The sequence below is a fragment of the Pelophylax lessonae genome (assembly GCF_965119305.1).
Source record: "Pelophylax lessonae genome assembly, chromosome: 13".
Taxonomy (NCBI): domain Eukaryota; kingdom Metazoa; phylum Chordata; class Amphibia; order Anura; family Ranidae; genus Pelophylax; species Pelophylax lessonae.
In genome coordinates, this window is record NC_138780.1 from 1443567 (window position 1) to 1515655 (window position 72089).

At 47.5% G+C, this 72089-nt stretch overlaps 1 protein-coding gene across 2 annotated transcripts; it reads right to left on the reverse strand.

Annotated features, from left to right (window-relative positions):
• Positions 1-17492: 17492 nt before the first annotated feature.
• Positions 17493-54041, reverse strand: TRIM46 (tripartite motif containing 46). Of its 2 annotated transcripts, none has more exons than XM_082274818.1 (10): positions 53881-54041; positions 50845-51088; positions 46483-46826; positions 46257-46400; positions 44463-44558; positions 42801-43054; positions 42133-42254; positions 28546-28845; positions 21411-21708; positions 17493-18036 (listed from the first exon to the last, which is right to left on the reverse strand). In XM_082274818.1, exons 1-10 carry the CDS (start codon positions 53941-53943, stop codon positions 17658-17660), a joined length of 2244 nt encoding a protein of 747 aa, XP_082130944.1. In that variant the 5' UTR covers positions 53944-54041; the 3' UTR covers positions 17493-17657. The 2 variants fall into 2 exon arrangements, with proteins under 2 accessions (XP_082130944.1, XP_082130945.1); XM_082274819.1 differs by lacking the exon at positions 53881-54041 and adding an exon at positions 53183-53251.
• Between the last annotated feature and the right edge of the window lie 18048 nt (positions 54042-72089).

Sequence of the window (72089 nt, forward strand, 5' to 3'; positions counted from 1 at the left end):
AAGGGTGCGTTGTCGGTACGGCGGGTGAAGGGTGCGTTGTCGGTGCGGCGGGTGAAGGGTGCGTTGTCGGTGCGGCGGGTGAAGGGTGCGTTGGTCGGTGCGGCGGGTGAAGGGTGTGTTGTCGGTGCGGCGGGTGAAGGGTGCGTTGTCGGTGCGGAGGGTGAAGGGTGCGTTGTCGGTGCGGAGGGTGAAGGGTGCGTTGTCGGTGCGGCGGGGTGAAGGGTGCGTTGTCGGTACGGTGGGTGAAGGGTGCGTTGTCGGTACGGCGGGTGAAGGGTGCGTTGTCGGTGCGGCGGGTGAAGGGTGCGTTGGTCGGTGCGGCGGGTGAAGGGTGTGTTGTCGGTGCGGCGGGTGAAGGGTGCGTTGTCGGTGCGGAGGGTGAAGGGTGCGTTGTCGGTGCGGAGGGTGAAGGGTGCGTTGTCGGTGCGGCGGGGTGAAGGGTGCGTTGTCGGTGCGGAGGGTGAAGGGTGCGTTGTCGGTGCGGAGGGTGAAGGGTGCGTTGTCGGTACGGCGGGTGAAGGGTGCGTTGTCGGTACGGCGGGTGAAGGGTGCGTTGTCGGTGCGGCGGGTGAAGGGTGCGTTGGTCGGTGCGGCGGGTGAAGGGTGTGTTGTCGGTGCGGCGGGTGAAGGGTGCGTTGTCGGTGCGGAGGGTGAAGGGTGCGTTGTCGGTGCGGAGGGTGAAGGGTGCGTTGTCGGTGCGGCGGGGTGAAGGGTGCGTTGTCGGTGCGGAGGGTGAAGGGTGCGTTGTCGGTGCGGAGGGTGAAGGGTGCGTTGTCGGTGCGGAGGGTGAAGGGTGCGTTGTCGGTGCGGAGGGTGAAGGGTGCGTTGTCGGTGCGGAGGGTGAAGGGTGCGTTGTCGGTGCGGAGGGTGAAGGGTGCGTTGTCGGTGCGGAGGGTGAAGGGTGCGTTGTCGGTGCGGCGGGGTGAAGGGTGCGTTGTCGGTGCGGAGGGTGAAGGGTGCGTTGTCGGTGCGGAGGGTGAAGGGTGCGTTGTCGGTACGGTGGGTGAAGGGTGCGTTGTCGGTGCGGAGGGTGAAGGGTGCGTTGTCGGTGCGGAGGGTGAAGGGTGCGTTGTCGGTGCGGAGGGTGAAGGGTGCGTTGTCGGTGCGGCGGGTGAAGGGTGCGTTGTCGGTGCGGCGGGTGAAGGGTGCGTTGTCGGTGCAGCAGGTGAAGGGTGCGTTGTCGGTACGGCGGGTGAAGGGTGCGTTGTCGGTGCGGAGGGTGAAGGGTGCGTTGTCGGTGCGGAGGGTAAAGGGTGCGTTGTCGGTGCGGCGGGTGAAGGGTGCGTTGTCGGTGCGGAGGGTGAAGGGTGCGTTGTCGGTGCGGAGGGTAAAGGGTGCGTTGTCGGTGCGGAGGGTGAAGGGTGCGTTGTCGGTGCGGAGGGTGAAGGGTGCGTTGTCGGTGCGGAGGGTGAAGGGTGCGTTGTCGGTGCGGAGGGTGAAGGGTGCGTTGTCGGTGCGGAGGGTGAAGGGTGCGTTGTCGGTGCGGCGGGTGAAGGGTGCGTTGTCGGTGCGGCGGGTGAAGGGTGCGTTGTCGGTGCAGCAGGTGAAGGGTGCGTTGTCGGTACGGCGGGTGAAGGGTGCGTTGTCGGTGCGGAGGGTGAAGGGTGCGTTGTCGGTGCGGAGGGTAAAGGGTGCGTTGTCGGTGCGGCGGGTGAAGGGTGCGTTGTCGGTGCGGAGGGTGAAGGGTGCGTTGTCGGTGCGGAGGGTAAAGGGTGCGTTGTCGGTGCGGAGGGTGAAGGGTGCGTTGTCGGTGCGGAGGGTGAAGGGTGCGTTGTCGGTGCGGAGGGTGAAGGGTGCGTTGTCGGTGCGGAGGGTGAAGGGTGCGTTGGTTGGCATCTCAGGTCTCGGCCTGCCATCGGCTCGCTCTGTTTTTGCTCTGTCAGCCGTGAGATTCGGCAAACCTGTAATTGACTTTTTTCCACCCTCCCCTCCCCCCTCCCTCCAGAGCTACGGGATGCAGCGCACCGGTTGGCTCTCATCCTGAACCGCCGATGGTGGCCCTACCCATCCCCCAATGCCCATCTCTCATAAGTCCCAGGATGTTCTCCAGGAGGGAATTGTTCATATAAAGTTGAAGTCCAAAATGAGGGCATTAGAAAAAGTCCATCAAGGTTGTCATCCCAGATGCTGAGCCTCATCGCAGATGATCCCGCCCACCTGCCAGTATGATCCCGCCCACCTGCCAGTATGAAGGCCGCCATCATGCGTTGGGTTCTCTTGGATGAAATGGGCGGCACACGGTGAGAATCCGACGTTTGCTTCCCAGGAGATCCGGCTGAGAGCTCCTTCTCCGCGCCTCAAACCGTTCGAGGATCTGCCGACAACAATCAACTTTACCATCTGTTTATGGTGGCCGATCGTTCTTCTGTGCTGAGGAAATGTCTCCTCCATTTCTGTACATGGGACAACAAAAAGCCACAAACTTTTATTATACGGAACGTTTCCGGATCGCCTTTCCACCCCGAGGAGATTCCAGAGATAAACCTCCTCAGTTCTAGGACTGCGGAGGAGAGGAGATGCAGCCAGGAACTCTTCTTCTAGACATCCCTCCATTATTTCTGGAACTCAGACTTCTCTTCTACATTGGAATATTCCGAGATACCTAAAAAGGAGAGAATAGAGGGGACTCTCCTAAGAGTAACCGAACTTTACATAAATGGTGGGTGCAACAAGGGGATGGAAGGTTCTGGATCCAGATAGGAAGATACAAGGTCTCCAGATAGGAAGATACAAGATCTCCAGATAGGAAGATACAAGGTCTCCCTATAGGAAGATACAAGATCTCCAGATAGGAAGATACAAGGTCTCCAGCTAGGAAGATACAAGGTCTCCAGATAGGAAGATACAAGGTCTCCAGATAGGAAGATACAAGGTCTCCATATAGGAAGATACAAGATCTCCAAATAGGAAGATACAAGGTCTCCAGCTAGGAAGATACAAGGTCTCCCAATAGGAAGATATAAGATCTCCCGGAAGGAGGACACAAGGTCTCCAGCATAGAAGACACAAGGTCTTCGGATAGGATGATACACGATCTCCAGAAAGGAAGACTGAAGGTCTCCAGATAGGACGATACAAGGTCTCCCAATAGGAAGATATAAGCTCTCCTGGAAGGAAGACACAAGGTCTTCGGATAGGACCATATAAGGTCTCCAGATAGAAACTATACAAGATCCCTAGATAGGAAGATACAAGGTCTCCATATAGGAAGATACAAGATCTCCAGCTAGGAAGATACAAGGTCTCCAGATAGGAAGATACAAGGTCTCCAGATAGGAAGATACAAGGTCTCCATAAAGGAAGATACAAGATCTCCAGATAGGAAGATACAAGGTCTCCATAAAGGAAGATACAAGATCTCCAGATAGGAAGATACAAGGTCTCCCTATAGGAAGCTACAAGATCTCCAGCTAGGAAGATACAAGGTCTCCAGATAGGAAGATACAAGATCTCCATAAAGGAAGATACAAGATCTCCAGATAGGAAGATACAAGGTCTCCATAAAGGAAGATACAAGATCTCCAGATAGGAAGATACAAGATCTCCAGATAGGAAGATACAAGGTCTCCAGATAGGAAGATACAAGATCTCCAGATAGGAAGATACAAGGTCTCCAGATAGGAAGATACAAGGTCTCCATAAAGGAAGATACAAGATCTCCAGATAGGAAGATACAAGATCTACAGATAGGAAGATACAAGGTCTCCAGATAGGAAGATACAAGATCTCCAGATAGGAAGATACAAGGTCTCCAGATAGGAAGATACAAGATCTCCAGATAGGAAGATACAAGATCTCCAGATAGGAAGATACAAGGTCTCCAGATAGGAAGATACAAGGTCTCCAGATAGGAAGATACAAGGTCTCCAGATAGGAAGATACAAGGTCTCCATAAAGGAAGATACAAGATCTCCAGATCGGAAGGTACAAGGTCTCCAGATAGGAAGATACAAGGTCTCCAGATAGGAAGACACAAGGTCTCCAGATAGGAAGATACAAGGTCTCCAGATAGGAAGATACAAGGTCTCCAGATAGGAAGATACAATGTCTCCAGATAGGAAGATACAAGATCTCCAGATAGGAAGATACAAGATCTCCAGATAGGAAGATACAAGATCTCCAGATAGGAAAATACAAGGTCTCCAGATAGGAAGATACAATGTCTCCAGATAGGAAGATACAAGATCTCCAGATAGGAAGATACAAGATCTCCAGATAGGAAGATACAAGGTCTCCAGATAGGAAGATACAAGGTCTCCAGATAGGAAGATACAAGATCTCCAGATAGGAAGATACAAGATCTCCAGATAGGAAGATACAAGATCTCCAGATAGGAAGATACAAGGTCTCCAGCTAGGAAGATACAAGGTCTCCAGATAGGAAGATACAAGATCTCCAGCTAGGAAGATACAAGGTCTCCAGATAGGAAGATACAGGGTCTCCAGCTAGGAAGATACAAGGTCTCCAGATAGGAAGATACAAGGTCTCCAGCTAGGAAGATACAAGATCTCCAGATAGGAAGATACAAGATCTCCAGATAGGAAGATACAAGGTCTCCAGATAGGAAGATACAAGGTCTCCAGATAGGAAGATACAAGATCTCCAGATAGGAAGATACAAGATCTCCAGATAGGAAGATACAAGATCTCCAGATAGGAAGATACAAGGTCTCCAGATAGGAAGATACAAGATCTCCAGATAGGAAGATACAAGATCTCCAGATAGGAAGATACAAGGTCTCCAGATAGGAAGATACAAGGTCTCCAGATAGGAAGATACAAGATCTCCAGATAGGAAGATACAAGATCTCCAGATAGGAAGATACAAGATCTCCAGATAGGAAGATACAAGGTCTCCAGCTAGGAAGATACAAGGTCTCCAGATAGGAAGATACAAGATCTCCAGCTAGGAAGATACAAGGTCTCCAGATAGGAAGATACAGGGTCTCCAGCTAGGAAGATACAAGGTCTCCAGATAGGAAGATACAAGGTCTCCAGCTAGGAAGATACAAGGTCTCCAGATAGGAAGATACAAGATCTCCAGATAGGAAGATACAAGATCTCCAGATAGGAAGATACAAGATCTCCAGATAGGAAGATACAAGATCTCCAGCTAGGAAGATACAAGGTCTCCAGATAGGAAGATACAAGATCTCCAGCTAGGAAGATACAAGGTCTCCAGATAGGAAGATACAAGGTCTCCAGATAGGAAGATACAAGGTCTCCAGATAGGAAGATACAAGGTCTCCAGATAAGAAGATACAAGATCTCCAGATAGGAAGATACAAGGTCGCTATATAGGAAGATACAAGATCTCCAGATCGGAAGGTACAAGGTCGCTATATAGGAAAATACAAGATCTTCAGATAAGAAGATACAAGGCCAACACATAAAAAGATACAAGGTCTCCAGATAAGAAGATACAAGGTCTACAGGCAAGGATCTGAACCCACAACCTCCGCTACTTCTGGCAGTGTCTCTCCTTGATGAGCCACCTGAGATACTGAAAAGCATCCTGTCTCATCCATTGGACAACCTTGCCCTGTACCTTGTTTCTGATGATCCTTGATCTCCTTGCTCCTCCCATGAACTTCCTATTTAATCCATGCCTTTGCACTTCCTGTTTGTCGGATTATTGTGCTCTCTCCAGGTGATTTCTCTATCCTCTTCATACTTGCAGTTATCCTCATCTCCACTACCGCTCTTTACTGACCTTTGGCTTGTTCCTCGACTACGTTTCTGATTGATCCCAACCTGTTTTATCCGCTACTGGACCCCGACTTGTTCCCCTCCTGGTGGGGTGATCCTGAGGACTGCAATACTATACTTCTTGGACCTCGCCCCCTGGTGAGTTTGTGTCATCGGCCAGGGTGACCTTCTTCTATACTTCACCACCCACAGCTGTGACATTCTGCCCGTCACTCATTACATCTGGAGGAGTCACACGAAGTATATGAAGATATTTTATCAATGGAGATCTGAGCTGCCATGAAGGGGGACCCAGCTGGGAACGTTCTTCAGAAAGGGTCACCTGTCCCGGTTTCAGTCCAGGTTTCAGATCATGCGTCTCAGTTTCAGACTGCCTGAGCCGGGGACACATGATTCAGACTAGACTATGGCTTCCCACTCTAATGTAAGGAGGAACTCTGCGGACTCTGATGTAGGGGGAACTCTGTGGACTGTGATGTAAGGGCGAACTCTGCGGACTGTGATGTAAGGGGGAACTCTGCGGATTGTGATGAATGGGGGAACTCTGCGGACTGTGATGTAAGGGGGAACTCTGCGGACTGTGATGAATGGGGGAACTCTGCGGACTGTGATGAATGGGGGAACTCTGCGGACTGTGATGTAAGGGGGAACTCTGCGGACTCTGTGGACTGTGATGAATGGGGGAACTCTGTGGACTGTGATGTAAGGGGGAACTCTGCGGACTGTGATGAATGGGGGAACTCTGCGGACTGTGATGAATGGGGGAACTCTGCGGACTGTGATGTAAGGGGGAACTCTGCGGACTCTGTGGACTGTGATGAATGGGGGAACTCTGTGGACTGTGATGTAAGGGGGAACTCTGCGGACTGTGATGAATGGGGGAACTCTGTGGACTGTGATGTAAGGGGGAACTCTGCGGACTGTGATGAATGGGGGAACTCTGTGGACTGTGATGTAAGGGGGAACTCTGCGGACTGTGATGTAAGGGGGAACTCTGTGGACTGTGATGAATGGGGGAACTCTGCAGACTGTGATGAATGGGGGAACTCTGCGGACTGTGATGAATGGGGGAACTCTGCAGACTGTGACGAATGGGGGAACTCTGCGGACTCTGATGTAGGGTGAACTCTGTGGACTCAAATGTAAGGGGGAACTCTGCAGAATGTGATGAAAGGGGGAACTCTGTGGACTGTGATGAATGGGGGAACTCTGCAGAATGTGATGAATGGGGGAACTCTGTGGACTGTGATGAATGGGGGAACTCTGCAGAATGTGATGAATGGGGGAACTCTGCGGACTCTGATGTAAGGGGGACTCTGCGGACTCTGATGTAAGGGGGGACTCTTGTGATTAACTTTAAATGATGATAAACGTTATTTAGTTTAAATATACACCATAATGTCAAAAGTATTGGGACGCCGGCCTTTACACACACATGAACTTTAATGACCCCCCAGTCTTAGTCCGTAGGGTTCAATATTGAGGTGTCCCACCCTTTGCAGCTATAACACCTTCAACTCTTCTGGGAAGGCTGTCCACAAGGTTTAGGAGTGTCTATGGGAATGTTTCACCATTCTTCCAGAGGTCAGGCACTGATGTTGGATGAGAAGGCCTAGCTCGTAGTCCCTAAGGTGTTCTATGGGGTTGAGGTCAGGGCTCTGTGCAGGCCAGTCATGTTTCCCACCCCAAACTCGCTCATCCATGTCTTTATGGACCTTGCTTTGTGCACTCGGAACAGGGAGGGGCCACCCCCAAACTCCTCCCACAAAGTTGGGAGCATGAAATTGTCAAAAATGTCTTGGTATGCTGACACCTTAAGAGTTCCCTTCACTGGAACTAAGGGGCCAAACCCAACCCCTGAAAAACACCCCCACACCATAATCCCCCCTCCCCCACACCATAATCCCTCCTCCACACCATAATCCCCCCCTCCTCCACACCATAATCCCTCCTCCACACCATAATCCCTCCTCCACACCATAATCCCCCCTCCACACCATAATCCCCCCTCCACACCATAATCCCCCCTCCCCCACACCATAATCCCTCCTCCACACCATAATCCCCCCTCCCCCACACCATAATCCCTCCTCCACACCATAATCCCCCCTCCTCCACACCATAATCCCTCCTCCACACCATAATCCCTCCTCCACACAATAATCCCCCCTCCCCCACACCATAATCCCTCCTCCACACCATAATCCCCCCCTCCTCCACACCATAATCCCTCCTCCACACCATAATCCCTCCTCCACACCATAATCCCCCCTCCACACCATAATCCCCCCTCCACACCATAATCCCCCCTCCCCCACACCATAATCCCTCCTCCACACCATAATCCCCCCTCCCCCACACCATAATCCCTCCTCCACACCATAATCCCCCCTCCTCCACACCATAATCCCTCCTCCACACCATAATCCCTCCTCCACACCATAATCCCCCCTCCCCCACACCATAATCCCTCCTCCACACCATAATCCCCCCCTCCTCCACACCATAATCCCTCCTCCACACCATAATCCCTCCTCCACACCATAATCCCCCCTCCACACCATAATCCCCCCTCCCCCACACCATAATCCCCCCTCCACACCATAATCCCTCCTCCACACCATAATCCCCCCTCCCCCACACCATAATCCCTCCTCCACACCATAATCCCCCCTCCCCCACACCATAATCCCTCCTCCACACCATAATCCCCCCCTCCTCCACACCATAATCCCTCCTCCACACCATAATCCCTCCTCCACACCATAATCCCCCCTCCCCCACACCATAATCCCCCCTCCACACCATAATCCCCCCTCCCCCACACCATAATCCCTCCTCCACACCATAATCCCCCCTCCCCCACACCATAATCCCCCCCACATCATAATCCCCCCCCACACCATAATCCCCCCTCCCCCACACCATAATCCCCCCCACACCATAATCCCCCCTCCACACCATAATTCCTCCTCCACACCATAATCCCCCCTCCCCCACACCATAATCCCTCCTCCACACCATAATCCCCCTCCCCCACACCATAATCCCCCCTCCACACCATAATTCCTCCTCCACACCATAATCCCCCCTCCCCCACACCATAATCCCTCCTCCACACCATAATCCCCCCTCCCCCACACCATAATCCCTCCTCCACACCATAATCCCCCTCCACAACATAATCCCCCCTCCTCCACACCATAATCCCCCCTCCCCCACACCATAATCCCCCCCTCCTCCACACCATAATCCCTCCTTCACACCATAATCCCCCTCCCCCACACCATAATCCCCCCTCCTCCACACCATAATCCCCCCTCCCCCACACCATAATCCCTCCTCCACACCATAATCCCCCCTCCCCCACACCATAATCCCCCCACACCATAATCCCCCCTCCCCCACACCATAATCCCCCCACACCATAATCCCCCCTCCTCCACACCATAATCCCCCCTCCTCCACACCATAATCCCCCTCCACACCATAATCCCCCCTCCTCCACACCATAATCCCCCCTCCACACCATACCCACCTCCACACCATAATCCCCCCTCCCCCACACCATAATCCCCCCTCCACACCATAATCCCCCCTCCCCCACACCATAATCCCCCCTCCACACCATAATCCCCCCTCCCCCACACCATAATCCCCCCTCCACACCATAATCCCCCACACCATAATCCCCCCTCCACACCATAACCCCCCCTCCACCACACCATAATCCCCCCTCCTCCACACCATAATCCCCCCCTCCACACCATAATCCCCCCTCCACACCATAACCCCCCCTCCACACCATAATCCCCCCTCCTCCACACCATAACCCCCTCCTCCACACCATCATCCCCCCTCCACACCATACCCCCCTCCACACCATAATCCCCCCTCCCCCACACCATAATCCCTCCTCCACACCATAATCCCCCTCCTCCACACCATAATCCCTCCTCCACACCATAATCCCCCCTCCCCCACACCATAACCCCCCCCCCTCCACACCATAATCCCCTCCTCCACACCATCATCCCCCCTCCACACCATACCCCCCTCCACACCATAATCCCCCCTCCCCCACACCATAATCCCTCCTCCACACTATAATCCCTTCCCCCACACCATAATCCCCCCCTCCACACTATAATCCCCCCTCCACACCATAACCCCCCCTCCACACCATAATCCCCCCTCCACACTATAATCCCCCTCCACACTATAATCCCCCACACCATAATCCCCCTCCACACCATAATCCCCCTCCACACTATAATCCCCCTCCACACTATAATCCCCCTCCACACTCTAATCCCCCTCCACACTATAATCCCCCTCCACACCATAATCCCCCTCCACACCATAATCCCCCCTCCACACCATAACCCCCTCCCCTCCACACCATAATCCCTCTCCACACTATAATCCCCCTCCACACTATAATCCCCCTCCACACTCTAATCCCCCCTCCACACTATAATCCCCTCCCCCACACCATAATCCCCCCTCCACACTATAATCCCCCTCCACACTATAATCCCCCTCCACACCATAATCCCCCTCCACACCATAACCCCCCCTCCACACCATAACCCCCTCCCCTCCACACCATAACCCCCCTCCACACCATAATCCCCCCTCCACACTATAATCCCCTCAACACCATAACCCCCCCTCCACACCATAATCCCCCCTCCACACCATAACCCCCCCCTCCACACCATAACCCCCCCTCCACACCATAATCCCCGCTCCACACCATAACCCCACCTCCACACTATAATCCCCTCCACACCATAACCCCCCCTCCACACCATAATCCCCCCTCCACACCATAACCCCCTCCACACCATAATCCTCCCTCCACACCATAATCCCCCCTCCACACCATAACCCCCCCCCTCCACACCATAACCCCCTCCACACCATAATCCCCCCTCCTCCACACCATAATCCCCCTCCCCCACACCATAATCCCCCCTCCTCCACACCATAATCCCTCCTCCACACCATAATCCCCCCTCCCCCACACCATAATCCCTCCTCCACACCATAATCCCCCTCCCCCACACCATAATCCCCCCACACCATAATCCCCCCTCCCCCACACCATAATCCCCCTCCACACCATAATCCCCACTCCTCCACACCATAATCCCCCTCCACACCATAATCCCCCCTCCTCCACACCATAACCCCCCCTCCACACCATAATCCCCCCTCCTCCACACCATAATCCCTCCTCCACACCATAATCCCCCTCCCCCACACCATAATCCCCCCACACCATAATCCCCCCTCCCCCACACCATAATCCCCCTCCACACCATAATCCCCACTCCTCCACACCATACCCACCTCCACACCATAATCCCCCCTCCCCCACACCATATTCCCTCCTCCACACCATAATCCCCCTCCCCCACACCATAATCCCTCCTCCACACCATAATCCCCCCTCCCCCACACCATAACCCCCCCTCCACACCATAATCCCCTCCTCCACACCATCATCCCCCCTCCACACCATACCCCCCTCCACACCATAATCCCCCCTCCCCCACACCATAATCCCTCCTCCACACTATAATCCCTTCCCCCACACCATAATCCCCCCTCCACACTATAATCCCCCCTCCACACCATAATCACCCCTCCACACTATAATCCCCCTCCACACTATAATCCCCCTCCACACTATAATCCCCCACACCATAATCCCCCTCCACACCATAATCCCCCTCCACACTATAATCCCCCTCCACACTATAATCCCCCTCCACACTCTAATCCCCCCTCCACACTATAATCCCCTCCCCCACACCATAATCCCCCCTCCACACTATAATCCCCCTCCACACCATAATCCCCCTCCACACCATAATCCCCCCTCCACACCATAACCCCCTCCCCTCCACACCATAACCCCCCCCCCCCTCCACACCATAACCCCCCTCCACACCATAATCCCCCCTCCACACTATAATCCCCTCAACACCATAACCCCCCCTCCACACCATAATCCCCCCTCCACACCATAACCCCCCCCCCTCCACACCATAACCCCCCCTCCACACCATAATCCCCGCTCCACACCATAACCCCCCCCCTCCACACTATAATCCCCTCCACACCATAACCCCCCCTCCACACCATAATCCCCCCTCCACACCATAACCCCCCCCCCTCCACACCATAACCCCCCCTCCACACCATAATCCCCGCTCCACACCATAACCCCCCCCCTCCACACTATAATCCCCTCCACACCATAACCCCCCCTCCACACCATAATCCTCCCTCCACACCATAATCCCCCCTCCACACCATAACCCCTCCCCCCACACCATAACCCCCTCCACACCATAATCCCCCCTCCACACTATAATCCCCTCCACACCATAATCTCCCCTCCACACCATAATCCCCCTCCACACTATAATCCCCCCACACATTATAACCCCCCTCCACACCATAATCCCCCCTCCACACTATAATCCCCCTCCACACCATAATCCCCCCTCCACACCATAATCCCCCCTCCACACCATAACCCCCCCTCCACACCATACCCCTAGACTGTAAGCTCCTGGGGTCAGGGTCTCATTATACCCCTAGACTGTAAGCTCCTGGGGTCAGGGTCTCATTATATCTCTAGACTGTAAGCTCCTGGGGTCAGGGTCTCATTATACCTCTAGACTGTAAGCTCCTGGGGACAGGGTCTCATTATACCTCTAGACTGTAAGCTCCTGGGGACAGGGTCTCATTATACCCCTAGACTGTAAGCTCCTGGGGTCAGGGTCTCATTATACCTCTAGACTGTAAGCTCCTGGGGTCAGGGTCTCTTTATACCTCTAGACTGTAAGCTCCTGGGGACAGGGTCTCATTATACCTCTAGACTGTAAGCTCCTGGGGACAGGGTCTCATTATACCTCTAGACTATAAGCTCCTGGGGACAGGGTCTCATTATACCTCTAGACTGTAAGTTCCTGGGGTCAGGGTCTCATTATACCCCTAGACTGTAAGCTCCTGGGGTCAGGGTCTCATTATACCCCTAGACTGTAAGCTCCTGGGGTCAGGGTCTCATTATTCCTCTAGACTGTAAGCTCCTGGGGACAGGGTCTCTTTATACCCCTAGACTGTAAGCTCCTGGGGTCAGGGTCTCATTATACCCCTAGACTGTAAGCTCCTGGGGTCAGGGTCTCATTATACCCCTAGACTGTAAGCTCCTGGGGTCAGGGTCTCATTATTCCTCTAGACTGTAAGCTCCTGGGGACAGGGTCTCATTATACCCCTAGACTGTAAGCTCCTGGGGACAGGGTCTCATTATACCCCTAGACTGTAAGTTCCTGGGGTCAGGGTCTCATTATACCCCTAGACTGTAAGTTCCTGGGGTCAGGGTCTCATTATACCCCTAGACTGTAAGCTCCTGGGGTCAGGGTCTCATTATACCTCTAGACTGTAAGCTCCTGGGGTCAGGGTCTCATTATACCTCTAGACTGTAAGCTCCTGGGGTCAGGGTCTCATTATACCCCTAGACTGTAAGCTCCTTGGGTCAGGGTCTCATTATACCTCTAGACTGTAAGCTCCTGGGGACAGGGTCTCATTATACCCCTAGACTGTAAGTTCCTGGGGTCAGGGTCTCATTATACCCCTAGACTGTAAGTTCCTGGGGTCAGGGTCTCATTATACCTCTAGACTGTAAGCTCCTGGGGTCAGGGTCTCATTATACCTCTAGACTGTAAGCTCCTGGGGTCAGGGTCTCATTATACCCCTAGACTGTAAGCTCCTTGGGTCAGGGTCTCATTATACCTCTAGACTGTAAGCTCCTGGGGACAGGGTCTCATTATACCCCTAGACTGTAAGCTCCTTGGGTCAGGGTCTCATTATACCTCTAGACTGTAAGCTCCTGGAGTAGGGGTGTTAGTATGAGGAAAGTATGTTTAGTTGGGTAATCAGAGATTGTGACTCGGACGGTTTTTTATGGCGCAGTCAGGGAGGTAAATCGATGACATCATAGGAGGAGTGACATCATAGGAGGAGTGACATCATAGGAGGAGTGACATCATAGGAGGAGTGACATCATAGGAGGAGTGACATCATAGGAGGAGTGACATCATAGGAGGGGTGACATCATAGGAGGGGTGACATCATAGGAGGAGTGACATCATAGGAGGGGTGACATCATAGGAGGAGTGACATCATAGGAGGAGTGACATCATAGGAGGGGTGACATCATAGGAGGAGTGACATCATAGGAGGAGTGACATCATAGGAGGGGTGACATCATAGGAGGAGTGACATCATAGGAGGAGTGAAATCATAGGAGGAGTGACATCATAGGAGGAGTGACATCATAGGAGGAGTGAAATCATAGGAGGAGTGACATCATAGGAGGAGTGACATCATAGGAGGGGTGACATCATAGGAGGAGTGACATCATAGGAGGAGTGACATCATAGGAGGGGTGACATCATAGGAGGAGTGACATCATAGGAGGGGTGACATCATAGGAGGGGTGACATCATAGGAGGGGGTGACATCATAGGAGGGGTGACATCATAGGAGGAGTGACATCATAGGAGGGGTGACATCATAGGAGGGGTGACATCATAGGAGGAGTGACATCATAGGAGGAGTGACATCATAGGAGGGGTGACATCATAGGAGGAGTGACATCATAGGAGGAGTGACATCATAGGAGGGGTGACATCATAGGAGGGGGTGACATCATAGGAGGGGTGACATCATAGGAGGGGTGACATCGATCAAACAGGAAACAATCAATAAAAGTTACAAAGTAATCTCTGATGGGCGGAGAATTCCTTCCAATACACAGCCAACCGATCAATCATCAATTATCATTAGAAAGCCCCTCCTGAGCCTCAGCCAGCGACTCCGCCCAGGTCAGATGATGTCATCAGTCTGCTGTGTGCAGGAGGAGACATTTCCTCAGTCCCCCCCCCCCCCATCCAGTGATCAGACTGTACATTGTAACTTTGTAGAAGGAGGAGGAGTCATTTCCTCAGTCTCCCCTCCCCCAGTGATCAGACTGTAGAGTGGAGGAAGGATTAGGAGTTGTGACTTCACTGGCTGCATGCTTGCTCCATGATTTGGAAGGTGATGAGAGCTCAGCAGACACAATTTTCCCCTATTATTCATTATTTAGTATTTGCTGCCCTCTGGTGGACAAAGCGGTGAATAGATTTTTGTGTCCCAGTAATAGATACAGAGAATCCGGAAATATTCACAGCGCTTCACTTCTTCCACATTTTATATCACAGCCAACATGGATTCCATTCATTATTTTCCTGACAACGTGAGAGAAGTTTGAAACCTTTGCAAATTTATTAAAAAAATCCCATGTACATAAGTATTCACACCCTTTGCCATGTACATAAGTATTCACACCCTTTGTCATGTACATAAGTATTCACACCCTTTGCTGTGTACATAAGTATTCACCCCCTTTGCCATGACACTCAGAATTGATCTCAGGTGCCTCCTGTTTCCACTGATCATCCTTGAGATGTTTCTACAACTTGATTGGAGTCCACCTGTGGTAAATTCAGTTGATTGGACATGATTTGGAAAGGCACACACCTGTCTATATAAGGTCCCACAGATAACAGTGCATGTCAGAGCACAAACCAAGCCATGAAGTCCAAGGAATTGTCTGTAGACCTCGGAGACAGGATTGTATGGAGGCACAGATCGGGGGAAGGGTACAGAAACATTTCTGCAGCATTGAAGGTCCCAATGAGCACAGTGGCCTCCATCATCTGTAAATGGAAGAATTTTGGAACCCCCAGGACTCTTCCTAGAGCGGCCGCCCGGCCAAACTGAGCGATCGGGGGAGGGGGGCCTTAGTCAGGGAGGTGACCAAGAACCCGATGGTCACTCTGACAGAGCTCCAGCATTTCTCTGTGGAGAGAGGAGAACCTTCCAGAAGAAAAACCTTCTCTGCAGCACTCCACCAATCAGGCCTGTATGGGAGTGGCCAGATGGAAGCCACTCCTCAGTAAAAGTCACATGACAGCCCGCCTGGAGTTTACCAAAAGTCACCTGAAGGACTCTCAGACCATGAGAAACAAAATTCTCTGCTCTGATGAAACAAAGATTGAACTCTTTGGCCTGAATGGCGATCGTCATGTCTGGAGGAAACCAGGCACCGCCCATCACCTGACCAATACCATCCCTACTGTGAAGCATGGTGGTGGCAGCATCATACTGTGGGGATGTTTTTCAGCGGCAGGAACTGGGAGACTAGTCAGGATGGAGGGAAAGATGAATGCAGCAATGTACAGAGACATCCTTGATGAAAACCTTCTCCAGAGAGCTCTGGACCTCAGACTGGGGCGAAGGTTCATCTTCCAATAGGACAACGACCCTAAGCACACAGCCAAGATAACAAAGGAGTGACTACGGGACAACTCTGTGAATGTCCTTGGGTGGCCCAGCCAGAGCCCAGACTTGAACCCGATTGAACATCTCTGGAGAGATCTGAAAATGGCTGAGCACCGACCCTCCCCCATCCAACCTGATGGAGCTTGAGAGGTCCTGCAAAGAAGAATGGGAGAAACTGCCCAAAAATAGGAGTGCCAAGCTTGTAGCATCATACTCAAAAATACTGGAGGCTGGAATTGGTGCCAAAGGAGCTTCACCAAAGTATTGAGCAAAGGGGGCGAATACTTATGTACATGGCAAAGGGGTGAATACTTATGTCCAATTAACTGAATTTACCACAGGAGGACTCCAATCAAGTTGTAGAAACATCTCAAGGATGATCAGTGGAAACAGGAGGCACCTGAGCTCAATTCTAAATGTCATGGCAAAGGGTATGAATACTTATGTACATGGCAAAGGGTATGAATACTTATGTACATGGCAAAGGGTGTGAATACTTATGTACATGGGATTTTTTTCCTTTTTTATATAATTTGCAAAGATTTCCAACTTCATTATGGGGGATTTTTGTAGAATTTGGAGGAAAATAATGAATGGAATCCATGTTGGCTGTAACATAAAATGTGGAGAAAGTGAAGCACTATGAGAACTTTCCGGAAGCTCTGTATACAATGAGAATAAATAATAGTACATTGACTCCCTTCCCCCGTACACTGAGGAGCCCAGGGATGGGGAAGCCCCTCCTACCTCCAGACAAAAAAACAACCAATCATGTGCAGATCCTCCACGTTCCTCTTTATTATCATCTGTCTGTCCGTCTATTACACAGAGCCGTCACCGTCTGCAATGTACTACCTATTACTTGTGTGTATAAGATGTGATGAATGTCAGGGAGCCCCGCCCCCGAGGATCTCAGCCCCTCGTGCTCCTCTCAGTGGTGGATGGAGAGGGCGGAGTGAAGGATGAAGGCAGAGATGCGTGATTGGCTATTCCCTCTGTACACGGGAACATGCATAGCACTGAGGATCGGCCGAGGGGGGGAGGGGCCACAGGCGGGGCTCGCGGTCTGCATGCGTGTGTGTGAGTGTGTGTGTGCGCATGCGTGTGTCATGTTCATCGTGTGCAGGTCACATACACATAGAAAAGGGAAGACGTTCCCTACAAAAAGTTTCATCTCAACTAAAAAGTGCGTAAAAATCGTTGGCGATGAAGGACTGCACTCAGACGGGGGAGGGGTGTAACCCTGTTACTGGGGGTCAGGGGGTGGGGTCACAGTGGGTCCAGCCCAGATTGAGGGGGGGGACATAAGGGCGGTCAGACGAAGACGATGAATGTGTGGCACATCGAACCCTTCCTAGTCCATCTGTCTTGGCTTCGTTCCCATCTTGAACCGCAGAGCGCGCCCCCCGGTGGGTGTTGGTGGTCGGACGCCCCCTGGCGGCCACGTCTTGCGCTAGGTTGGTTGGGCACAAAGGGCTGTGGGTTTGCCCCCCCAGAGGGCACTCAGTGACTCGGCCTCTCCCTCTATGCTAGTCTTTGGGGTCACTCCGCTTTGCTGAAGCCGCATATCGTCACCTTGCGCTCGTGTTTGATGGAGACCAGTTCCTGCAGCTGGAGGGCCCCGCCGCCGATGAAGCAGAACGCTGGGCACACGGGGCCCGAACAGTCCACGCTGCCCTCCCACAGGCCGCGGTGGGACACAGCGTCGAAGAAGCCTACGCGGCCCTTCTCGTAGTCGAGGCAGACGCCCAAGCGCGGGGGGAGGGGCATGGTACATCCGGTGGGGTCCCGGGACGTGGGCGGAGAGCCATGTGGCTGGAGAATCTTGCCCATGCCGATTGTCAGGAAGCAGAAGGATGGAGATACGTCCATTGTGGCGTCTTCTGCTCCCGAGTCGTGTCCGCTGTCCGGGTCATAGCGGCTGCCGGAGAGAGGAGGAGATAATATTCAATCATTCTAAGGCGATCAATATATCATCTACACTTATCAATATATCAGCTATACCGATCAATATATCATCTACACTCATCAATATATCAGCTATACCGATCAATATATCATCTACACTCATCAATATATCAGCTATACCAATCAATATATCATCTACACTTATCAATATATCAGCTATACCGATCAATATATCATCTACACTTATCAATATATCAGCTATACCGATCAATATATCATCTACACTCATCAATATATCAGCTAAACCGATCAATATATCATCTACACTCATCAATATATCAGCTATACCGATCAATATATCATCTACACTTATCAATATATCAGCTATACCGATCAATATATCATCTACACTTATCAATATATCAGCTATACCGATCAATATATCATCTACACTCATCAATATATCAGCTATACCGATCAATATATCATCTACACTTATCAATATATCAGCTATACCAATCAATATATCATCTACACTCATCAATATATCAGCTATACCGATCAATATATCATCTACACTCATCAATATATCAGCTATACCGATCAATATATCATCTACACTTATCAATATATCAGCTATACCGATCAATATATCATCTACACTCATCAATATATCAGCTATACCGATCAATATATCATCTACACTTATCAATATATCAGCTATACCGATCAGTATATCATCTACACTTATCAATATATCAGCTATACCGATCAATATATCATCTACACTCATCAATATATCAGCTATACCGATCAATATATCATCTACACTTATCAATATATCAGCTATACCAATCAATATATCATCTACACTCATCAATATATCAGCTATACCGATCAATATATCATCTACACTCATCAATATATTAGCTATACCGATCAATATATCATCTACACTTATCAATATATCAGCTATACTGATCAATATATCATCTACACTCATCAATATATCAGCTATACCGATCAATATATCATCTACACTTATCAATATATCAGCTATACCGATCAATATATCATCTACACTCATCAATATATCAGCTATACCGATCAATATATCATCTACACTTATCAATATATCAGCTATACCGATCAATATATCATCTACACTCATCAATATATCAGCTATACCGATCAATATATCATCTACACTTATCAATATATCAGCTATACCAATCAATATATCATCTACACTCATCAATATATCAGCTATACCGATCAATATATCATCTACACTCATCAATATATTAGCTATACCGATCAATATATCATCTACACTTATCAATATATCAGCTATACTGATCAATATATCATCTACACTCATCAATATATCAGCTATACCGATCAATATATCATCTACACTTATCAATATATCAGCTATACCGATCAATATATCATCTACACTCATCAATATATCAGCTATACCGATCAATATATCATCTACACTTATCAATATATCAGCTATACCGATCAATATATCATCTACACTCATCAATATATCAGCTATACCGATCAATATATCATCTACACTCATCAATATATCATCCATACCTATCAATAAATCATCTATACCAATCAATACCATAATTTACCCTGATCAATATATAATCTATACCAATCAGCATATCTTCTTTACCTATCAATATATCATCTATATACTATACAACATATCATCTTTAACCATCAATATCATGTATACTAATCAATATATTATGTATAACTATCAATATCATCTTTTGCAATCACTATATCATTAATACATGACTATGTATACCAAAAAATAAATCAAGGGATGGAGGGAACCCCTCATAATGGGCACAGGGATGGAGGGAACCCCTCATAATGGGCACAGGGATGGTGGGAACCCCTCATAATGAGCACAAGGATGGGGGGAACCCCTCATAATGGGCACAGGGATGGAGGGAACCCCTCATAATGAGCACAGGGATGGTGGGAACTCCTCATAATGGGCACAGGGATGGTGGGAACCCCTCATAATGGGCACAGGGATGGTGAGAACCCCTCATAATGGGCACAGGGATGGTGGGAACCCCTCATAATGGGCACAGGGATGGTGGGAACTCCTCATAATGGGCACAGGGATGGTGGGAACTCCTCATAATGGGCACAGGGATGGGGGGAACCCCTCATAATGGGCACAGGGATGGTGAGAACCCCTCATAATGGGCACAGGGATGGTGGGAACCCCTCATAATGGGCACAGGGATGGTGAGAACCCCTCATAATGGGCACAGGGATGGTGGGAACCCCTCATAATGGGCACAGGGATGGTGAGAACCCCTCATAATGGGCACAGGGATGGTGGGAACTCCTCATAATGGGCACAGGGGTGGTGGGAACTCCTCATAATGGGCACAGGGATGGTGGGAACCCCTCATAATGGGCACAGGGGTGGTGGGAACTCCTCATAATGGGCACAGGGATGGTGAGAACCCCTCATAATGGGCACAGGGATGGTGGGAACCCCTCATAATGGGCACAGGGATGGTGGGAACCCCTCATAATGGGCACAGGGATGGTGGGAACTCCTCATAATGGGCACAGGGATGGTGGGAACCCCTCATAATGGGCACAGGGATGGTGGGAACCCCTCATAATGGGCACAGGGATGGAGGGAACTCCTCATAATGGGCACAGGGATGGTGGGAACTCCTCATAATGGGCACAGGGATGGTGGGAACCCCTCATAATGGGCACAGGGATGGTGGGAACTCCTCATAATGGGCACAGGGATGGTGGGAACCCCTCATAATGGGCACAGGGATGGGGGGAACCCCTCATAATGGGCACAGGGATGGTGGGAACCCCTCATAATGGGCACAGGGATGGTGGGAACCCCTCATAATGGGCACAGGGATGGTGGGAACCCCTCATAATGGGCACAGGGATGGAGGGAACCCCTCATAATGGGCACAGGGATGGTGGGAACTCCTCATAATGGGCACAGGGATGGTGGGAACCCCTCATAATGGGCACAGGGATGGTGGACCCCTCATAATGAGCACAGGGATGGAGGGAACCCCTCATAATGAGCACAGGGATGGAGGGAACCCCTCATAATGGGCACAGGGATGGGGGGAACCCCTCATAATGGGCACAGGGATGGTGGGAACCCCTCATAATGGGCACAGGGATGGTGGGAACTCCTCATAATGGGCACAGGGATGGTGGGAACCCCTCATAATGGGTACAAGGATGGAGGGAACCCCTCAAATGGGCACAGGGATGGAGGGAACCCCTCATAATGGGCACAGGGATGGTGGGAACCCCAGGTGATGGGTGGAATGTGATTGGCTTTGACGCTCTCACCTCGGGCTCACCACATCCTGGGGTATCTGGAATAATTCCTGTAATTTGCTCTCCTGGCCGACGCCCACCTTGACCACATAGGAGCTGGGGTCCACCGTGCACTCCCAGTAGTAGCGGCCCTGAGTGATGGCGACGTCCCCGAGCACCAACTCCATGGAGACGTGGCAGCTGCTCATCAGGCGCTCGGCAGCGAACAGCATGGGGACCCCCGGGACGCTGCGCACCGCCCGCCGATCCTTGCTGACCACCAGGCGGTCCCGCGGGAAGCCACAGCTGCTGTCCAGGAAGAAGTTCAGCACTGCGAAGAGAGAGAAGAGTGAGAGACCCCGAGATCTGCATTGTGGGGGCTTCACCCTATTAGAGACTGCATGGAGGTTAGGGTGAGGGTTAGAGATAGCATTAGGGTTAGGGTTAGGGTTAGGGATAGCATTAGGGTTAGGGTTAGGGTTATGGTTGGGTTAGGGTTAGGGTTAGGGATAGCATTAGGGTTAGGGTTAGAGATAGCATTAGGGTTAGGGTTAGGGATAGCATTAGGGTTAGGGGTTAGGGGTTAGGGTTAGGGTTAGGGTTAGGGATAGCATTAGGGTTAGGGATAGCATTAGGGTTAGGGATAGCATTAGGGTTAGGGATAGCATTAAGGTTAGGGTTAGGGGTTAGGGTTAGGGTTAGAGATAGCATTAGGGTTAGAGATAGCATTAGGGTTAGAGATAGCATTAGGGTTAGAGATAGCATTAGGGTTAGGGTTAGGGATAGCATTAGGGTTAGGGTTAGGGATAGCATTAGGGTTAGAGATAGCATTAGGGTTAGGGTTAGGGATAGCATTAGGGTTAGGGTTAGGGATAGCATTAGGGTTAGAGATAGCATTAGGGTTAGGGTTAGGGATAGCATTAGGGTTAGGGTTAGAGATTAGGGATGATCGAACGGTTCGGGTCGACCATCGGTTCGGCCCGAACATTGGGTGTTCGAGGTTCAGCCGAATTTAGAACTTTTTGCCCAAAAAGTTCGGAATTCGGCAACCAGAACCACCCAAAATGCAATGCTTCAGGAAATGGGCTTTAAAAGCCTGTGATTGGACCAGAACCATTAGCAAAAGCCAAATGAGGGGGCAGGAGAATGCTAGGAATGTGATTGGAGTGACTAGGGGGTCCCTAGACCAATCATTAGTGAATACGCCCCCCAGTATATAAGATCGCCCCCGCCATATTCCCAGCATTGTTATACTGGACATGGAAGAGAGTGGAAGCAGTTCTGTTAATTTTACTTTAAAAGTGTCATTTAGCATTTATTAGTGTGAGGAAAGGGATATCTAGTGTAGTTAGAGTGCTCCTTTACACTTAAGTTAGCTTCAAAAATTTAGTTTCTGTAGGGAAAGTGTTAAGTGTAAGGGGACCGTAGTGTAGTGTAGGGTTAACTGGCAGTGACTGCTATGGCAGGGTGACAAAACCCTTCCATAGCAGGGTGACAGCTATAGAGAAATGATCATTTCTCTGAGTTGCTTCGGGACAGGTATGTGGCTTCTCACCAGCCAAGCATTTTTTATGCTGCAGGGGCTGCCACTGCCAGTGCTTTTTTGAGGACATGTTTGATGTCAGACATGACATCTGAACATGTGTATAGGGGGTATATATACACATATATGTCTGTATATATACCCCTAGACATATATAGGTGTGATAGTAGCAGAAATAAATGCTTGCGCTAATGAAATCATTAACAGTAATATATTTCTGCTACTATCACACCTATATATGGCTAGGTGTCTATATACATATAATTATGTGTGTATATATACCACTATACACAAGTTCAGATGTTTTGCCTGCCTCAAAAGAACCCCAAAAAATGCCAAAAAAAACGCTAGCGTCAAAAAGAAAATGCCCAGGTGTGTTTTTGCTGGCATTTTTTGGGGGGTTTTGGAGGCAGGCAAAACATCAGAACTTGTGCACAGTACCACTATACACAAGTTCAGATGTTTTGCCTGCCTCAAAAGAACCCCAAAAAATGCCAAAAAAAACGCTAGCATCAAAAAAAAAAATGCCCAGGTGTGTTTTTGCTGGCATTTTTTGGGGGGTTTTGGAGGCAGGCAAAACATCAGAACTTGTGCACAGTACCACTATACACAAGTTCAGATGTTTTTCCTGACTGCAAAGAACCCAAAAAAATGCCTGCTTTGAAACCGGCAAGGTGTGAAAACCGAGCAGAGAAGCCATATTCCTGTGCTTAAAGTTTTCTAATACAAACGATCTTTTTTTTTCTGGTTCTGGACATGCTACAGACCTGAAACTTCACATGCACACCTTTTAGACCCCCCAGATACTAAATCCAAAGTAAAAATCAAAAAATCTCTTTTTTTTTTTCAATAATTGGCTTTTTTTTTAATCAAAAATGAGAACTTTTTTGTGTGATTTTGTGTCTGGGGGGTCTAAAAAGTGTACCTGTGAAGTTTCAGCTCTGTAGCATGTTCAGAACCAGAAAAAAAAGGATTGTTTGTATTAGAAAACTTTCAGCTCAGGGGGTTAGCTTCTCTCCTCGGTTTTCACACCTTGCCGGTTTCAAAGCAGGCATTTTTTTGGGTTCTTTGCAGTCAGGAAAAACATCTGAACTTGTGTATAGTGGTACTGTGCACAAGTTCTGATGTTTTCCCTGCCTCCAAAAACTCCCAAAAAAATGCCAGCAAAAACACACCTGGGCATTTTTTTTTTTGACGCTAGCATTTTTTTGGCATTCTTTGGGGTTCTTTTGAGGCAGGCAAAACATCTGAACTTGTGTATAGGGGGTATATATACACACATAATTATATGTATATAGACACCTAGCCATATATAGGTGTGATAGTAGCAGAAATTTATTAGTGTAAATGATTTAATTAGCGCAAGCATTTATTTCTGCTACTATCACACCTATATATGTCTAGGTGTGTATATAAATATATGGATGTGTGTATATACACCACTATACACAAGTTCAGATGTTTTGCCTGCCTCCAAAACCCCCCAAAAAATGCCAGCAAAAACACACCTGGGCATTTTTTTTTTTTGACGCTAGCGTTTTTTTGGCATTTTTTGGGGTTCTTTTGAGGCAGGCAAAACACCTGAACTTGTGTATAGTGACACATAATTATATGTATATAGACACCTAGCCATATATAGGTGTGATAGTAGCAGAAATATATTACTGTTAATGATTTCATTAGCGCAAGCATTTATTTCTGCTACTATCACACCTATATATGTCTAGGGGTATATATACAGACATATATGTGTATATATACCCCCTATACACATGTTCAGATGTCATGTCTGACATCAAACATGTCCTCAAAAAAGCACTGGCAGTGGCAGCCCCTGCAGCATAAAAAATGCTTGGCTGGTGAGAAGCCATATGCCTGTCCCGAAGCAACTCAGAGAAATGATCATTTCTCTATAGTTGTCACCCTGCTATGGAAGGGTTTTGTCACCCTGCCATAGCAGTCACTGCCAGTTAACCCTACACTACACTACGGTCCCCTTACACTTAACACTTTCCCTACAGAAACTAAATTTTTGAAGCTAACTTAAGTGTAAAGGAGCACTCTAACTACACTAGATATCCCTTTCCTCACACTAATAAATAAAAATCAAAAAATCTCTTTTTTTTTTTAAATTTTTCAATAATTGGCTTTTTTTATCAAAAATTACAATTTTTAAGAACTTTTTTTGTGTGATTTTGTGTCTGGGGGGTCTAAAAGGTGTACCTGTGAAGTTTCAGCTCTGTAGCATGTCCAGAACCAGAAAAAAAGATCCCACATCCCTGTTCTACTGAAAAATTATCTTTTTTTTTTTTTTTTTCTGGTTCTGGACATGCTACAGAGCTGAAACTTCACATGTACACTTTTTAGACCCCCCAGATACTAAATCCAAATCTCTCTTTTTTTTTTTTTTTTTCAATAATTGGCTTTTTTATCAAAAATGACAATTTTTAAGAACTTTTTTTTTGTGTGATTAATAGTTAATGGGGCATGACCCAGAACCCTAGGCACTTTTTAGGGGCATTTATTGGGTTTTAGGGCTTAAAAATGGTGTTTTTTGATTACCGAAGTTCGGGTCCCATTGATTTCAATGGGGTTCTGAAATCCGAACCGAACTTTTGGGAAATTCGGGTGTTCTGGTCGAACCGAACTTTTCAAAAGTTCGATCATCCCTATTAGAGATAGCATTAGGGTTAGGGTTAGGGATAGCATTAGGGTTAGGGATAGCATTAGGGTTAGGGATAGAATTAGGGTTAGGGTTAGGGATAGCATTAGGGTTAGGGTTAGGGATAGCATTAGGGTTAGGGTTAGGGATAGCATTAGGGTTAGGGATAGCATTAGGGTTAGGGTTAGGGATAACATTAGGGTTAGGGTTAGGGATAGCATTAGGGTTAGGGATAGCATTAGGGTTAGGGATAACATTAGGGTTAGGGTTAGGGATAGCATTAGGGTTAGGGATAGCATTAGGGTTAGGGTTAGGGATAGCATTAGGGTTAGGGTTAGGGATAGCATTAGGGTTAGGGATAGCATTAGGGTTAGGGTTAGGGATAACATTAGGGTTAGGGTTAGGGATAGCATTAGGGTTAGGGATAGCATTAGGGTTAGGGTTAGGGATACCATTAGGGTTAGGGTTAGGGATAGCATTAGGGTTAGGGATAGCATTAGGGTTAGGGTTAGGGATAGCATTAGGGTTAGGGATAACATTAGGGTTAGGGTTAGGGATAGCATTAGGGTTAGGGTTAGGGATAGCATTAGGGTTAGGGATAGCATTAGGGTTAGGGATAGCATTAGGGTTAGGGTTAGGGATAGCATTAGGGTTAGGGTTAGGGATAGCATTAGGGTTAGGAGTAGTATTAGGGTTAGGGTTAGGGATAGCATTAGGGTTAGTCAGGGTTAAGGCTAAAATTAGCATCAAGGTTAGGGTTATTATTAGCATTAGGGCTAGATTTAGGGCTAGGATTAGCATTATGGTTAGGATTAGCATTAGGGATAGCATTAGGGTTGTAGTTAGGGATAGCATTAGGGTTAGGGTTAGAGTTAGGGTTAGGGATAGCATTAGGGTTAGAGTTAGGGTTAATATTAAGGCTAGGATTAGCATTAGGGTTAGCAATAGGGTTAGGGCTAGGATTAGGGTTAAGGTTAGCATTATGGTTAGAGCTAGGGGTTTGCATTAGGGTTAAGGCTAGGATTAGCATTAGGGTTAGGATTAGGGCTAGAGTTAGGGCTAGCGTTAAGGTTAGGGTTGGGGTTAGCATTAGGGTTAGGGTTAGAGTTAGGGTTAGCATTAGGGTTAGGGTTAGAGTTAGGGTTAGTTAGGGTTAGGGATAAGATTAGCATTAGGGTTAGAGTTAGGATTAGCATTAGGACTAGACTTAGGGCTAAGATTAACATTACGGTTAGAGCTAGGGTTAATATTAGGGCTAGAGTTAAGAATTAGGGCTAGGATTAGCATTAAGGTTAAAGTTAGCATTAGGGTTAGGGTTAGGGTTGGCATTAGGTTTGTAGTTAGGGTTATCACTAGGGTTAGAGTTAGGGTTAGGGTTCCTTAATATCCTTGGGGTTAAGAGTGGTGTTAGGATTAATAGTAGTGTTAGGTTCAGTATTATAGGTAGGGTTACAGTTAGGGCTAGGAGTAGTATTAGCATTAGGATAAGCAGTAATGCAGAAGCATCATTAGGGGTTATCATTAGGGTTAGGTTGGTGTTAGAGGTAGGTTGGTATTAGGGTTTTGTTGGTGTAAGGGTTAGAGGTAGGTTGATGTTAGGGTTAGGTTGGTGTTAGGGTAAGGCTGGTGTTAGGGTTAGAGGTAGGTTGGTGTTAGGGTTAGGTTGGTGTATGGGTTAGAGGTAGGTTGGTGTTAGGGTTAGGTTGGTGTAAGGGTTAGAGGTAGGTTGGTGTTAGGGTTAGGTTGGTGTTAGGGTTAGAGGTAGGTTGGTGTTAGGGTTAGAGGTAGGTTGGTGTTAGGGTTAGAGGTAGATTGGTGTTAGGGTTAGGTTTGTGTAAGGGTTAGAAGTAGGTTGGTGTTAGGGTTAGGTTGGTGTATGGGTTAGAGGTAGGTTGGTGTTAGGGTTAGGTTGGTGTAAGGGTTAGAGGTAGGTTGGTGTTAGGGTTAGGTTGGTGTTAGGGTTAGAGGTAGGTTGGTGTTAGGGTTAGAGGTAGGTTGGTGTTAGGGTTAGAGGTAGATTGGTGTTAGGGTTAGGTTTGTGTAAGGGTTAGAAGTAGGTTGGTGTTAGGGTTAGGTTGGTGTATGGGTTAGAGGTAGGTTGGTGTTAGGGTTAGGTTGGTGTAAGGGTTAGAGGTAAGTTGGTGTGTGAGTTAGCTGATGTTATAATAAGAGGTAAGTTGGTACTAGAGGTAGGTTGGTGTTAGGGTTACAGGTAAGTTGGTGTTAGGGTTTGAGGTAGGTTGGTGTATGGGTTAGAGGTAGGTTGGTGTTAGGGTTAGGTTGGTGTAGGACTTAGAGGTAGGTTGGTGTTAGGGTTACAGGTAGGTTGGTGTTAGGGTTAGAGGTAGGTTGGTGTTAGGGTTAGAGGTAGATTGGTGTTAGGGTTAGGTTTGTGTAAGGGTTAGAAGTAGGTTGGTGTTAGGGTTAGGTTGGTGTTAGGGTTACAGGTAGGTTGGTGTTAGGGTTAGGTTGGTGTAAGACTTAGAGGTAGATTGGTGTTAGGATAAGAGGTAGGTTGGTGTTAGGGTTAGAGGTAGGTTGGTGTTAGGGTTACAGGTAGGTTGGTGTTAGGGTTAGAGGTAGGTTGGTGTTAGGGTTAGGGTTAGGTTGGTGTTAGGGTTAGAGGTAGGTTGGTGTTAGGGTAAGGTTGGTGTTAGGGTTAGAGGTAGGTTGGTGTTAGGGTTAGAGGTAGATTGGTGTTAGGGTTAGGTTGGTGTTAGGGTTAGAGGTAGGTTGGTGTTAGGGTAAGGTTGGTGTTAGGGTTAGAGGTAGGTTGGTGTTAGGGTAAGGTTGGTGTTAGGGTTAGAGGTAGGTTGGTGTTAGGGTTACAGGTAGGTTGGTGTTTGGGTTGGGTCGGTATAACAGGTCAGGACAATAAGACAGAACTGATATTTCTGGTCATGGCCTTAGTCTCCCAGCTCCTCAGAGGATGCTGATTGGTAGAGGTAACTCATGGGCGGTACCTGGAGCGGGCGGAGTGTGGAGGTGGATGTCCTCGCTGTATTCTCCGTATCCGGCCTTATTGTAGCCTCGGACTCGGAGCACATAGACGCTGTCAATGTCAGGGCCCTCTAGGATGGTGCTCAGGCTCCATATCTCTTCCCGCCGTTGCCATAGTTTGAGGGTCTTGTGTTTGGGGTCTGTTTTGCGGTACTCCACCGTGTAGTGCCAGGCGGGGGCCGAGTCCTGGGGGAGACGCCAGCTCAGGTAGATCTGGTCATAGGCGTACGTACGCTGGGTGTCGATAACAGGAGCGTCTGGAGCTGAAGAGGGAGGAAGGAGGAAAGTAAGAGAGAATGGAGAGAAGATGGACGGAGGCGGAGCGAGCAAAGTGGGAAGACAGGGAGAAGTCCATGCTGAGAGAGGGAGAGAGAAAGAGACCTCCTTACTGCAGATCAGAGAAGGAGCAGAAGGGTGCAGGCAGAGAGTCAGTCCAAGGAGCCTGGAGAGTCAAGAGGAGATGAGGAGAGGAGGATGCAGGAGATGAGGCGAGGAGGATGCAGGAGATGAGGAGAGGAGGATGCAGGAGATGAGGAGAGGGGGAAATAAGAGATGAGGAGAACACAGGAGATGAGGGGAACACAGGAGATGAGGAGAACACAGGAGATGAAGAGAACACAGGAGATGAGGAGAACACAGGAGATGAGGGGAACACAGGAGATGAGGGAGAACACAGGAGATGAGGGGAACACAGGAGATGAGGGAGAACACAGGAGATGAGGGGAACACAGGAGATGAGGGAGAACACAGGAGATGAGGGGAACACAGGAGATGAGGGAGAACACAGGAGATGAGGGGAACACAGGAGATGAGGGAGAACACAGGAGATGAGGGGAACACAGGAGATGAGGAGAACACAGGAGATGAGGGGAACACAGGAGATGAGGGGAACACAGGAGATGAGGAGACCACAGGAGATGGAGAACACAGGAGATGAGGAGAACACAGGAGATGAGGAGACCACAGGAGATGGAGAACACAGGAGATGAGGAGAACACAGGAGATGAGGGGAACACAGGAGATGAGGGGAACACAGGAGATGAGGGAGAACACAGGAGATGAGGGGAACACAGGAGATGAGGAGAACACAGGAGATGAGGGGAACACCGGAGATGAGGAGAACACCGGAGATGAGGAGAACACCGGAGATGAGGGGAACACAGGAGATGAGGAGAACACCGGAGATGAGGGGAACACCGGAGATGAGGGGAACACAGGAGATGAAGAGAACACAGGAGATGAGGAGAACACCGGAGATGAGGGGAACACAGGAGATGAAGAGAACACCGGAGATGAGGGGAACACAGGAGATGAGGGAGAACACAGGAGATGAAGAGAACACAGGAGATGAGGAGAACACAGGAGATGGAGAACACAGGAGTTGAGGAGAATACAGGAGATGAGGGGAACACAGGAGATGAGGAGAACACAGGAGATGAGGGGAACACAGGAGATGAGGGGAACACAGGAGATGAAGGAGAACACAGGAGATGAAGGGAACACAGGAGATGAGGAGAACACAGGAGATGAGGGGGAACACAGGAATAGAAGGGAACACAGGAGATGAGGGGAACACAGGAGATGAGGGGAACACAGGAGATGAAGAGAACACCGGAGATGAGGGGAACACAGGAGATGAAGAGAACACCGGAGATGAGGGGAACACAGGAATAGAAGGGAACACAGGAGATGAGGGGAACACAGGAGATGAGGGGAACACAGGAGATGAAGAGAACACCGGAGATGAGGGGAACACAGGAGATGAAGAGAACACCGGAGATGAGGGGAACACAGGAGATGAGGGAGAACACAGGAGATGAGGGGAACACAGGAGATGAGGAGAACACAGGAGATGAAGAGAACACAGGAGATGAGGAGAACACCGGAGATGAGGAGAACACAGGAGATGAGGAGAATACAGGAGATGAGGAGAACACCGGAGATGAAGAGAACACAGGAGATGAGGAGAACACCGGAGATGAGGAGAACACAGGAGATGAGGAGAACACAGGAGATGAAGGGAACACAGGAGGTGAGGAGAACACCGGAGATGAGGGGAACACAGGAGATGAGGAGAACACAGGAGATGGAGAACACAGGAGATGAGGGGAACACCGGAGATGAGGAGAACACAGGAGATGGAGAACACAGGAGATGAGGGGAACACAGGAGATGAGGAGAACACAGGAGATGAGGGGAACACCGGAGATGAGGGGAACACAGGAGATGAGGAGAACACCGGAGATGGAGAACACAGGAGATGAGGGGAACACAGGAGATGGAGAACACAGGAGATGAGGGGAACACAGGAGATGGAGAACACAGGAGATGAGGGGAACACAGGAGATGGAGAACACAGGAGATGAGGAGAACACAGGAGATGAGGAGAACACAGGAGATGAGGGGAACACCGGAGATGAGGGGAACACAGGAGATGAGGAGAACACCGGAGATGAGGGGAACACAGGAGATGAGGGGAACACAGGAGATGAGGGGAACACAGGAGATGAGGTGAGGATTACAAGAGAGGTGAGGAAAGTAGGGCACCTGACATGAGGCGAGGAGGACACAGGTGATGAGAGGAGAAGACGGGAAATGAAGAGAGGAGGACACAGGAGATGGAGAACAAAATAGGGAAAATAGGGAATGGAGAAATAATGAAAGAGATAAGGAGCTCCAATGAAGGAGGAAGATGGAGGAGATAAAAAATAAAAGTCGAGTCCTGAAGATAAGGGAACAGAGAATGGAGATGGAAAACAGAAGGTAGAGATTGAAGATGGAGATGGGTCAGAGGAGGAAGACGGAGGTTATAGGATGGAGAAGGGACAAAGGACGAGGATGGAGATGGAGGATATTGGGTGGAGTTGGGACAAAGGATGAGGATGGAGATGGAGGATATTGGGTGGAGATGGGACAGAGGACGAGGATGGAGATGGAGGATATTGGGTGGAGTTGGGACAAAGGACGAGGATGAAGATGGAGGATATTGGGTGGAGATGGGACAAAGGACGAGGATGGAGATGGAGGATATTGGGTGGAGATGGGTCAGAGGATGAGGATGGAGATGGAAGACATTGGGTGGAGATGGGACAAAGGATGAGGATGGAGAAGGGACAAAGGATGAGGATGGAGATGGAGGATATTGGGTGGAGTTGGGACAAAGGACGAGGATGAAGATGGAGGATATTGGGTGGAGTTGGGATAAAGGACGAGGATGGAGATGGAGGATATTGGGTGGAGTTGGGACAAAGGACGAGGATGAAGATGGAGGATATTGGGTGGAGATGGGACAAAGGACGAGGATGGAGATGGAGGATATTGGGTGGAGTTGGGACAAAGGCTGAGGATGAAGATGGAGGTTATTGGATGGAGACGGGTCAGAGGATGAGGATGGAGATGGAGGATATTGGGTGGAGTTGGGACAAAGGACGAGGATGAAGATGGAGGATATTGGGTGGAGTTGGGACAAAGGACGAGGATGAAGATGGAGGATATTGGGTGGAGTTGGGACAAAGGACGAGGATGAAGATGGAGGTTATAGGATGGAGAAGGGACAAAGGACGAGGATGGAGATGGAGGATATTGGGTGGAGTTGGGACAAAGGACGAGGATGAAGATGGAGGTTATAGGATGGAGAAGGGACAAAGGACGAGGATGGAGATGGAGGATATTGGGTGGAGTTGGGACAAAGGACGAGGATGGAGATGGAGGATATTGGGTGGAGATGGGTCAGAGGATGAGGATGGAGATGGAGGATATTGGGTGGAGTTGGGACAAAGGATGAGGATGGAGAAGGGACAAAGGATGAGGATGGAGATGGAGGATATTGGGTGGAGTTGGGACAAAGGATGAGGATGGAGATGGAGGATATTGGGTGGAGTTGGGACAAAGGATGAGGATGGAGATGGAGGTTATAGGATGGAGAAGGGACAAAGGTCGAGGATGGAGATGGAGGATATTGGGTGGAGTTGGGACAAAGGATGAGGATGAAAATGGAGGTTATAGGATGGAGAAGGGACAAAGGACGAGGATGGAGATGGAGGATATTGGGTGGAGTTGGGTCAAAGGACGAGGATGAAGATGGAGGATATTGGGTGGAGTTGGGACAAAGGACGAGGATGAAGATGGAGGATATTGGGTGGAGTTGGGATAAAGGACGAGGATGGAGATGGAGGATATTGGGTGGAGTTGGGACAAAGGACGAGGATGAAGATGGAGGATATTGGGTGGAGATGGGACAAAGGACGAGGATGGAGATGGAGGATATTGGGTGGAGTTGGGACAAAGGCTGAGGATGAAGATGGAGGTTATTGGATGGAGACGGGTCAGAGGATGAGGATGGAGATGGAGGATATTGGGTGGAGTTGGGACAAAGGACGAGGATGAAGATGGAGGATATTGGGTGGAGTTGGGACAAAGGACGAGGATGAAGATGGAGGATATTGGGTGGAGTTGGGACAAAGGACGAGGATGAAGATGGAGGTTATAGGATGGAGAAGGGACAAAGGACGAGGATGGAGATGGAGGATATTGGGTGGAGTTGGGACAAAGGACGAGGATGAAGATGGAGGTTATAGGATGGAGAAGGGACAAAGGACGAGGATGGAGATGGAGGATATTGGGTGGAGTTGGGACAAAGGACGAGGATGGAGATGGAGGATATTGGGTGGAGATGGGTCAGAGGATGAGGATGGAGATGGAGGATATTGGGTGGAGTTGGGACAAAGGATGAGGATGGAGAAGGGACAAAGGATGAGGATGGAGATGGAGGATATTGGGTGGAGTTGGGACAAAGGATGAGGATGGAGATGGAGGATATTGGGTGGAGTTGGGACAAAGGATGAGGATGGAGATGGAGGTTATAGGATGGAGAAGGGACAAAGGTCGAGGATGGAGATGGAGGATATTGGGTGGAGTTGGGACAAAGGATGAGGATGAAAATGGAGGTTATAGGATGGAGAAGGGACAAAGGACGAGGATGGAGATGGAGGATATTGGGTGGAGTTGGGTCAAAGGACGAGGATGAAGATGGAGGATATTGGGTGGAGTTGGGACAAAGGACGAGGATGGAGATGGAGGATATTGGGTGGAGTTGGGACAAAGGATGAGGATGGAGATGGAGGATATTGGGTGGAGTTGGGACAAAGGACGAGGATGGAGATGGAGGATATTGGGTGGAGTTGGGACAAAGGACGAGGATGAAGATGGAGGATATTGGGTGGAGATGGGACAAAGGACGAGGATGGAGATGGAGGATATTGGGTGGAGTTGGGACAAAGGCTGAGGATGAAGATGGAGGTTATTGGATGGAGATGGGTCAGAGGATGAGGATGGAGATGGAGGATATTGGGTGGAGATGGGACAAAGGACGAGGATGAAGATGGAGGATATTGGGTGCAGTTGGGACAAAGGACGAGGATGAAGATGGAGGATATTGGGTGGAGATGGGTCAGAGGATGAGGATGGAGATGGAGGATATTGGGTGGAGTTGGGACAAAGGACGAGGATGGAGATGGAGGATATTGGGTGGAGTTGGGACAAAGGACGAGGATGAAGATGGAGGATATTGGGTGGAGATGGGACAAAGGACGAGGATGGAGATGGAGGATATTGGGTGGAGTTGGGACAAAGGACGAGGATGAAGATGGAGGATATTGGGTGGAGATGGGTCAGAGGACGAGGATGGAGATGGAGGATATTGGGTGGAGTTGGGACAAAGGACGAGGATGAAGATGGAGGATATTGGGTGGAGATGGGTCAGAGGACGAGGATGGAGATGGAGGATATTGGGTGGAGATGGGACAAAGGATGAGGATGGAGATGGAGGATATTGGGTGGAGTTGGGATAAAGGACGAGGATGAAGATGGAGGTTATAGGATGGAGAAGGGACAAAGGACGAGGATGGAGATGGAGGATATTGGGTGGAGTTGGGATGAAGGACGAGGATGGAGATGGAGGATATTGGGTGGAGTTGGGACAAAGGACGAGGATGAAGATGGAGGATATTGGGTGGAGATGGGACAAAGGACGAGGATGGAGATGGAGGATATTGGGTGGAGTTGGGACAAAGGACGAGGATGAAGATGGAGGATATTGGGTGGAGATGGGTCAGAGGACGAGGATGGAGATGGAGGATATTGGGTGGAGTTGGGACAAAGGACGAGGATGGAGATGGAGGATATTGGGTGGAGTTGGGACAAAGGATGAGGATGGAGATGGAGGATATTGGGTGGAGTTGGGACAAAGGACGAGGATGGAGATGGAGGATATTGGGTGGAGTTGGGACAAAGGACGAGGATGAAGATGGAGGATATTGGGTGGAGATGGGACAAAGGACGAGGATGGAGATGGAGGATATTGGGTGGAGTTGGGACAAAGGCTGAGGATGAAGATGGAGGTTATTGGATGGAGATGGGTCAGAGGATGAGGATGGAGATGGAGGATATTGGGTGCAGTTGGGACAAAGGACGAGGATGAAGATGGAGGATATTGGGTGGAGATGGGTCAGAGGACGAGGATGGAGATGGAGGATATTGGGTGGAGATGGGACAAAGGACGAGGATGGAGATGGAGGATATTGGGTGGAGTTGGGACAAAGGCTGAGGATGAAGATGGAGGTTATTGGATGGAGATGGGTCAGAGGATGAGGATGGAGATGGAGGATATTGGGTGGAGATGGGACAAAGGACGAGGATGAAGATGGAGGATATTGGGTGCAGTTGGGACAAAGGACGAGGATGAAGATGGAGGATATTGGGTGGAGATGGGTCAGAGGATGAGGATGGAGATGGAGGATATTGGGTGGAGTTGGGACAAAGGACGAGGATGGAGATGGAGGATATTGGGTGGAGTTGGGACAAAGGACGAGGATGAAGATGGAGGATATTGGGTGGAGATGGGTCAGAGGACGAGGATGGAGATGGAGGATATTGGGTGGAGTTGGGACAAAGGACGAGGATGAAGATGGAGGATATTGGGTGGAGATGGGTCAGAGGACGAGGATGGAGATGGAGGATATTGGGTGGAGATGGGACAAAGGATGAGGATGGAGATGGAGGTTATTGGGTGGAGATGGGACAAAGGACGAGGATGAAGATGGAGGATATTGGGTGGAGTTGGGACAAAGGACGAGGATGAAGATGGAGGATATTGGGTGGAGATGGGACAAAGGATGAGGATGGAGATGGAGGATATTGGGTGGAGTTGGGACAAAGGCTGAGGATGAAGATGGAGGTTATTGGATGGAGACGGGTCAGAGGATGAGGATGGAGATGGAGGATATTGGGTGGAGTTGGGACAAAGGCTGAGGATGAAGATGGAGGTTATTGGATGGAGATGGGTCAGAGGATGAGGATGGAGATGGAGGATATTGGGTGGAGTTGGGACAAAGGACGAGGATGAAGATGGAGGATATTGGGTGCAGTTGGGACAAAGGACGAGGATGAAGATGGAGGATATTGGGTGGAGTTGGGACAAAGGACGAGGATGGAGATGGAGGATATTGGGTGGAGTTGGGATGAAGGATGAGGATGGAGATGGAGGATATTGGGTGGAGTTGGGATGAAGGATGAGGATGGAGATGGAGGATATTGGGTGGAGATGGGTCAGAGGATGAGGATGGAGATGGAGGATATTGGGTGGAGTTGGGACAAAGGACGAGGATGGAGATGGAGGATATTGGGTGGAGTTGGGACAAAGGATGAGGATGGAGATGGAGGATATTGGGTGGAGATGGGACAAAGGACGAGGATGGAGATGGAGGATATTGGGTGGAGTTGGGATAAAGGACGAGGATGGAGATGGAGGATATTGGGTGGAGTTGGGACAAAGGACGAGGATGGAGATGGAGGATATTGGGTGGAGTTGGGACAAAGGATGAGGATGGAGGATATTGGGTGGAGTTGGGACAAAGGACGAGGATGAAGATGGAGGTTATAGGATGGAGAAGGGACAGAGGACGAGGATGGAGATGGAGGATATTGGGTGGAGTTGGGACAAAGGACGAGGATGGAGATGGAGGATATTGGGTGGAGATGGGACAAAGGACGAGGATGGAGATGGAGGATATTGGGTGGAGTTGGGATGAAGGATGAGGATGGAGATGGAGGATATTGGGTGGAGTTGGGACAAAGGACGAGGATGGAGATGGAGGATATTGGGTGGAGATGGGACAAAGGACGAGGATGGAGATGGAGGATATTGGGTGGAGTTGGGATGAAGGATGAGGATGGAGATGGAGGATATTGGGTGGAGATGGGACAAAGGATAAAGATGGTGGACACATGATATTAGAAAGAGATTGAAGAGAGAAGGTGATAGGGCAGGGGAGGACAGAGTAGGGATATTGTGGATGGAGGATCGATGATAGAAGAGGAAATTGGCCTAGAGAGGATGAAGATGAAGAAAAGTAAATGGAAAATGCTGTCAGAAAAGGAATGCACAGGAAGAAGATGGAGGTCAAAGGGTGGAGATGGAAGATGGAGATCAGAGAAGCAAGAACAAGGATGGATATGTAGGAGAGGAGATGGAGAACAGAAAATGAAGATGGAGGAGAGAGGAAGATGGAGAACTGGAGATGGAGGAGAGAGGAAGATGATGGAGATGGAGGAGAGAGGAAGATGATGGAGATGGAGGAGAGAGGAAGATGATGGAGATGGAGGAGAGAGGAAGATGATGGAGATGGAGGAGAGAGGAAGATGATGGAGATGGAGGAGAGAGGAAGATGATGACGATGGAGGAGAGAGGAAGATGATGGAGATGGAGGAGAGAGGAAGATGATGGAGATGGAGGAGAGAGGAAGATGATGGAGATGGAGGAGAGAGGAAGATGATGGAGATGGAGGAGAGAGGAAGATGATGGAGATGGAGGAGAGAGGAAGATGATGGAGATGGAGGAGAGAGGAAGATGATGACGATGGAGGAGAGAGGAAGATGATGGAGATGGAGGAGAGAGGAAGATGATGGAGATGGAGGAGAGAGGAAGATGATGAAGATGGAGGAGAGGATGAAGATGATGAAGATGGAGGAGAGAGGAAGATGATGGAGATGGAGGAGAGAGGAAGATGATGGAGATGGAGGAGAGAGGAAGATGATGGAGATGGAGATGGAGGAGAGAGGAAGATGATGGAGATGGAGATGGAGGAGAGAGGAAGATGATGGAGATGGAGGAGAGGATGAAGATGATGGAGATGGAGGAGAGAGGAAGATGATGGAGATGGAGGAGAGAGGAAGACGATGGAGATGGAGATGGAGGAGAGAATGAAGATGATGGAGATGGAGGAGAGAGGAAGATGATGAAGAAGATGGAGGAGAGGATGAAGATGATGGAGATGGAGGAGAGAGGAAGATGATGGAGATGGAGGAGAGGATGAAGATGATGGAGATGGAGGAGAGAGGAAGATGAAGAAGATGGAGGAGAGGATGAAGATGATGGAGATGGAGGAGAGAGGAAGATGATGGAGATGGAGGAGAGGATGAAGATGATGGAGATGGAGGAGAGAGGAAGATGATGGAGATGGAGGAGAGGATGAAGATGATGGAGATGGAGGAGAGGATGAAGATGGAGGAGAGAGGAAGATGATGAAGATGGAGGAGAGAGGAAGATGATGAAGATGGAGGAGAGAGGAAGATGATGGAGATGGAGGAGAGAGGAAGATGATGACGATGGAGGAGAGAGGAAGATGATGAAGATGGAGGAGAGGATGAAGATGATGAAGATGGAGGAGAGAGGAAGATGATGGAGATGGAGGAGAGAGGAAGATGATGGAGATGGAGGAGAGAGGAAGATGATGGAGATGGAGATGGAGGAGAGAGGAAGATGATGGAGATGGAGGAGAGAGGAAGATGATGGAGATGGAGGAGAGGATGAAGATGATGGAGATGGAGGAGAGAGGAAGATGATGGAGATGGAGGAGAGAGGAAGACGATGGAGATGGAGATGGAGGAGAGAATGAAGATGATGAAGATGGAGGAGAGAGGAAGATGATGAAGATGGAGGAGAGAGGAAGATGATGAAGATGGAGGAGAGAGGAAGATGATGGAGATGGAGGAGAGAGGAAGATGATGACGATGGAGGAGAGAGGAAGATGATGAAGATGGAGGAGAGGATGAAGATGATGAAGATGGAGGAGAGAGGAAGATGATGGAGATGGAGGAGAGAGGAAGATGATGGAGATGGAGGAGAGAGGAAGATGATGGAGATGGAGATGGAGGAGAGAGGAAGATGATGGAGATGGAGGAGAGAGGAAGATGATGGAGATGGAGGAGAGGATGAAGATGATGGAGATGGAGGAGAGAGGAAGATGATGGAGATGGAGGAGAGAGGAAGACGATGGAGATGGAGATGGAGGAGAGAATGAAGATGATGGAGATGGAGGAGAGAGGAAGATGATGAAGAAGATGGAGGAGAGGATGAAGATGATGGAGATGGAGGAGAGAGGAAGATGATGGAGATGGAGGAGAGGATGAAGATGGAGGAGAGAGGAAGATGATGAAGATGGAGGAGAGAGGAAGATGATGAAGAAGATGGAGGAGAGGATGAAGATGATGGAGATGGAGGAGAGAGGAAGATGATGGAGATGGAGGAGAGGATGAAGATGGAGGAGAGAGGAAGATGATGAAGATGGAGGAGAGAGGAAGATGATGAAGATGGAGGAGAGAGGAAGATGATGGAGATGGAGGAGAGAGGAAGATGATGACGATGGAGGAGAGGATGAAGATGGAGGAGAGAGGAAGATGATGGAGATGGAGATGGAGGAGAGAGGAAGATGATGGAGATGGAGGAGAGAGGAAGATGATGGAGATGGAGGAGAGAGGAAGATGATGGAGATGGAGGAGAGAGGAAAATGATGGAGATGGAGGAGAGGATGAAGATGGAGGAGAGAGGAAGATGATGGAGATGGAGGAGAGAGGAAGATGAGGAAGATGATGGAGATGGAGGAGAGAGGAAGATGATGGAGATGGAGGAGAGAGGAAAATGATGGAGATGGAGGAGAGGATGAAGATGAGGCTGATGGAAAAAGATGGAGGGCAGATGGGGGGGGGGGAGGGGAGGTTTGAATTATCCTAAACATAGAAGAAGATAAAAGTAAGTCAAAGTGGAGGCCATCTTGGAACAGGAGGGTGGAGTTTCCCCTTAGCAGTGGGTGGGGTCAGGGACAGGGTGGGAGGAGAAAGGGGAGGTCCGGGCCTCTGATTGATAACTTGCCTCTTCTGTCTCCTGGAGTGCAGGTCACACTGAGAGGCCTATGAACAGAGAGAGGGACATGTAGGTCTGCAATGGACGATGTCTGGCCAGCAGCGCCCCCTGCAGGACTCCCATCTGCTGGTGGTATACTGAGAGCGCAGCACCCCACTCCACCATGAACCCATATATCAGCTATGGGGGGGACCCAGAAGGACAAATACCCCCCCCCCCCCCGGGGTCTTCCCACTCTCCAGATGAGGCCACCAATCTCTCAGTGACGGATCTTCTCAGGGTGAGGCCTCCTGATTGGTGGAGGCAAAGCTGAAATCTGAGTTTTTGGTGGAGTGACATCATAATATATATAAGGCTGAAGCTCCTCCCTCCTCCCATCCAGAAGCCCCTCCTATTTACAATGTATATATCTCCTCCCATATTGAACCCCAATCCACTCCTTCTCTCTCCTGATTGGTTCTTCCTGACGCCGCAATTTCATTTCCTGGAGGGGAGGGGCAATGGAAGGGTAATTCTACCCCTAAAGAGAGCCAGCTGTGTGTGGAGGGAAGGGATTTCACCTTCTGTACAGGAAGGAGTGCTTTACAGTAAGAGCATTAGGAAGGGCTCTTTGTAGTAAAAACTGTAGGAAGGGTTCTTTATGGGTAAAAGCTATAGGAAGCGTTCATTAGGAAGGGCTCTTTATAGTAAAAGCTGTGGGAAGGGCTCTTTATAGTAATAGCTGTGGGAAGGGATCATTACAATAAGAGCTTTAGGAAGGGCTCTTTATAGTAAAAGCTGTAGGAAGGGTTCTTTATAGTAATAGCTTTAGGAAGGGTTCATTACAGCAAGAGCATTAGGAAGGGTTCTTTATAGTAAAAGCTGTGGGAAGGGTTCTTTATAGTAAAAGCTGTGGGAAGGGGTCTTTATAGTAAAAGCTGTGGGAAGGGTTCTTTATAGTAAAAGCTGTGGGAAGGGTTCTTTATAGTAAAAGCTGTGGGAAGGGGTCTTTATAGTAAAAGCTGTGGGAAGGGATCATTACAATAAGAGCTTTAGGAAGGGCTCTTTATAGTAAAAGCTGTAGGAAGGGTTCTTTATAGTAATAGCTTTAGGAAGGGTTCATTACAGCAAGAGCATTAGGAAGGGTTCTTTATAGTAAAAGCTGTGGGAAGGGTTCTTTATAGTAAAAGCTGTGGGAAGGGGTCTTTATAGTAAAAGCTGTGGGAAGGGTTCTTTATAGTAAAAGCTGTGGGAAGGGTTCTTTATAGTAAAAGCTGTGGGAAGGGGTCTTTATAGTAAAAGCTGTGGGAAGGGTTCTTTATAATAAAAGCTGTAGGAAGGGTTCTTTATAGTAATAGCTTTAGGAAGGGTTCATTACAGCAAGAGCATTAGGAAGGGTTCTTTATAGTAAAAGCTGTAGGAAGAATTCTTTATAATAAAACCTGTAGGAAGGGTTCTTTATAGTAATAGCTTTAGGAAGGGTTCATTACAGCAAGAGCATTAGGAAGGGTTCTTTATAGTAAAAGCTGTGGGAAGGGTTCTTTATAGTAAAAGCTGTGGGAAGGGGTCTTTATAGTAAAAGCTGTGGGAAGGGTTCTTTATAGTAAAAGCTGTGGGAAGGGGTCTTTATAGTAAAAGCTGTGGGAAGGGTTCTTTATAATAAAAGCTGTAGGAAGGGTTCTTTATAGTAATAGCTTTAGGAAGGGTTCATTACAGCAAGAGCATTAGGAAATGTTCTTTATAGTAAAAGCTGAGGGAATGGTTCTTTATAGTAAAAGCTGTAGGAAGGGTTCTTTATAGTAATAGCTTTAGGAAGGGTTCATTACAGCAAGAGCATTAGGAAGGGTTCTTTATAGTAAAAGCTGTGGGAAGGGTTCTTTATAGTAAAAGCTGTGGGAAGGGGTCTTTATAGTAAAAGCTGTGGGAAGGGTTCTTTATAGTAAAATCTGTAGGAAGGGTTCTTTATAGTAATAGCTGTAGGAAGGGGTTCATTACAGTAAGAACGTTAGGAAGAGCTCTTTATAGTAAAAGCGGAGAAGAGCTGACCGCATGAAGCAGCAATGGAAATTTTTCAATGCAGAGCGGACACTTATCAGCTCAGGATGTGCGCAGTGATTATGGGATAGAATGGGATGATGTGATTGGACGGTCTGAGAGAGGAGGAGTGGCTTGGTATAGAAGTCTCATACAGTTATAAGTGTAGGAGCTCTCTAGGCTAAGCTGCCCCACAGTAAGTATTACTCCATTCCTTCAGCACTGTTCAGCACACCTGAAGTGCGCAGCGGATAGATGGATGGATGGATGGGGGGGTCATTAGACACCCCCCATGCCTCTCTGTAGTGTTTCACTCTCTGGGGGAGGCGCTCACATTTACCTCGGACGAAGTTGAGTTCTGTCAGCAGCTTCAGCTCTCTGCTGACGTCCAGCTTGAATGGTGGCAGAGGAACGCAGGCAGCCAGGCGGAAGGTCTGCACGGAGTCGATCGCTCGGATAATCCTAAAGAATGAGAAGAGGAAATTGGAGGAGAACTGAGGGGGGCGGAGTCTATAATTCTTCCATCTACCAATTGTTTTCTAAATCTGCCTGACATTGTCACTGCTGTGTGCACTGTCATTGGGTGAAATGAGGGCGACCAATCGGTGGGAGGTGGCGCCCTCCTGTGTGTACTGTCATTGGGTGAAATGAGGGGCGACCAATCGGTGGGAGGTGGCGCCCTCCTGTGTGTACTGTCATTGGGTGAAATGAGGGCGACCAATCAGGAGGGAGGTGGTGCCCTGCTGTGTGTATTGTCATTGGGTGAAATGAGGGCGACCAATCGGTGGGGAGGTGGCGCCCTCCTGTGTGTACTCTCATTGGGTGAAATGAGGGCGACCAATAAGTGGGGAGGTGGCGCCCTGCTGTGTGTACTGTCATTGGGTGAAATGGGGGCGACCAATCGGTGGGGAGGTGGCGCCCTGTTGTGTGTACTGTCATTGGGTGAAAAGAGGGCAACCAATTGGTGGGGAGGTGGCGCCCTCCTGTGTTGGGTCATTGGGTTCTTACCGCTCATGCAGCTGTTTTGCTGCCAGGACAAAGCACGGCTGTTCCGTCTCCTTCATCACCTCCTGAGCGTAGCACACCAACCCCGAATTCTCCAGCAACGTCTGCCGCTCCCACACCTCTGATTCCAGGACACAGCGCCGCTCACGCTGCCGCTCTGCAATGTCTCGGGTCAGCGCCGCCTGCTTATCATCCAGTGCAGAGCGCAGCGCCCCAATCAGCTGCAGAGCCTCTTCCTGCGCCTTCCCTCCATTCATCTGTAGGGGGAGACACGTCCCATTATAGGGCAAGGATGAGGTCATTATAGGGCAAGGGTGGGGTCATTATAGGGCAAGTGTGGGGTCATTATAGGGCAAGGATGGGGTCATTATAGGGCAAGGATGGGGCCATTATAGGGCAAGGGTGGGGTCATTATAGGGCAAGGATGGGGTACTTATAGGGCAAGGATGGGGTCATTATAGGGCAAGGATGGGTTCATTATAGGGCAAGGATGGGGCCATTATAGGGCAAGGATGGGGTCATTATAGGGCAAGGATGGGGTCATTATAGGACAAGTATGGGGTCATTATAGGACAAGTATGGGGTCATTATAGGGTAAGGATGGGGTCATTATAGGACAAGTATGGGGTCATTATAGGACAAGTATGGGGTCATTATAGGGTAAGGATGGGGTCATTATAGGACAAGTATGGGGTCATTATAGGACAAGTATGGGGTCATTATAGGGTAAGGATGGGGTCATTATAGGACAAGTATGGGGTCATTATAGGGTAAGGATGGGGTCATTATAGGACAAGTATGGGGTCATTATAGGGTAAGGATGGGGCCATTATAGGACAAGTATGGGGTCATTATAGGGTAAGGATGGGGTCATTATAGGACAAGTATGGGGTCATTATAGGGTAAGGATGGGGCCATTATAGGACAAGTATGGGGTCATTATAGGGCAAGGATGGGGTCTTTATAGGGCAAGGATGGGGCCATTATAGGACAAGTATGGGGTCATTATAGGGTAAGGATGGGGTCATTATAGGACAAGTATGGGGTCATTATAGGGCAAGTATGGGGTCATTATTTGGGTAATGTTTGGGCAAATATTAGGCAGGTATGGGGGTCGTTATTAGGGTAAATATTGCCAAATATGGGTCAATTATTGGGTAAATTTTGAACAGTTATAGGGTAGTTATTGGGAAAGTATGGGGGTAATTATGGAGTAATTATCAGGTCATTTTTGATCAGTTATAGGGTCATTATTGGGCAAGTGTGGGGTTATTATTTGGGTAATTATTGGGTATAATGAATGAGTAATTGGGCAACCTCTTTAAACTTTCTATTATTCTCAGTCACTTCTGGCGGGGTGGGGGAGGTTACAGGGATGAGGGAGGATGGCGATGCATTGCGCATTATTCACCCCCCTTACCCCTCCCCCTTGCACACCCAGACTGGGGAATTTTGGCTTCTCTGGGATAATTGCCCAATTTCTGAGGACAAGTGATGGATGGCCATATATTGTTCATTGTCCAATCCCCCCCCACCCCCCCCCCCCTGCACCAATACTGTTATATTGATAATGGAGCATGGTGAGCGCTGGGTATACAGGGGTGGGCGGAGTGTTAGAATTTAGGGTGATGTGACATCCAATAGGAGAACCCCGTCATTCCTCACCTCAGTCTGCTTTATACTCTCCTCCAGCTCATTGATCTGCCCCTGCACCACGTGCTGACTGCCCAGGATATACGCCAAACTCTTACTCAGCTTCTCCTGCAACACACAATGGGGGTTATAAACCCCGATATTACCACCCCCCCCCCCCCCCCCCCATATCATCTCATATAGAACAATATCACCTAAACATGCAGAACTATATAACACAAGGCACACTGTGATATCAGTATAAAATATCATCTCATGTAATATAAACTGATACAATATGCTAACATGAGATCATATCACATCATTATAAAATATAATCCTATGTAGTATAATTGTTCTCATTTAATATAATAAGATACACCCAAATATAGAAAATAACAGTATAATAGGATAAAACATAAGAGTGTAATATAATATATTGTGTTAGATCATAATAACCTGAAATACAGAATACAGAGAATGTTTATATATTATATTATATTATAGAATATCCGAAAACACAACAATGTATCCACTCATCTTATATTGTATTATAATATCGTTACATTGTAAAAACCTAAAATTTCCTTTTGTATAGTATTATTATCCTTCAAACACAACACACAGAGACTGGATTATTATATTATATTATATTATATTATATTATATTATATTGTTACATAGTTAGTCTGGTTGAAAAAAGTCCATCCAGTTCAACCAATAAAAGGGAAAAAAATATATTATATTATGTTATATTATATTATATTATGTTATGTTATGTTATATTATGTTATGTTATATTATATTATATTATGTTATGTTATATTATATTATATTATGTTATATTATATTATGTTATGTTATGTTATGTTATATTATATTATATTATGTTATATTATATTATATTATGTTATGTTATATTATATTATATTATGTTATGTTATATTATATTATATTATGTTATATTATATTATATTATGTTATGTTATATTATATTATATTATGTTATGTTATATTATATTATGGTATATTATATTATGTTATGTTATGTTATGTTATATTATATTATATTATGTTATGTTACGTTATATTATATTATATTATATTGTTACATAGTTAGTCTGGTTCAAAAAAGTCCTTCCAGTTCAACCAATAAAAGTGAAAAAAATATATTATGTCATGTTACATTATATTATATTATGTTACATTATATTATATTACATTATATTATATTATAATACACTGGATTATATTTAAGCCTGTAACACAATATATCTGGTCATGTTATATCATATTTTATTATTGTTACATTGTACCGGACGCTGGTGTGCTGTTTTATTATGCATGGTATTATATTATCCTGGAACACAACAATCAATGAGCACATTACTGTTTCTATTATATTTCTTATTACACAATATTATTATGTTAGTTATAATTTTTATATATTATTTTATATATTACACTGTCCTATGTTTTGTAATACTATTTACTGTGTATAATATTTGTTCATTGTATTACACTTTGTTATATTCTTTATATATTATATTATAGATTATTTTTATATATATATATATTATCGTATTCCACTCTATTTTGTTTTATTAAATATATTTTTTAATATTTTTAATTTCATATTTTTTTAATATTTTTTGTAATATTTTAATATTGTTAATATTTCATATTTTTTATTTATTTTCTTTTTCTTAGAACACAACGCCCAGAATAAAGTCCATGTTATATCCTTCTTATCACATGAGGTCCTCTCCCCAGATGATTATATTTATTATTCTCTGAATATATACGATGGTGTGGCGTCCATCTTACCCGTAGTGCCTGGTAGGCGCTGATAATGGGGGTGATTTTGTGCCCGGTGTGGGTGCGGCGGACTCGGCAGATCTGGCACACCAGGCGTTGGCAGGTCTTGCAGTACAGGTGGACCTCCTCCTTGTGGTCGGGGCAGGTTAAGCCCTGCAGGAGATATAAGAAGATGGAGTCAGAGGCATTGGACACCCCAGACGTGGGCCTTCCGGCATCCACCTCCCGCTCTCACCTTGGGTTTGAAGGTCAGGGTGGGCGGCGTGGGCTCGTGTTGGGCCTTCTGGGTGCCCCAGGGGTGGTAGAGTTTGAAGCATTCGTTGCAGAAGCTGGCCCGGCACTCGGTGCAGCCCTTGCTGGCCTCCTGCTGGGGGGGTTTACAGAACTGGCACATGATGGCCGTGCTGATGTTGACCGTCTGCCGGTAGCGCTCTACCACCCGCTCCAGGGTCAGGTTCCGGAACAGGTTGCCCAGCCCCCGCTCCCCGAGGTCCACGTCGTGCTGGCAGGACGGACATGGGAAGAGGACCATCTGTGGGTGGGCAGGGCCACGTTTCCTACCAGGATAGGTGCCAAATCCTGCCAAGGAGAAGAGAGACACCAGGACATGATTCCAGGGACATCACCAGGGACATCACCAGGGATATCACCAGGGACATCACCAGGGATATCACCAGGGATATCACCAGGGACATCACCAGGGACATCACCAGGGATATCACCAGGGACATCACCAGGGACATCACCAGGGATATCACCAGGGACATCACCAGGGACGTCACCAGGGATATCACCAGGAACATCACCAGGGACATCACCAGGGATATCACCAGGGACATCACCAGGGACATCACCAGGGACATCACCAGGAACATCACCAGGGACATCACCAGGGATATCACCAGGGATATCACCAGGGACATCACCAGGGATATCACCAGGGACATCACCAGGGACATCACCAGGAACATCACCAGGGATATCACCAGGGACATCACCAGGGACATCACCAGGGACATCACCAGGGATATCACCAGGGACACCACCAGGGATATCACCAGGGACATCACCAGGGATATCACCAGGGATATCACCAGGGACATCACCAGGGATATCACCAGGGATATCACCAGGGACATCACCAGGGACATCACCAGGGACATCACCAGGGATATCACCAGGGACATCACCAGGGACATCACCAGGGATATCACCAGGGATATCACCAGGGACATCACCAGGGATATCACCAGGGATATCACCAGGGACATCACCAGGGATATCACCAGGGATATCACCAGGGACATCACCAGGGATATCACCAGGGATATCACCAGGGACATCACCAGGGACATCACCAGGGATATCACCAGGGACATCACCAGGGACATCACCAGGGATATCACCAGGGACATCACCAGGGATATCACCAGGGATATCACCAGGGACATCACCAGGGACATCACCAGGGATATCACCAGGGATATCACCAGGGACATCACCAGGGACATCACCAGGGACATCACCAGGGATATCACCAGGGACATCACCAGGGACATCACCAGGGATATCACCAGGGACATCACCAGGGACATCACCAGGGATATCACCAGGGACATCACCAGGGACATCACCAGGGATATCACCAGGGACATCACCAGGGATATCACCAGGGACATCACCAGGGACATCACCAGGGATATCACCAGGGACATCACCAGGGACATCACCAGGGATATCACCAGGGACATCACCAGGGATATCACCAGGGACATCACCAGGGATATCACCAGGGACATCACCAGGGACATTACCAGGGATATCACCAGGGACATCACCAGGGATATCACCAGGGACATCACCAGGGACATCACCAGGGACGTCACCAGGGACATCACCAGGGACGTCACCAGGGACATCACCAGGGATATCACCAGGGACATCACCCATGAGATAAGAGGACTCATTGTCCTTCAAGAGTCCCTGAATGTCTGAGCGTCTGATATCTGATTACTTTGTTAGCAGATGGAGGTCCATACAGGGGCCAATCATCACCAGATCCCAATGACCGTCCTCTGACTAAACCCCAACCCTAAAGACCTGGAGACTACCGGACCTTACCAGAGAGAATCCCTGGGGACGGTCCAACCGAAACCCCTCAAATAGCCAAAAATATGGGGAGCTCCGCTGTTCCTTAAATACCACTTACTGACCCCCCCACTTCCACCACCACTTCCCCCGATATCTCCTCCTCATTCCCCTCATTGACCCCCCCCCCCCAATATCTCCTCCTTATTTCCCTCAGTGACCCAATATATCCTCATTCCCCTCATTAACCCCAATATCTCCTCCTCATTCCCCTCATTGACCCCAATATCTCCTCCTCATTCCCCTCATTGACCCCCCAATATCTCCTCCTTATTTCCCTCAGTGACCCGATAGATATCCTCATTCCCCTCATTTACCACCAATATCTCCTCCTCATTCCCCTCATTGACCCCCAATATATCCTCCTCATTCCCCTCATTGACCCCCCCCCCCCAATATCTCCTCCTCATTCCCCTCAGTGACCCAATAGATATCCTCATCCCCCTCATTTACCACCAATATCTATCTCCTCCTCATTCCCCTCATTGACCCCCCCCCCAATATCTCCTCCTCGATCCCCTCAGTGACCCAATATATATCCTCATTCCCCTCATTGACCCCCAAATATATCCTCCTCATTCCCCTCAGTGACTCCTCATGTCTCCTCCTCATTCCCCTCAGTGACCCAATATATATCCTGATTCCCCTCATTTACCCCCAATATCTCCTCCTCATTCCCCTCAATGACCCAATATATCCTCATTCCCCTCATTTACCACCAATATCTCCTCCTCATTCCCCTCATTGACTCCCAATATATCCTCCTCATTCCCCTCATTGACCCCCCCCCCCCAATATCTCCTCCTCATTCCCCTCAGTGACCCAATAGATATCCTCAATCCCCTCATTTACCACCAATATCTCCTCCTCATTCCCCTCATTGACCTCCCCAATATCACCTCATTCCCCTCAGTGACCCCTCGTGTCTCCTCCTCATTCCCCTCAGTGACCCCTCGTGTCTCCTCCTCATTCCCCTCAGTGACCCAATATATATCCTGATTCCCCTCATTGACCCCAATATCTCCTCCTCATTCCCCTCAGTGACCCAATAGATATCCTCATTCCCCTCATTTACCACCAATATCTATCTCCTCCTCATTCCCCTCATTGACCCCCCAATATATCCTCCTCATTCCCCTCAGTGACCCAATATATATCCTGATTCCCCTCATTTACCCCCAATATCTCCTCCTCATTCCCCTCAATGACCCCTCGTGTCTCCTTCTCATTCCCCTCAGTGACCCCTCGTGTCTCCTCCTCATTCCCCTCAGTGACCCAATATATATCCTCATTCCCCTCATTTACCACCAATATCTCCTCCTCATTTCCCTCAGTAATCCCATATATCAGGACCTCTCCTTATTTTCTCCTCATTCTTCTTAGTAACCCCCCCCCCCCCCATATCTCATAATTTCCCCCCTATATCTACTTATTAATTCCCCTTATAAACCACCCATATCCTGGACCCTCCATTTCTCCTCCTCATTCCCCTCAGTGACCCCCTTATATCTCCTCATTCCCCTCAATGACCCAATATATATCCTCATTCCCCTCATTAACCACCGATATCTCCTCCTCATTCCCCCTCATTGACCACCAATATCTCCTCCTCATTCCCCTCAGTGACCCAATATATCCTCATTCCCCTCATTGACCCCCCAATATCTCCTCCTTATTTCCCTCAGTGACCCGATAGATATCCTCATTCCCCTCATTTACCACCAATATCTCCTCCTCATTCCCCTCATTGACCCCCCCCCCCAATATCTCCTCCTCATTCCCCTCAGTGACCCAATAGATATCCTCATTCCCCTCATTTACCACCAATATCTATCTCCTCCTCATTCCCCTCATTGACCCCCCCCAATATCTCCTCCTCGATCCCCTCAGTGACCCCTCATGTCTCCTCCTCATTCCCCTCAGTGACCCAATATATATCCTGATTCCCCTCATTGACCACCAATATCTCCTCCTCATTTCCCTCAGTAATCCCATATATCAGGACCTCTCCTTATTTTCTCCTCATTCTTCTTAGTGACCCCCCCCCCCCCATATCTCATAATTTCCCCCCTACATCTACTTATTAATTCCCCTTATAAACCACCCATATCCTGGACCCTCCATATCTCCTCCTCATTCCCCTCAGTGACCCCCTATATCTTCTCATTCCCCTCATTGACACCCCCCCATATCTCCTCCTCATTCCCCTTAGTGACCCGCCAAATAACTCATCATTACCCCCCCCCCCCTCCCCGGGTATCCCCCTATATCTCCTCATCAATTCTCCTCGTAAACCACCCATATTAGTCACCCCCATATCTCCTCATTCCCCTGAGGAACCCCCTCCCCCCCAGCTCAGCATTTAGTGTACAGAGCGATCACATGTGTCTGTCTTCTGCCATTCCTCAGGGGCGGGAAGGAGCAGGACAGGGGGTGGGGCAGCACTCACCTGATTTGACGAGCCGCTCCTGCTTTGGCACTACCCTCCTGCCCATGCGGGGGCTGCGGGTGGAGGGGGAGGAGGCTGGTGAGTTGGGCTCGGAGTTGGGGTCACAGACGTACCCTCTCTGGAGGAGGATTTCGCTGGCACACACATGACACACGTTGTGCTTACACGGCAGGATAACGGGGTGCTTGTACATATCCTTACACACTGGGCACAAGAGCTCACGCTCCATGTTCTTCATACTGGTCTGTGGAGAGAGAACATGCCAGGATTACCATGGAGCTACAGAAACTGGGAATGCTGGGTGATGACATCACTCTACTGCTCTCCTCCCACAATCCTCCTATAGGTTATAAACACTGCTCAGTGATGACATCACCACACCGCTCTCCTCCCACAATCCTCCGTGTGATGTACCTATCGATTATACTAAGTATACAAGCTACTAGAAGGGGATAATTATGGCCACCAAGTCTCACCAACCGCCGGGTCTGAAAGGGCGTCTGAGATATAACGCCTCCGTACACACTCATGAGGAAAAAAAATCACCCCACAATAAGACATTAGGGCCCCACTAAGCTCCACCACCGCCATGAGGGCCACACCACTGCCACCACTGTGACCCTCAGGCCACACTAAGCCGTACCACCACCAAGAGTGCCACACTAAGCCGTACCACTGCCATGAGGACCACACAAGGCTAAAAATCACCACGAGGACCACATTAATTCTCACCATCACCATAAGGGCCACACCAAGCTCCACCAGATCCATGAGGAACACACTAAGTCTTACCACTGCCATGAGTGCCACACTAAGCCCCACCACATCCATGAGGACCACACTAAGCCCTACCACCACCATGAAGGCAAAACTAAGCCTTACTACCACCATGAGGGCAATACTAATCCCCACCACTGCCATGAGGGCCACAAAATCACTATGGGGACAACATTAATTCTTGCCACCCCCATGAGGGCCACACTAAACCCCACCAGCTCAATGAGGAACACACTAAGCCTTACCAGCACTATGAGGGCCACACTAAGCCCACCACATCCATGAGGAACACACTAAGCCTTACCACCGCCATGAGGGCCACACTAAGCCCCACCAGCTCAATGAGGAACACACTAAGCCTTACCACCACCATGAGGGCCACACTAAGCCCCACCAGCTCAATGAGGAACACACTAAGCCTTACCAGCACCATGAGGGCCACACTAAGCCCCACCAGCTCAATGAGGAACACACTAAGCCTTACCACCGCCATGAGGGCCACACTAAGCCCACCACATCCATGAGGACCACACTAAGCCTTACTACCACCATGAGGGCATCACTAAGCACCATTATATCCATGAGGCCCACACTAAGCCACACCACCACCATGAGTGCCACATTAGGCCTCATCACAACCATGAGGGCCACACTAAGCTTCACTGCCACCATGAGGGCCAAACAAAGCCTCACAACCACCACCATTGGGGCCACACTAAGCCTCATCACCACCATGAGGGCCATACTGTGCCGCACCACCACTATGAGAGCAACACTAAGCCTTCATATTGCTGTGAGGGCCACAATAAGACCCATTACTGCCATAAGGGCCACACTAAGCCCCGCTACAGACATGGTGACCACACTAAGCCCCGCTACAGACATGGTGACCACACTAAGCCCCACTATGGACATGGTGACCACATTAAGCCCTGCTACAGACATGGTGACCACATTAAGCCCTGCTACAGACATGGTGACCACATTAAGCCCCGCTACAGACATGGTGACCACATTAAGCTCTGCTACAGACATGGTGACCACATTAAGCCCTGCTACAGACATGGTGACCACATTAAGCCCCACTACAGACATAGTGACCACACTAAGCCCCACTACAGACATGGTGACCACACTAAGCCCCACTACAGACATGGTGACCACACTAAGCCCCACTACAGACATGGTGACCACATTAAGCCCCACTACAGACATGGTGACCACATTAAGCCCCACTACAGACATGGTGACCACACTAAGCCCCGCTATGGACATGAGGGCAGGATGGATGAAGCCCCCATGTGGACGTGGCCTTAGAGGGTATTTATTACTTAAGGACCCCCCTGCTCAAGTCTCCTCCCAGAACCCCCCAGGTGTTATGTCATTGGTCATCGGAGGATTATAAATAGCGCGTTGTGACCACACCATGGCACAGAGATAAAAGTCCCATCGTCTCCCCGCCATCGCCCCTCTCAGGTATATCACAGGTTCTGCCGTCCCTGTGGTGCATTCTGCGGTCCCTGCGTCACGCCCTCCCGGGGTCCCTCCCTGTCTGCTTCACCTTGTTCCCTCTCCGAGCTGCCATGTCCTCCCAGGTTGTCATAGAGAGGGGGAGGGACTCTGCAGCTCCTTCTCGTCCCCGGGAAAATGGAGGATGCAGTTGCCGTGGTAACCACTAGATGTGCTGCAGCCTCAGCAACGGCTGAGGAGGGGGGACCGCCGCTGCTCTACCAGCACCTCACCCCCTCCCCCCCCATCATCACTCTACCAGCGCCCCCCCCCCATCATCGCTCTACGTTTCTAGAAATAACAGACAACGTAACAAATACAATCATTACAATGTATCATTGTATCACCTGTCTGATCCTGCATCACCCCCCCCCCCCCAACGTACCTCTCCACCCAGCCCACTGACGTACCCCCCCACCCACCAAACTGACGTACCCCCCCACCCACCAAACTGACGTACCCCCCCCACCAAACTGACGTACCCCCCCCACCAAACTGACGTACCCCCCCACGACATACCCCCCCACCACACTAATGTACCCCCCCACCCCACTGGCATACCCCCCCACCACACTAATGTACCCCCCCCCACTTCACCAACGTACTCCCCCCCCACTGACGTATCCCTCCCCCACCCCACCGACGTACCCGCATCAGCCCCACCGACCCCACCAACTGCAGAGCACGCCGCATACCTGCACATGATGTCTGCCCCCCCCCCCCCAGACATGACACACACATGTCACTTACACTGATCCGCACCAAGGCGTCCATGATGGAGGTGAACGCCTGCAGGTCGTCTCCCTGTGCCATCCTCCCCCGCCGCCGCCACCGACCCTCTCCTGGAGAACGCTACCGAGGAACCAAAGGATGCTCAACCCAGAGAGGGGGGAGGGGGATACAGGGAGCATGAGCAGTGCGAAGGAGGAGGATGAGAGGACCGCACTGATCTCCATCCAATCCTGCCTGCTCAGTACCACTTCTCTCTACTATTCTCAGTATCTGTTCTTATTCTGTATGTATGGACTCTGCACAGTACTACTTCTCCTGTCCTGTATGCTGGGTGTAATTCTCAGTATCTGTTCTTATTCTGTATGTATGGACTCTGCACAGTACTACTTCTCCTGTCCTGTATGTTGGGTGTAATTCTCAGTATCTGTTCTTATTCTGTATGTATGGACTCTGCACAGTACTACTTCTCCTGTCCTGTATGCCGGGTGTAATTCTCGGTATCTGTTCTTATTCTGTATGTATGGACTCTGCACAGTACTACTTCTCCTGTCCTGTATGCCGGGTGTAATTCTCGGTATCTGTTCTTATTCTGTATGTATGGACTCTGCACAGTACTACTTCTCCTGTCCTGTATGCCGGATGTAATTCTCGGTATCTGTTCTTATTCTGTATGTATGGACTCTGCACAGTACTACTTCTCCTGTCCTGTATGCCGGGTGTAATTCTCAGTATCTGTTCTTATTCTGTATGTATGGACTCTGCACAGTACTACTTCCCCTGTCCTGTATGCCGGGTGTAATTCTCGGTATCTGTTCTTATTCTGTATGTATGGACTCTGCACAGTACTACTTCTCCTGTCCTGTATGCCGGGTGTAATTCTCAGTATCTGTTCTTATTCTGTATGTATGGACTCTGCACAGTACTACTTCTCCTGTCCTGTATGCCGGGTGTAATTCTCAGTATCTGTTCTTATTCTGTATGTATAGACTCTGCACAGTACTACTTCTCCTGTCCTGTATGCCGGGTGTAATTCTCAGTATCTGTTCTTATTCTGTATGTATGGACTCTGCACAGTACCACTTCTCCTGTCCTGTATGGGGGGTGTAATTCTCAGTATCTGTTCTTATTCTGTATGTATGGACTCTGCACAGTACTACTTCTCCTGTCCTGTATGCTGGGTGTAATTCTCGGTATCTGTTCTTATTCTGTATGTATGGACTCTGCACAGTACTACTTCTCCTGTCCTGTATGCCGGGTGTAATTCTCAGTATCTGTTCTTATTCTGTATGTATGGACTCTGCACAGTACTACTTCTCCTGTCCTGTATGCTGGGTGTAATTCTCGGTATCTGTTCTTATTCTGTATGTATGGACTCTGCACAGTACTACTTCTCCTGTCCTGTATGCCGGGTGTAATTCTCAGTATCTGTTCTTATTCTGTATGTATGGACTCTGCACAGTACTACTTCCCCTGTCCTGTATGCCGGGTGTAATTCTCGGTATCTGTTCTTATTCTGTATGTATGGACTCTGCACAGTACTACTTCTCCTGTCCTGTATGCCGGGTGTAATTCTCAGTATCTGTTCTTATTCTGTATGTATGGACTCTGCACAGTACTACTTCCCCTGTCCTGTATGCCGGGTGTAATTCTCGGTATCTGTTCTTATTCTGTATGTATGGACTCTGCACAGTACTACTTCTCCTGTCCTGTATGCCGGGTGTAATTCTCAGTATCTGTTCTTATTCTGTATGTATGGACTCTGCACAGTACTACTTCTCCTGTCCTGTATGCCGGGTGTAATTCTCAGTATCTGTTCTTATTCTGTATGTATAGACTCTGCACAGTACCACTTCTCCTGTCCTGTATGCCGGGTGTAATTCTCAGTATCTGTTCTTATTCTGTATGTATAGACTCTGCACAGTACTACTTCTCCTGTCCTGTATGCCGGGTGTAATTCTCAGTATCTGTTCTTATTCTGTATGTATGGACTCTGCACAGTACTACTTCTCCTGTCCTGTATGCCGGGTGTAATTCTCAGTATCTGTTCTTATTCTGTATGTATGGACTCTGCACAGTACTACTTCTCCTGTCCTGTATGCCGGGTGTAATTCTCAGTATCTGTTCTTATTCTGTATGTATGGACTCTGCACAGTACTACTTCCCCTGTCCTGTATGCCGGGTGTAATTCTCGGTATCTGTTCTTATTCTGTATGTATGGACTCTGCACAGTACTACTTCTCCTGTCCTGTATGCCGGGTGTAATTCTCAGTATCTGTTCTTATTCTGTATGTATAGACTCTGCACAGTACTACTTCTCCTGTCCTGTATGCCGGGTGTAATTCTCAGTATCTGTTCTTATTCTGTATGTATGGACTCTGCACAGTACTACTTCTCCTGTCCTGTATGCCGGGTGTAATTCTCAGTATCTGTTCTTATTCTGTATGTATGGACTCTGCACAGTACTACTTCTCCTGTCCTGTATGCTGGGTGTAATTCTCAGTATCTGTTCTTATTCTGTATGTATGGACTCTGCACAGTACTACTTCTCCTGTCCTGTATGCCGGGTGTAATTCTCAGTATCTGTTCTTATTCTGTATGTATAGACTCTGCACAGTACTACTTCTCCTGTCCTGTATGCTGGGTGTAATTCTCAGTATCTGTTCTTATTCTGTATGTATGGACTCTGCACAGTACTACTTCTCCTGTCCTGTATGCCGGGTGTAATTCTCAGTATCTGTTCTTATTCTGTATGTATGGACTCTGCACAGTACCACTTCTCCTGTCCTGTATGCCGGGTGTAATTCTCAGTATCTGTTCTTATTCTGTATGTATGGACTCTGCACAGTACTACTTCTCCTGTCCTGTATGCCGGGTGTAATTCTCAGTATCTGTTCTTATTCTGTATGTATAGACTCTGCACAGTACTACTTCTCCTGTCCTGTATGCTGGGTGTAATTCTCAGTATCTGTTCTTATTCTGTATGTATGGACTCTGCACAGTACTACTTCTCCTGTCCTGTATGCGGGGTGTAATTCTCGGTATCTGTTCTTATTCTGTATGTATGGACTCTGCACAGTACTACTTCTCCTGTCCTGTATGCGGGGTGTAATTCTCAGTATCTGTTCTTATTCTGTATGTATGGACTCTGCACAGTACTACTTCTCCTGTCCTGTATGCCGGGTGTAATTCTCAGTATCTGTTCTTATTCTGTATGTATGGACTCTGCACAGTACTACTTCTCCTGTCCTGTATGCGGGGTGTAATTCTCAGTATCTGTTCTTATTCTGTATGTATGGACTCTGCACAGTACTACTTCTCCTGTCCTGTATGCCGGGTGTAATTCTCAGTATCTGTTCTTATTCTGTATGTATGGACTCTGCACAGTACTACTTCTCCTGTCCTGTATGCCGGGTGTAATTCTCAGTATCTGTTCTTATTCTGTATGTATGGACTCTGCACAGTACTACTTCTCCTGTCCTGTATGCTGGGTGTAATTCTCAGTATCTGTTCTTATTCTGTATGTATGGACTCTGCACAGTACTACTTCTCCTGTCCTGTATGCCGGGTGTAATTCTCAGTATCTGTTCTTATTCTGTATGTATAGACTCTGCACAGTACTACTTCTCCTGTCCTGTATGCTGGGTGTAATTCTCAGTATCTGTTCTTATTCTGTATGTATGGACTCTGCACAGTACTACTTCTCCTGTCCTGTATGCCGGGTGTAATTCTCAGTATCTGTTCTTATTCTGTATGTATGGACTCTGCACAGTACCACTTCTCCTGTCCTGTATGCCGGGTGTAATTCTCAGTATCTGTTCTTATTCTGTATGTATGGACTCTGCACAGTACTACTTCTCCTGTCCTGTATGCCGGGTGTAATTCTCAGTATCTGTTCTTATTCTGTATGTATAGACTCTGCACAGTACTACTTCTCCTGTCCTGTATGCTGGGTGTAATTCTCAGTATCTGTTCTTATTCTGTATGTATGGACTCTGCACAGTACTACTTCTCCTGTCCTGTATGCCGGGTGTAATTCTCAGTATCTGTTCTTATTCTGTATGTATGGACTCTGCACAGTACTACTTCTCCTGTCCTGTATGCTGGGTGTAATTCTCGGTATCTGTTCTTATTCTGTATGTATGGACTCTGCACAGTACCACTTCTCCTGTCCTGTATGCTGGGTGTAATTCTCAGTATCTGTTCTTATTCTGTATGTATGGACTCTGCACAGTACTACTTCTCCTGTATGCTGGGTGTAATTCTCAGTATCTGTTCTTATTCTGTATGTATGGACTCTGCACAGTACCACTTCTCCTGTCCTGTATGCCGGGTGTAATTCTCAGTATCTGTTCTTATTCTGTATGTATGGACTCTGCACAGTACCACTTCTCCTGTCCTGTATGCTGGGTGTAATTCTCAGTATCTGTTCTTATTCTGTATGTATGGACTCTGCACAGTACTACTTCTCCTGTCCTGTATGCCGGGTGTAATTCTCAGTATCTGTTCTTATTCTGTATGTATGGACTCTGCACAGTACTACTTCCCCTGTCCTGTATGCCGGGTGTAATTCTCGGTATCTGTTCTTATTCTGTATGTATGGACTCTGCACAGTACTACTTCTCCTGTCCTGTATGCCGGGTGTAATTCTCAGTATCTGTTCTTATTCTGTATGTATGGACTCTGCACAGTACTACTTCTCCTGTCCTGTATGCTGGGTGTAATTCTCGGTATCTGTTCTTATTCTGTATGTATGGACTCTGCACAGTACTACTTCTCCTGTCCTGTATGCCGGGTGTAATTCTCAGTATCTGTTCTTATTCTGTATGTATGGACTCTGCACAGTACTACTTCCCCTGTCCTGTATGCCGGGTGTAATTCTCGGTATCTGTTCTTATTCTGTATGTATGGACTCTGCACAGTACTACTTCTCCTGTCCTGTATGCCGGGTGTAATTCTCAGTATCTGTTCTTATTCTGTATGTATGGACTCTGCACAGTACTACTTCCCCTGTCCTGTATGCCGGGTGTAATTCTCGGTATCTGTTCTTATTCTGTATGTATGGACTCTGCACAGTACTACTTCTCCTGTCCTGTATGCCGGGTGTAATTCTCAGTATCTGTTCTTATTCTGTATGTATGGACTCTGCACAGTACTACTTCCCCTGTCCTGTATGCCGGGTGTAATTCTCGGTATCTGTTCTTATTCTGTATGTATGGACTCTGCACAGTACTACTTCTCCTGTCCTGTATGCCGGGTGTAATTCTCAGTATCTGTTCTTATTCTGTATGTATGGACTCTGCACAGTACTACTTCTCCTGTCCTGTATGCCGGGTGTAATTCTCAGTATCTGTTCTTATTCTGTATGTATAGACTCTGCACAGTACTACTTCTCCTGTCCTGTATGCCGGGTGTAATTCTCAGTATCTGTTCTTATTCTGTATGTATGGACTCTGCACAGTACTACTTCTCCTGTCCTGTATGCTGGGTGTAATTCTCAGTATCTGTTCTTATTCTGTATGTATGGACTCTGCACAGTACTACTTCTCCTGTCCTGTATGCCGGGTGTAATTCTCAGTATCTGTTCTTATTCTGTATGTATGGACTCTGCACAGTACTACTTCTCCTGTCCTGTATGCCGGGTGTAATTCTCAGTATCTGTTCTTATTCTGTATGTATGGACTCTGCACAGTACTACTTCTCCTGTCCTGTATGCCGGGTGTAATTCTCAGTATCTGTTCTTATTCTGTATGTATGGACTCTGCACAGTACTACTTCCCCTGTCCTGTATGCCGGGTGTAATTCTCGGTATCTGTTCTTATTCTGTATGTATGGACTCTGCACAGTACTACTTCTCCTGTCCTGTATGCCGGGTGTAATTCTCAGTATCTGTTCTTATTCTGTATGTATAGACTCTGCACAGTACTACTTCTCCTGTCCTGTATGCCGGGTGTAATTCTCAGTATCTGTTCTTATTCTGTATGTATAGACTCTGCACAGTACTACTTCTCCTGTCCTGTATGCCGGGTGTAATTCTCAGTATCTGTTCTTATTCTGTATGTATGGACTCTGCACAGTACTACTTCTCCTGTCCTGTATGCCGGGTGTAATTCTCAGTATCTGTTCTTATTCTGTATGTATGGACTCTGCACAGTACTACTTCTCCTGTCCTGTATGCCGGGTGTAATTCTCAGTATCTGTTCTTATTCTGTATGTATGGACTCTGCACAGTACTACTTCTCCTGTCCTGTATGCCGGGTGTAATTCTCAGTATCTGTTCTTATTCTGTATGTATAGACTCTGCACAGTACTACTTCTCCTGTCCTGTATGCTGGGTGTAATTCTCAGTATCTGTTCTTATTCTGTATGTATGGACTCTGCACAGTACTACTTCTCCTGTCCTGTATGCCGGGTGTAATTCTCAGTATCTGTTCTTATTCTGTATGTATGGACTCTGCACAGTACCACTTCTCCTGTCCTGTATGCCGGGTGTAATTCTCAGTATCTGTTCTTATTCTGTATGTATGGACTCTGCACAGTACTACTTCTCCTGTCCTGTATGCCGGGTGTAATTCTCAGTATCTGTTCTTATTCTGTATGTATGGACTCTGCACAGTACTACTTCTCCTGTCCTGTATGCCGGGTGTAATTCTCGGTATCTGTTCTTATTCTGTATGTATGGACTCTGCACAGTACCACTTCTCCTGTCCTGTATGCCGGGTGTAATTCTCGGTATCTGTTCTTATTCTGTATGTATGGACTCTGCACAGTACTACTTCTCCTGTCCTGTATGCTGGGTGTAATTCTCAGTATCTGTTCTTATTCTGTATGTATGGACTCTGCACAGTACTACTTCTCCTGTCCTGTATGCCGGGTGTAATTCTCAGTATCTGTTCTTATTCTGTATGTATGGACTCTGCACAGTACCACTTCTCCTGTCCTGTATGCTGGGTGTAATTCTCAGTATCTGTTCTTATTCTGTATGTATGGACTCTGCACAGTACTACTTCTCCTGTATGCTGGGTGTAATTCTCAGTATCTGTTCTTATTCTGTATGTATGGACTCTGCACAGTACCACTTCTCCTGTCCTGTATGCTGGGTGTAATTCTCAGTATCTGTTCTTATTCTGTATGTATGGACTCTGCACAGTACTACTTCTCCTGTCCTGTATGCCGGGTGTAATTCTCAGTATCTGTTCTTATTCTGTATGTATGGACTCTGCACAGTACTACTTCCCCTGTCCTGTATGCCGGGTGTAATTCTCGGTATCTGTTCTTATTCTGTATGTATGGACTCTGCACAGTACTACTTCTCCTGTCCTGTATGCCGGGTGTAATTCTCAGTATCTGTTCTTATTCTGTATGTATAGACTCTGCACAGTACTACTTCTCCTGTCCTGTATGCCGGGTGTAATTCTCAGTATCTGTTCTTATTCTGTATGTATAGACTCTGCACAGTACTACTTCTCCTGTCCTGTATGCCGGGTGTAATTCTCAGTATCTGTTCTTATTCTGTATGTATGGACTCTGCACAGTACTACTTCTCCTGTCCTGTATGCCGGGTGTAATTCTCAGTATCTGTTCTTATTCTGTATGTATGGACTCTGCACAGTACCACTTCTCCTGTCCTGTATGCCGGGTGTAATTCTCAGTATCTGTTCTTATTCTGTATGTATGGACTCTGCACAGTACCACTTCTCCTGTCCTGTATGCCGGGTGTAATTCTCAGTATCTGTTCTTATTCTGTATGTATGGACTCTGCACAGTACCACTTCTCCTGTCCTGTATGCCGGGTGTAATTCTCGGTATCTGTTCTTATTCTGTATGTATGGACTCTGCACAGTACTACTTCTCCTGTATGCTGGGTGTAATTCTCAGTATCTGTTCTTATTCTGTATGTATGGACTCTGCACAGTACCACTTCTCCTGTCCTGTATGCCGGGTGTAATTCTCAGTATCTGTTCTTATTCTGTATGTATGGACTCTGCACAGTACTACTTCTCCTGTCCTGTATGCCGGGTGTAATTCTCGGTATCTGTTCTTATTCTGTATGTATGGACTCTGCACAGTACTACTTCTCCTGTCCTGTATGCTGGGTGTAATTCTCGGTATCTGTTCTTATTCTGTATGTATGGACTCTGCACAGTACTACTTCTCCTGTCCTGTATGCCGGGTGTAATTCTCAGTATCTGTTCTTATTCTGTATGTATGGACTCTGCACAGTACTACTTCTCCTGTCCTGTATGCCGGGTGTAATTCTCGGTATCTGTTCTTATTCTGTATGTATGGACTCTGCACAGTACTACTTCTCCTGTCCTGTATGCTGGGTGTAATTCTCAGTATCTGTTCTTATTCTGTATGTATGGACTCTGCACAGTACCACTTCTCCTGTCCTGTATGCCGGGTGTAATTCTCAGTATCTGTTCCTATTCTGTATGTATGGACTCTGCACAGTACCACTTCTCCTGTCCTGTATGCTGGGTATAATTCTCAGTATCTGTTCTTATTCTGTATGTATGGACTCTGCACAGTACCACTTCTCCTGTCCTGTATGCCGGGTGTAATTCTCAGTATCTGTTCTTATTCTGTATGTATGGACTCTGCACAGTACTACTTCTCTTGTCCTGTATGCCGGGTGTAATTCTCAGTATCTGTTCTTATTCTGTATGTATGGACTCTGCACAGTACTACTTCTCCTGTCCTGTATGCCGGGTGTAATTCTCGGTATCTGTTCTTATTCTGTATGTATGGACTCTGCACAGTACTACTTCTCCTGTCCTGTATGCTGGGTGTAATTCTCAGTATCTGTTCTTATTCTGTATGTATGGACTCTGCACAGTACTACTTCTCCTGTCCTGTATGCCGGGTGTAATTCTCAGTATCTGTTCTTATTCTGTATGTATGGACTCTGCACAGTACCACTTCTCCTGTCCTGTATGCCGGGTGTAATTCTCAGTATCTGTTCTTATTCTGTATGTATGGACTCTGCACAGTACTACTTCTCCTGTCCTGTATGCTGGGTGTAATTCTCAGTATCTGTTCTTATTCTGTATGTATGGACTCTGCACAGTACTACTTCTCCTGTCCTGTATGCCGGGTGTAATTCTCGGTATCTGTTCTTATTCTGTATGTATGGACTCTGCACAGTACTACTTCTCCTGTCCTGTATGCCGGGTGTAATTCTCAGTATCTGTTCTTATTCTGTATGTATGGACTCTGCACAGTACTACTTCTCCTGTCCTGTATGCCGGGTGTAATTCTCAGTATCTGTTCTTATTCTGTATGTATGGACTCTGCACAGTACTACTTCTCCTGTCCTGTATGCCGGGTGTAATTCTCGGTATCTGTTCTTATTCTGTATGTATGGACTCTGCACAGTACTACTTCTCCTGTCCTGTATGCTGGGTGTAATTCTCAGTATCTGTTCTTATTCTGTATGTATGGACTCTGCACAGTACCACTTCTCCTGTCCTGTATGCCGGGTGTAATTCTCAGTATCTGTTCCTATTCTGTATGTATGGACTCTGCACAGTACCACTTCTCCTGTCCTGTATGCTGGGTATAATTCTCAGTATCTGTTCTTATTCTGTATGTATGGACTCTGCACAGTACCACTTCTCCTGTCCTGTATGCCGGGTGTAATTCTCAGTATCTGTTCTTATTCTGTATGTATGGACTCTGCACAGTACTACTTCTCTTGTCCTGTATGCCGGGTGTAATTCTCAGTATCTGTTCTTATTCTGTATGTATGGACTCTGCACAGTACTACTTCTCCTGTCCTGTATGCCGGGTGTAATTCTCGGTATCTGTTCTTATTCTGTATGTATGGACTCTGCACAGTACTACTTCTCCTGTCCTGTATGCTGGGTGTAATTCTCAGTATCTGTTCTTATTCTGTATGTATGGACTCTGCACAGTACCACTTCTCCTGTCCTGTATGCCGGGTGTAATTCTCAGTATCTGTTCTTATTCTGTATGTATGGACTCTGCACAGTACTACTTCTCCTGTCCTGTATGCCGGGTGTAATTCTCGGTATCTGTTCTTATTCTGTATGTATGGACTCTGCACAGTACTACTTCTCCTGTCCTGTATGCCGGGTGTAATTCTCAGTATCTGTTCTTATTCTGTATGTATGGACTCTGCACAGTACTACTTCTCCTGTCCTGTATGCCGGGTGTAATTCTCAGTATCTGTTCTTATTCTGTATGTATGGACTCTGCACAGTACTACTTCTCCTGTCCTGTATGCCGGGTGTAATTCTCGGTATCTGTTCTTATTCTGTATGTATGGACTCTGCACAGTACTACTTCTCCTGTCCTGTATGCCGGGTGTAATTCTCGGTATCTGTTCTTATTCTGTATGTATGGACTCTGCACAGTACTACTTCTCCTGTCCTGTATGCCGGGTGTAATTCTCGGTATCTGTTCTTATTCTGTATGTATGGACTCTGCACAGTACTACTTCTCCTGTCCTGTATGCCGGGTGTAATTCTCGGTATCTGTTCTTATTCTGTATGTATGGACTCTGCACAGTACTACTTCTCCTGTCCTGTATGCCGGGTGTAATTCTCGGTATCTGTTCTTATTCTGTATGTATGGACTCTGCACAGTACTACTTCTCCTGTCCTGTATGCCGGGTGTAATTCTCGGTATCTGTTCTTATTCTGTATGTATGGACTCTGCACAGTACTACTTCTCCTGTCCTGTATGCTGGGTGTAATTCTCGGTATCTGTTCTTATTCTGTATGTATGGACTCTGCACAGTACCACTTCTCCTGTCCTGTATGCCGGGTGTAATTCTCAGTATCTGTTCCTATTCTGTATGTATGGACTCTGCACAGTACCACTTCTCCTGTCCTGTATGCTGGGTATAATTCTCAGTATCTGTTCTTATTCTGTATGTATGGACTCTGCACAGTACTACTTCTCCTGTCCTGTATGCCGGGTGTAATTCTCGGTATCTGTTCTTATTCTGTATGTATGGACTCTGCACAGTACTACTTCTCCTGTCCTGTATGCCGGGTGTAATTCTCAGTATCTGTTCTTATTCTGTATGTATGGACTCTGCACAGTACTACTTCTCCTGTCCTGTATGCCGGGTGTAATTCTCAGTATCTGTTCTTATTCTGTATGTATGGACTCTGCACAGTACTACTTCTCCTGTCCTGTATGCCGGGTGTAATTCTCGGTATCTGTTCTTATTCTGTATGTGTGGACTCTGCACAGTACCACTTCTCCTGTCCTGTATGCTGGGTGTAATTCTCAGTATCTGTTCTTATTCTGTATGTATGGACTCTGCACAGTACTACTTCTCCTGTCCTGTATGCCGGGTGTAATTCTCAGTATCTGTTCTTATTCTGTATATATGGACTCTGCACAGTACTACTTCCCCTGTCCTGTATGCCGGGTGTAATTCTCGGTATCTGTTCTTATTCTGTATGTATGGACTCTGCACAGTACTACTTCTCCTGTCCTGTATGCCGGGTGTAATTCTCAGTATCTGTTCTTATTCTGTATATATGGACTCTGCACAGTACTACTTCCCCTGTCCTGTATGCCGGGTGTAATTCTCGGTATCTGTTCTTATTCTGTATGTATGGACTCTGCACAGTACTACTTCTCCTGTCCTGTATGCTGGGTGTAATTCTCAGTATCTGTTCTTATTCTGTATGTATGGACTCTGCACAGTACTACTTCTCCTGTCCTGTATGCCGGGTGTAATTCTCGGTATCTGTTCTTATTCTGTATGTATGGACTCTGCACAGTACTACTTCTCCTGTCCTGTATGCTGGGTGTAATTCTCGGTATCTGTTCTTATTCTGTATGTGTGGACTCTGCACAGTACCACTTCTCCTGTCCTGTATGCCGGGTGTAATTCTCAGTATCTGTTCTTATTCTGTATGTATGGACTCTGCACAGTACTACTTCTCCTGTCCTGTATGCCGGGTGTAATTCTCAGTATCTGTTCTTATTCTGTATGTATGGACTCTGCACAGTACTACTTCTCCTGTCCTGTATGCTGGGTGTAATTCTCAGTATCTGTTCTTATTCTGTATGTATGGACTCTGCACAGTACTACTTCTCCTGTCCTGTATGCCGGGTGTAATTCTCGGTATCTGTTCTTATTCTGTATGTATGGACTCTGCACAGTACTACTTCTCCTGTCCTGTATGCTGGGTGTAATTCTCAGTATCTGTTCTTATTCTGTATGTGTGGACTCTGCACAGTACTACTTCTCCTGTCCTGTATGCCGGGTGTAATTCTCAGTATCTGTTCTTATTCTGTATATATGGACTCTGCACAGTACTACTTCCCCTGTCCTGTATGCCGGGTGTAATTCTCGGTATCTGTTCTTATTCTGTATGTATGGACTCTGCACAGTACCACTTCTCCTGTCCTGTATGCCGGGTGTAATTCTCGGTATCTGTTCTTATTCTGTATGTATGGACTCTGCACAGTACTACTTCTCTTGTCCTGTATGCTGGGTGTAATTCTCAGTATCTGTTCTTATTCTGTATGTATGGACTCTGCACAGTACCACTTCTCCTGTCCTGTATGCCGGGTGTAATTCTCAGTATCTGTTCTTATTCTGTATGTATGGACTCTGCACAGTACTACTTCTCTTGTCCTGTATGCTGGGTGTAATTCTCGGTATCTGTCCTTATTCTGTATGTATGGACTCTGCACAGTACTACTTCTCTTGTCCTGTATGCCGGGTGTAATTCTCAGTATCTGTTCTTATTCTGTATGTATGGACTCTGCACAGTACTACTTCTCCTGTCCTGTATGCTGGGTGTAATTCTCAGTATCTGTTCTTATTCTGTATGTATGGACTCTGCACAGTACCACTTCTCCTGTCCTGTATGCCGGGTGTAATTCTCAGTATCTGTTCTTATTCTGTATGTATGGACTCTGCACAGTACTACTTCTCTGTCCTGTATGCTGGGTGTAATTCTCAGTATCTGTTCTTATTCTGTATGTATGGACAATGCACAGTACTACTTCTCCTGTCCTGTATGCTGGGTGTAATTCTCGGTATCTGTTCTTATTCTGTATGTATGGACTCTGCACAGTACCACTTCTCCTGTCCTGTATGCTGGGTGTAATTCTCGGTATCTGTTCTTATTCTGTATGTATGGACTCTGCACAGTACTACTTCTCCTGTCCTGTATGCCGGGTGTAATTCTCGGTATCTGTTTTTATTCTGTATGTATGGACTCTGCACAGTACTACTTCTCCTGTCCTGTATGCCGGGTGTAATTCTCAGTATCTGTTCTTATTCTGTATGTGTGGACTCTGCACAGTACTACTTCTCCTGTCCTGTATGCCGGGTGTAATTCTCGGTATCTGTTTTTATTCTGTATGTATGGACTCTGCACAGTACCACTTCTCCTGTCCTGTATGCCGGGTGTAATTCTCAGTATCTGTTCTCATTCTGTATCTATGGACTCTGCACAGTACTACTTCTCCTGTCCTGTATGCCGGGTGTAATTCTCGGTATCTGTTCTTATTCTGTATGTATGGACTCTGCACAGTACTACTTCTCCTGTCCTGTATGCCGGGTGTAATTCTCGGTATCTGTTCTTATTCTGTATGTATGGACTCTGCACAGTACTACTTCTCCTGTCCTGTATGCCGGGTGTAATTCTCGGTATCTGTTCTTATTCTGTATGTATGGACTCTGCACAGTACTACTTCTCCTGTCCTGTATGCCGGGTGTAATTCTCAGTATCTGTTCTCATTCTGTATCTATGGACTCTGCACAGTACTACTTCTCCTGTCCTGTATGCCGGGTGTAATTCTCGGTATCTGTTCTTATTCTGTATGTATGGACTCTGCACAGTACTACTTCTCCTGTCCTGTATGCTGGGTGTAATTCTCAGTATCTGTTCTTATTCTGTATGTATGGACTCTGCACAGTACTACTTCTCTTGTCCTGTATGCCGGGTGTAATTCTCAGTATCTGTTCTTATTCTGTATGTATGGACTCTGCACAGTACTACTTCTCTGTCCAGTATGCTGGGTGTAATTCTCAGTATCTGTCCTTATTCTGTATGTATGGGCTCTGCACAGTACTACTTCTCCTGTCCTGTATGGGGGGTGTAATTCTCAGTATCTGTTCTTATTCTGTATGTATGGACTCTGCACAGTACTACTTCTCCTGTCCTGTATGCCGGGTGTAATTCTCAGTATCTGTTCTTATTCTGTATGTATAGACTCTGCACAGTACTACTTCTCCTGTCCTGTATGCCGGGTGTAATTCTCGGTATCTGTTCTTATTCTGTATGTATGGACTCTGCACAGTACTACTTCTCCTGTCCTGTATGCTGGGTGTAATTCTCAGTATCTGTTCTTATTCTGTATGTATGGACTCTGCACAGTACTACTTCTCTTGTCCTGTATGCCGGGTGTAATTCTCAGTATCTGTTCTTATTCTGTATGTATGGACTCTGCACAGTACTACTTCTCCTGTCCTGTATGCCGGGTGTAATTCTCGGTATCTGTTCTTATTCTGTATGTATGGACTCTGCACAGTACTACTTCTCCTGTCCTGTATGCTGGGTGTAATTCTCAGTATCTGTTCTTATTCTGTATGTATGGACTCTGCACAGTACTACTTCTCCTGTCCTGTATGTCGGGTGTAATTCTCAGTATCTGTTCTTATTCTGTATGTATGGACTCTGCACAGTACTACTTCTCTTGTCCTGTATGCCGGGTGTAATTCTCAGTATCTGTTCTTATTCTGTATGTATGGACTCTGCACAGTACTACTTCTCTGTCCAGTATGCTGGGTGTAATTCTCAGTATCTGTCCTTATTCTGTATGTATGGACTCTGCACAGTACTACTTCTCCTGTCCTGTATGCCGGGTGTAATTCTCAGTATCTGTTCTTATTCTGTATGTATGGACTCTGCACAGTACTACTTCTCCTGTCCTGTATGCTGGGTGTAATTCTCGGTATCTGTTCTTATTCTGTATGTATGGACTCTGCACAGTACTACTTCTCCTGTCCTGTATGCCGGGTGTAATTCTCAGTATCTGTTCTTATTCTGTATGTATGGACTCTGCACAGTACCACTTCTCCTGTCCTGTATGCCGGGTGTAATTCTCAGTATCTGTTCTTATTCTGTATATATGGACTCTGCACAGTACTACTTCTCCTGTCCTGTATGCTGGGTGTAATTCTCAGTATCTGTTCTTATTCTGTATGTATGGACTCTGCACAGTACTACTTCTCCTGTCCTGTATGCCGGGTGTAATTCTCAGTATCTGTTCTTATTCTGTATGTATGGACTCTGCACAGTACTACTTCTCCTGTCCTGTATGCCGGGTGTAATTCTCGGTATCTGTTCTTATTCTGTATGTGTGGACTCTGCACAGTACTACTTCTCTGTCCAGTATGCTGGGTGTAATTCTCGGTATCTGTTCTTATTCTGTATGTATGGACTCTGCACAGTACTACTTCTCCTGTCCTGTATGCCGGGTGTAATTCTCAGTATCTGTTCTTATTCTGTATGTATGGACTCTGCACAGTACTACTTCTCCTGTCCTGTATGCCGGGTGTAATTCTCGGTATCTGTTCTTATTCTGTATGTATGGACTCTGCACAGTACTACTTCTCCTGTCCTGTATGCCGGGTGTAATTCTCAGTATCTGTTCTTATTCTGTATGTATGGACTCTGCACAGTACCACTTCTCCTGTCCTGTATGCCGGGTGTAATTCTCAGTATCTGTTCTTATTCTGTATGTATGGACTCTGCACAGTACTACTTCTCCTGTCCTGTATGCCGGGTGTAATTCTCAGTATCTGTTCTCATTCTGTATCTATGGACTCTGCACAGTACCACTTCTCCTGTCCTGTATGCCGGGTGTAATTCTCAGTATCTGTTCTTATTCTGTATGTATGGACTCTGCACAGTACCACTTCTCCTGTCCTGTATGCCGGGTGTAATTCTCAGTATCTGTTCTCATTCTGTATCTATGGACTCTGCACAGTACTACTTCTCCTGTCCTGTATGCTGGGTGTAATTCTCAGTATCTGTTCTTATTCTGTATGTATGGACTCTGCACAGTACCACTTCTCCTGTCCTGTATGCCGGGTGTAATTCTCAGTATCTGTTCTCATTCTGTATCTATGGACTCTGCACAGTACTACTTCTCCTGTCCTGTATGCCGGGTGTAATTCTCGGTATCTGTTCTTATTCTGTATGTATGGACTCTGCACAGTACTACTTCTCCTGTCCTGTATGCTGGGTGTAATTCTCGGTATCTGTTCTTATTCTGTATGTATGGACTCTGCACAGTACTACTTCTCCTGTCCTGTATGCCGGGTGTAATTCTCAGTATCTGTTCTTATTCTGTATGTATGGACTCTGCACAGTACCACTTCTCCTGTCCTGTATGCCGGGTGTAATTCTCAGTATCTGTTCTTATTCTGTATGTATGGACTCTGCACAGTACTACTTCTCCTGTCCTGTATGCCGGGTGTAATTCTCGGTATCTGTTCTTATTCTGTATGTATGGACTCTGCACAGTACCACTTCTCCTGTCCTGTATGCCGGGTGTAATTCTCAGTATCTGTTCTTATTCTGTATGTATGGACTCTGCACAGTACTACTTCTCCTGTCCTGTATGCCGGGTGTAATTCTCAGTATCTGTTCTTATTCTGTATGTATAGACTCTGCACAGTACTACTTCTCCTGTCCTGTATGCTGGGTGTAATTCTCGGTATCTGTTCTTATTCTGTATGTATGGACTCTGCACAGTACTACTTCTCCTGTCCTGTATGCCAGGTGTAATTCTCAGTATCTGTTCTTATTCTGTATGTATGGACTCTGCACAGTACCACTTCTCCTGTCCTGTATGCCGGGTGTAATTCTCAGTATCTGTTCTTATTCTGTATGTATGGACTCTGCACAGTACCACTTCTCCTGTCCTGTATGCCGGGTGTAATTCTCAGTATCTGTTCTCATTCTGTATCTATGGACTCTGCACAGTACTACTTCTCCTGTCCTGTATGCCGGGTGTAATTCTCAGTATCTGTTCTTATTCTGTATGTATGGACTCTGCACAGTACTACTTCTCCTGTCCTGTATGCCGGGTGTAATTCTCGGTATCTGTTCTTATTCTGTATGTATGGACTCTGCACAGTACTACTTCTCCTGTCCTGTATGCCGGGTGTAATTCTCAGTATCTGTTCTTATTCTGTATGTATGGACTCTGCACAGTACTACTTCTCCTGTCCTGTATGCCGGGTGTAATTCTCGGTATCTGTTCTTATTCTGTATGTATGGACTCTGCACAGTACTACTTCTCCTGTCCTGTATGCTGGGTGTAATTCTCGGTATCTGTTCTTATTCTGTATGTATGGACTCTGCACAGTACTACTTCTCTTGTCCTGTATGCCGGGTGTAATTCTCAGTATCTGTTCTTATTCTGTATGTATGGACTCTGCACAGTACTACTTCTCCTGTCCTGTATGCTGGGTGTAATTCTCGGTATCTGTTCTTATTCTGTATGTATGGACTCTGCACAGTACTACTTCTCCTGTCCTGTATGCCGGGTGTAATTCTCGGTATCTGTTCTTATTCTGTATGTATGGACTCTGCACAGTACCACTTCTCCTGTCCTGTATGCTGGGTGTAATTCTCAGTATCTGTTCTTATTCTGTATGTATGGACTCTGCACAGTACTACTTCTCCTGTCCTGTATGCCGGGTGTAATTCTCAGTATCTGTTCTTATTCTGTATGTATGGACTCTGCACAGTACCACTTCTCCTGTCCTGTATGCTGGGTGTAATTCTCAGTATCTGTTCTTATTCTGTATGTATGGACTCTGCACAGTACCACTTCTCCTGTCCTGTATGCTGGGTGTAATTCTCGGTATCTGTTCTTATTCTGTATGTATGGACTCTGCACAGTACCACTTCTCCTGTCCTGTATGCCGGGTGTAATTCTCAGTATCTGTTCTCATTCTGTATGTATGGACTCTGCACAGTACTACTTCTCCTGTCCTGTATGCTGGGTGTAATTCTCAGTATCTGTTCTTATTCTGTATGTATGGACTCTGCACAGTACCACTTCTCCTGTCCTGTATGCTGGGTGTAATTCTCGGTATCTGTTCTTATTCTGTATGTATGGACTCTGCACAGTACTACTTCTCCTGTCCTGTATGCTGGGTGTAATTCTCAGTATCTGTTCTTATTCTGTATGTATGGACTCTGCACAGT

What these genes read in the sequence shown, in the direction of transcription:
- TRIM46 (XM_082274818.1), bottom strand. Translation starts at nt 53,943, where the DNA reads ATGGCACAGGGAGACGACCTGCAGGCGTTCACCTCCATCATGGACGCC. An exon ending in GCGCCTACCAGGCACTACGG is followed by an intron (nt 44,559 to 46,256) that starts GTAAGATGGACG and finishes TGTGTGTTGCAG; the next exon opens with GAGAAGCTGAGTAAGAGTTT. An exon ending in AGAACTCAACTTCGTCCGAG is followed by an intron (nt 28,846 to 42,132) that starts GTAAATGTGAGC and finishes CTCCCTCTTCAG; the next exon opens with CTCCAGACGCTCCTGTTATC.